Genomic DNA, 72089 nt, shown 5'->3' on the forward strand with positions numbered 1-72089 from the left:
AAAGTTTGCCCACCCCTGGTCTAGTGGCTGTTCCCTCAGTTTCATCGTGCAAACACAGTACCATAGACAAAGTTTGCACTTCTCCACACCGGCACCCAGACCCCTCTACCCCAAGAAAAAATAAAAAGCTCTAATTGTCTTTATTACTTTCAGACACTGGCCACGGAACACAGATGTTCACTATTGAGAATTAAAGGAAGGGGGAAAGGTCACAGGGACCCAGATCAGCTTGATCCTTCTTTGGATTATTTGGCCCCATTGTCTTGAATGGCCCTGATCTTTGAAGAAGAGAACAATATTTAGATTGAACATAAAAGTAAATGAATCACTCAGGGGTCCCATTTTGTTGGTAGGGCTCCTGACTTCTATACCTCCCCCTCCTAGAAATAGCAAAAAGGGAAGTGTGTGAAACCACACGGAAAAAGACTGAACTGTGCTTCTGCCTCAAACCATGAACATTTCCTGTCTTTAGGAATCTCTGGCCAGAATAATTCTATCTTGAAAGCAAAAGCCCTAATATCCAAGAAGTGGGGGGAAAAAATCTTTTCTTGGTCCTTAACACATGGAACTCTCATGACAAAGTAAATTCACATGAGTAAATGTTTTGATATGGTTGTTGTATTAGTGCAGGTATTGGGGAGTTCCCATATTGTGATATTGTGTGTTTGTTCTGTGTGTGTGTTTGGGGGATGTGTGTGTAAACAACCCCAACTAAAAAAGGTCTCACCTAATTTTCTGGTAGAATCATTTGTCTAGGACAGTGATGGCAAACCTATGACATGCGTGTCAGAGGTGACACACGAACTCATTTTTTTGGTTGATTTTTCTTTGTTAAATGGCATTTAAATATATAAAATAAATATCAAAAATATAAATCTTTGTTTTACTATGGTTGCAAATATCAAAAAATTTCTATATGTGACACGGCACCAGAGTTAAGTTAGGATTTTTCAAAATGCTGATACGCCGAGCTCAAAAGGTTCGCCATCACTGGTCTAGGGGATAACATGTACACAAAATTCATCCTGGTCCAAGATTGATACCTTGATCTCCAAGTTAGTGCTGGCACTTTTGGGGGAAAGAGGGTTGCTGGAAGGGGTGGGGGGCAAGGAGATGGAGAGGCTGACTATTGGAGGACTGAGGTTTGGCTTGGTTTTATGGTTGTTTTCTTTGTACTGACTGGGATTTTTCCAACCATGTGGTACAACCCCTCTCTGCCCCTTTCCAAACCTAGAACAGCTTAGCAGTAAAACCCACCGCTGTGTATAAACTATCTAAAATCCTATTTCCTTGGAAACTCGGATTTCGCTGGCACTCATTTTGCCCATTTGAACAGCTCAGGCCCTTCCTGTAATGGGGTGTTTCCCAGCTGCCCACCTCTAATTGCACATCTGGACTCAGTTCTGGAGCCAAGGACTCCGTGGTTCACGTGATGAGTGCTAGAACTCATTGGGTGGATCTGGTCCTCCACCTCAGTCTACGAAGTACACCCCGTCTGATGTGGGTCCTAATTTCCAACCCGGAAAGACTTGCATGCCCAGTGCCAGCCAAGCTCCCCTTCCCACATCTCTGTATCCCACTGCTCATGTGCCAGCGCCCGGAGAGACGTTGCACTGCCCTCATCCTTTATGCCAGCCACTCGATAAATGTGCAACTCAGAACATGTGGCTGTAACACAGGGCAGACTCTGACCTCCCCCAAATACCCGACGCACATATGCCCCGACCGACCGTGCCCTCCTCCCGGTTAAGTGCGTTGGCTAATGACATCTGACAGCCACACCCTGGCAATGTCTGTTAATATCCCCGTGAGCAGGCACGTCCAGGACGTTACCTGGTGGTCCAGTCACAGATGACTGCCAGAGCTGCCCTCCGAGCGCCTGGGCAGGTCACGCTTTGCTAAGTCCATTGGCTATTCCACTGCTTAAAAAAAAAAAAAATTAAGAACATTTTTATGCAAAGGCCTCTCCCGGCAGCAGGTGTGACCCCTATTTGGGTTGGGTCGCCTCTCGCCTGAGTTATAGCTCCAGCCCTCGGAAGAGAAGAGAAAAGGCAGAGCGCGCAGGGACCAATAGGTTTCGAACAAGTGGGCAAGAAGTTGCGGCCTTGACCTTGCTCGCCTCTGACCAGCGTGGAACGTGCTGAACTTGTGTGACAAACCTGCTCCCACAGTCTGCGTAAGAACAGCTTGCCCACGCAGCAGTCCTTTGCAAACTGCGCCTTGACCCCAGGGCGCGAGCCAGAAGCCAGGCGGGGAGGGCGGCTTAGCCCCGGGCCCGTGCGGGGGCTGGAAATACGCCCCGGGAAGCCCCGGCGCGTGCGTGCGTGCGCGCGCCCGTGGGTGTCCGCGCCTGCGCGCTGCTCGAACCCTGCCCGCAACCCGGGGAACGTGCCTGCTCGCGGGCAGCGGCGCCGTGCGCGCGTGCTGGGCGCAGGCGGGGGCGGCGCACGCGTGGTCCGTGCGCTCGCAGACCCTGGCGGGGTGTGCGGGTCCAGGCGCTCCAGCCGGGTCTCCGCATGGCCGTCCCTTTTGGAAACGCGGGAGTGCGCCAGGCGGTGACCTGGGGAGGGGCAGGGAGGGCCGCGAGCTGAGAATGTGCGCCCGGAGAGACGTGGCGCTGACCTCATCCCGAGGCAGCCTGCAGGTTATTTATGAGGTCTGATTTAAAAATAGTGGCTGCCAGGGAAGTGAAAAAGGAGCTCACCCCAAGCTATGAGGGAAGGACGGTTGCAAGAATGCTGTTTATGACGATATAAATCAACGTGGAGCTGGTGATGGGAAATATGGAGAGAGTGAGTTTGGGAGAGAAACAAGGAAACCAAGTCAAGAAGGAAAAATGAGTTTTCCTCCTCTGCCCGGCCCACTCCGCAATCCCTCCCTTCCCCGGGCGCCCACGGTGCCAGCGGGGAGGCTGGCGAAGGGTGAGCGCGCCCGTCCCCACCAGGGTCTTCCCTAAGTTAAATGAGGCTCGTTAGAGGGCGAGGGAATACATGTAAATAAACAACTTGGAAGATTTATGGGAAGGAGTTCAATTTTATAGGACTGTATTTATAGAGCCAGCGCTGGCTCACTTATAAATAGATTAATGGGAGGCTAAAATTAATGGACTTGTGAGCTGCGCGTTTAATTTCTAAGGCTTCAACATGATAGACAAGCGCCCTGGAAGACCTGGCGCAAGAGGCAGCTTGTGTTGGGGAGTCCAGAGCTCCCTCGAGAAGGGGCAGATCCCATTGGGCCCGCATTTCTCTGGTGGCTCTAAGCTCAGGCCGCCCTGGGTCCCTAGGAAGAGATCCCACGGGGCCCTTATTTGCACATGAAGAAAAAGAACGTAGCCTCATAAAAAAAATAATGGGATCTTCCTCCTCGCATTATTTTTAACCAGGGCCCTTAAGCCGCTAATACCGGCAGGCAGGCCGGCTTTGGGAGAACTGTAAACAGCTTGCCCGCGTGGGCCGCCTCCAGGCAGGCAGGGGCAGCAGCCACACTTCTCACAGGTCACCTAGGGTCCCCGCGCTGGGTCCACTGCTGCAGCTCTTTCCTGGCCCCCTCTGCAGCCGGATAAGACAGTAACAAAGGGGCTGAGGAGCTCAGACAGGGAGCCCACGGCCCTTCTGTTAGCCAAGGCTGTCTCCGGCTTTCCGACCCTTTCCTTCCCTTCCCAATTTTTCCTTCCAGGTCTTTCCTCTAGATTTTTGTTGTTGTTGTTGTTGTTTGTTTGTTTTTTCCCCCTTACATTCAGGGCCCTCAGGATCTTGGGTTTTACCCAGTAAAGGTGATTGTCTCCGATCCTCTCCTTGTCCAGTGGTGATGGGTAGGAGTGAGGGAGGTCTATAATTTACCTGTGGGATAATAGGTGGCAGGTCTGTTTCTCCCAAGCTAGAGCTAAACTTTATGTAGAGACATTTGCCATGGGATATGGAAATTACTCACCACCCTCTTTGTGTAATCCCCGTGGTAACCAAACACTCACTCTCCAAAACGCAAATGAAAAGGAAGCTCAATATAATACCGTTGAGCCAGACACATAGATTTACGCCTATATTCTTTCTAGATGAATGGATTGCACGCCTTCTTTATCACACTTCCCTTGGTTTTCTTTCCTTCCTTCTACTTCCCTTCCTTTGGAGGGGGGTCTTTTCTTTGGTTCAATCATGTATAGCTCTAGCCATGATGCACCCCCCTTTTAATTAATAAAGAAGACCTGGAGTGGGGAATCTCACATAAAGCAGATTACATGGCCCCTTCTGTCTTTCCCTATAAGGAAGTCCAACTGGGAATGATTACCTGAAAAACACAAAATTGATACAGGAGGCATTTTATTAAATAACTGAGCACCAACTATATGTGAAGGACTCTCATACCCTGAGCTTATCAAGATTTAATTTTGCCTATTTTCCTCAAATGTATATACATACTGCTTTTTCTGCTTTTAATGATTCGGCAGTGTTGATGTTGGAACGGACCTTAGGAGGCCCACATTTTATAGATAAAGACCTTGAGTTACAAAAAGAAACAGTGACTCCTCCAAACTGTGTAACATCTTGGACGACTTTATTTTCCTAGCCTCGGGGAAGACGCCCAAGCCTTGGGATGGAATACAGATTGAGATGTTTGATCACTGCAGCCCATTAGGACTGGGCTGCAGCCCATTAACCCAAATGAGAAAGGCTCTGGCTTCTCTAAGCCTCTGAGCCTAAGGTAGGAACCAACCTCCTAAGAAAAGCTCCGCCTTTGGTCCTCTGGGTCAAGGGTCTTTTTCCTCATTTGTTTATGGAGGGCCTTGCACTGCTTACGAGGTCAGGGTTGGGCTCAGTCCTGAAGTGAGCCAGTTAGCTCCTCCAGATCCCAGATCCCAGGGTTTTGGGGTGCGGCAGCCCATACCTGGCCCTGTGGGCATCTCTCGTGAACCCTCTCCTTCAAGGAACACTGTGCCAGACGCTTACTACTAGCAGTGAGGAGAGGAGCATCATCCTTTATTTGCACCCAGAGCCCCTGTAGGTGCTGAGACATGTCACTAAATGTACGTATTAGGAAGTAAGTTTGACGCCTCATTCTTTAAAAGGGCAAAATAAAGCAAGAGATACCATTAACATGAGCTTTTATTGCAACTTGGTTAGAAATAGGAGAGAAGAGTGTCAGTTTGGAATTTTAAAACACCTCTACTGAAAACAAAAGTGTCAGTTTTTCTGAGAAGCGAAATTTATTGTATTGATGATGTAACAAAGACATTGCCTGTGTTTTGGTGAGGGGAGGACAAAAACCTCTTGGCTAGGGTTGGAGTTTTCTGTCTGTTAATTTCTGAATTAAACAATTTCCATAGTCAAGAAACTGAGGATGAAAACACAACAAAAACACAAAGATCTTTTTATTTATGTAAATCAGATCAACACTGGACAATAAACCAATTTCTACCCATTACCATAACAGCTTGTCTATAAAGAACAGAAAAAGTCAGATAGGATTCTATCTAGGGTCAAGCGGGTTTTTTGTGTTTTTTTTTTAACCACCCATTCACAGAGGTATAGATTCACAGATAAATAATCCCAAACTACTTGCTCGCCATATTTACACATTCCCATTAAATTAAGCATAAATAAATATATACAAACTTAACATGGACACCCTCCCGCGCTCTTCTCCTGAAGAGTCACCAGATTGAATTTATGTGGCAAAAACTATCTTAGTGAATTAGAGACCAACTCAGCAGAGGAGTCAATTTTGACCTTTAAAGAATAGTTCTTGTTCCGCTTTTAAAAAGAAAACAAAACTAATTTTGATATATTTTTTTTCTTTTCTTCCCCCTCCCCCATAATTTAACATACATCAGCACAGGGGGGGAAACACTGTGTGGGCTCTTGAGGCAACATCAGACGGTTTAAGGTTATTTCCTTTCCATGTAATGTATTACCCTTCCAGGATATCAGATGTGATGACGAATTCTCTCTAAACACTCCAAGGAGGAACAGGTTGCCACTTTAAGTAAGGCTTTGTACCGGAGAGACCGTGTGTAGATAAGTTTGGGGTTTCAGGTTTTCCATTCGACCAACGTTTTCTTAGGATATGAAGTAATTGCTCGAGAGAAAGTAGTTTCCGTGGCCAAAGAAAATAAAACAGCCCCCAGTCTCTGAAAAGCCTCTTCGGTTCTTTATGTGGGGGGTGGAGAAAGCTAAGGTTGTGGAGCCAGAGAGGGGGAAAGAAAGTTCAAGATAATTGGGGCAGGGCAGGGGTGGGGTACCTTCCGAGTTTGGGGGAGAAGTTCAAGATCACTTTGAGATGGGATGCTCACCCAGAACCAGAGCCACTATTTGCGGGGCAGGGGGGAAGTGCCCCCGAGACTGGCAATTCCTATAGGAAGAGGCAGGTGGACGAGAATGGTCGGGGAAATCGTTAGAACCTCCAAAGGAACTTGCAAAGTGGAAAGTGAGGGGCGGAGGGCTGCGACCTGACTGCTCCTTTCTATCTTTAGTGCTTTTGGTTTGGGCCCGAGCATCAGGGAGGGGGCCAGGGCCTGATAAAATTGTCTAGAGAGGGTAGGGTGGGGGGAGAGCTGCAACTCACCTGTTTGGTTTGAAAACAAAACTCAGAAAAGCTCGCTTTAAAAAAAGGCAAACTCTTGAGTTAATCCTGTTTATTGATTTATGGGCCCAAGGAAACCCAATCTTCTAATAACTCAATTATCAGATAAACATAGCGGGCCTGGCTAAGGAAAGCAAGGGGGCGGGGTGGTACATGAAAGAAGTGCAAAAGGGCGAGGGGGCCAGGGCTGTCTCCACCCCGGGTTGGGGGTGGAGGAGACACGCATCCAGCCCTACTGGGTGGGGCGTGGGAGGAACTTGGGAATGAGGGTGCAGGACCACGCAAGCCTGAGCAGCCAAGTAAGACCATTCCTATTCCATCACCCGCTTCTGGACCCTGAGGATGGAGAGTTTTCGTCCTAGCAAAGGTGGGGGAAACTCCGGTTCCCTGGACAGTTCTAGGCCACTCGCCGCCCTGCAGGAGCAGGCGCCCAGGGTGGCCGCTGGGAGCAAAGCGCCTAGGCGGTGCTGAGACCCCTCCCCGCCTGCAGCCCCCAGGACGCCTCCCCATTACCTACTGGAGAGTGGGGCTATCTCGGTCGCCTTAGCCCTTAAGATGAGACCGAGAGCGGGAAGGGCCCAGGCGGCCCGCGGCCCCTCCAGCGGCTGATTCTATGTCCTCAACACGACTGGGCGCGAGTGGCCCACGCGCTCTCAGGACCTGCACAGTAAGAGCAAGGCGCGTCCATCGCGTCTCTCGCACGTCACACGCGTGGGGCGCGTTGCCCTGCAAGGAAAGGAGACGATGGTTTTCAGTGTGGTTTCTCCTGGCCTTTGGCAATCAGAATACATCTAATACCAGCGGCCAGGCCCTTGGACCAAGGCGCAGGCTTCTGAGCTGGGGAGAGATGGAGTGTCTACATGACCCTCCCTAAGGTCTAGTTCCCAGCCTTGGTACTCCTTCCACTCTTCTAGGGCTGAGCCCCCTAAGGAGCTGGCAGTGTCACATTAACCCTTGCTTGGGCCCTCCTGGTGACCTGAAACTAGCCCCCTAACTCCCTCCCCCATAAAAAATGTCAACGCAAAGCTCCCAGCAGCGTCCTAAACCCAGCCCTTCAACCTTCCGAGGCCAAGACCCACCCTGGCGGCAGAACTGAGCGTCCCAGAGGGTCCTAACTGGAAACCCCTTTATCTTCAAGGAATGTAGCAAACGTCCTAAAGCCTACTTTGTATAAAGAGGTGTCTGTATGATACTAAATTCAGAGAACTACCTCACCCACCCCTCCCCAGGGGACTTCCCACCGCTTTTGGGAGGGTGGGGACAATGGGTTCCAGATCTTATTTCCAGATAATGCGCAGATAAAACTCAAGAAAGGAGAGGGGCTGCCAGGAGAGAGAGATCTTAAATGCATGAAACTGTATCCACTGGGAATAGCCCCAGTACTGTATATCCAGACGGTGAAATTCAAAGCTGAAATACATCTCCTTTCACTTTGCATTATTTTAGCATCATATACCAAAACAAGTGCACGCCTGGGAGAGGGAGAGTGCCTCATTCGTAAAGCATCTTGTAAGAAAGCAATTGTTGCTGAAACATGGGAGCTTGCCCCCACTACTCCCCACGACATTGCCAAAGCTGCTTCTCTGCCCGCTAACATAGCAGTCGCCAAAGAGCCCAAGGAAATAGAACCCATTTTAAAGGCAGGGCAGTACTGTTAAAATAGGGGTCTCCAAGAACCCTTACTCCTCTCCCCTAACATTCGTTTTTGCAGTTCAGCCGTTCCACAGAATTCCGCAATGAGGTATCTGTTAGCAACTAGACTCAGAGCTGCTTCCATCTCTTATTGGCCACTTTCTAAATTATTCCCTTTGAGCTTCTTTAAAGAAGTGCCCCTGCAGAATTCTGACACACAGGCTTTGATTAAAAAGGGATCGGATTTTTTTTTTCTCTGTACCTTATAGATTGTGTAGGAAGCCCCAGTCCTCTTTGAAGAAGCTCATAAACCATGCGGGCAAAGCTTTGGAAAACAGAAGAGAATGAAATGGTACATACCCCTCCGAAGGAATTACATACTAATCAACGTATTCATATTGTGGTGTGGGTTTGTTTTTTTCTTTTTACTATTATTCTTTAAATTGGTAGATGACACAAATATAACAAATGCAAGATTCTCTGTATGCCGATGCTGGCAAGGCTGGGAACTAGTAACATTTCTGAAAAGAACTGATGATGAGTCTGAATCAACCTATTGGTCCGGATTTGGCTCAGGGCGGGTACCAGAAGCTGCAGCCACCGCCGCCTGCATCTCCGATGGCCTCCCACCCCGCCCGCCCTCGCCCTCCCTAAATAGGCAAGCGGCTGGCCCGGAGCCGGCACCGGTGAGTTTGAAACGCGGGGCGGGGCAGGGGGGCCTGAAACACAATGCAAAAGGCCTAACCGTCTCGTTCATCCCGGCAGACTCCCGTGATAGCTCGAGGGAGGGAGGGAGGGAGGGCAGAATAGAAAAGGGTAGTTGGGAGAAGGGCGAGGTGTGGGGGGAAGGGCGGGGACTCGCGAGACAGTTTCCTAAAAATATATCAAAAATTAAAAAGTTCGTGCGATTCAGTCAACCAGCTGTCAAAGCACTGACACCAACAGTTTCTCCGATTTTCTTCCAATAAGTTAGCGTTTTCTCATGTTTAGTCTTATGTTTATTTTTCCAAAGGGGGTGGGGGTAAAAACATGGTTTTCTTTTATTATCAGTATGACTAAGCTCGAAAAGAACCGAAGTGGAAAATCCGGACGGTTGTCTCCAAGTGTATCTTGCAATAGACACTGAGAACCGATACTGTTGCTCCGTGGTACGCCTCAGTTTTTAAGTTACTTAGCTGTTCTGTTTTAATTTTGATTGCATATGTATTCTACCTAATATAATTCTTCCAAAGCCAATCCAGTATTTTAAAGCTAAAATTAATTTTTTTTCCTGTTTTCCTTTTGTATTTAAAACATTTTTTTCCTTTTTTTTTAATTTTTCATTTCCTGTGTTTCTCCTCCTTGTCGCCAGTTTTACTACCTGGGCCTTCCCCAGACGTGTGCCTGTTAGTGGCGGTGTTGTTCAAGAACATCTTGTCCATGCCTTTGAGCGCCTCGGTGAGATAGTTCTGCAGGGCCGTGAGCGCCGCGCAAATGGCCGGGGCGCCGAAGCCGTGCGTGATGAGGCTGAAGTGCGTGAGGCAGCTCTGGATCCCCGGCTCCAGGATGGGGCTGGGCCGGCTGTTCCCAATCGGCGTCCGGTCCTGCGCCAACAGATCTGTAAATTCTTTACAAAGTTGCCTGCAAAGGGGTGGGAGAGGAGCAGGAAAAAAAAAATCACCCTTCGTGTCGTTGTCATTGACATTAGAAAGGAGATGCTCACACAAGCCCAGAGGCACCGGTCACCCTGTAGAGCCAGCCGGGGAGCGAGGCTAATGTGAGCGATTCCGCTCTGTTTCCTTTCCCAGCGCTCGCCCTTCTAGAGCAGCTGGGACTGGAAGGAAAGCGGGGGTGGCGAGAGTATACACCCCTTGCATCCCACCGCCTATCTTTCCCCCCCCCCTCCCTCCAGTCTTCCCGCCCCCCCCCCTCGTTCCAGGACTGCGTAACTGCTTTGAGAAATCTGCTAGGCTTTAGCGATTGATTTTGAATATTCAGCCAATTTTAGCTCTCACCTGGCTGTTCTTTTAAAAACCCTTCCCCCCTCCTTCCCTCCTCCTTTCCCCTGCCTCTCCAACCTCTTGGTTATCAGGCTCAAAAAGCCCTGAAAGATTTCAGCCCCTGGGCCACACGCCTGTCCCTGGCACAGAAGCAGATTGCTGGAGCCTTGCATGGCCCAGGGCAAGCAACTGTTTATTGCAGAAGAGAATGCTGATTCCGTTCAAAGCAAAAATCTGTTTACCTGCAGTATTTGGGAAGGGAGGTATTTTTCCAGCCCCCCCACCCACTTTTTTTTTCCTTTCAAGCGTGAGTGACTGAAAACCTTTGTACAACACAATTGTCAATATAAAAGGATTCCGACACTGTTTAAATAAATCCTAAAGGTAGATGGTTAAGACACTGGGAGGGGTAGATTTTTATTTGTTGAAGGTTTTTTCTTTTTATTTCCTCAAGGCACCTACAATTTAGAGGAATCTCCCAGCCTTAAAAACCCTGTGGGCCTCACTATAGATTGAGCTTATTTGAAAAATTTTATATATAGGAGGTGGGCAGGAGGATTTTAGCCCGGCAGGTCCCATGGCTTGGCTCTGCTGGCAGTCAGAGGCATGGCGCCCAAAGGCCACAGCCTTTTACCCACTGGCAGGCTCATTCCATCAGCCTCATTCCTCCACCGCAGCTAGGTGGGGTGGTGAGAAATGAAAAACGACAGAATTCCAGCCGCGGGCCCTCTTGGGATAACCTGCCACCTGGTGACACCTGGCCTGGCCACCAGGTAATGCAGGCAGGTACCTGGAGGCTAATGGGAGTGACCCTTGGGCGTCCCCTCCCAGATTACCCCCAGGAGGAGTAATGGCGAACCTGGGTGGAGAATACCTCCTCCCCCCCCCCATATGAAAGGTATTTTTGTTTTAGGGCTGGTGGCTAGAGAACACTAACAGACATCCTCTCTCCACCCCCTTTCTTCTGGTTCCCCCATTCAAAATGCACACATACATCCTCACACCAAAGAAACATGTACTAGTTCTGACCTACATAGGGCCATTCTTAAACCCGAGGTATCCCAGAAGCATCGTGGGGTTCAAATGAGCACCCACTGATTCCAATTCAGGGGGCTTTGGGCTAGGTCCACACACAAAAATATCTTGATACATTAAAGGGGAAAAAAAAGGAAAAAAATATCTTGATAAAGCTCCCAGATGGTTCTGAAACTCACCCCAGGTTAAGAAGTGCTGGCCTAAGAGAAGCCACAAGGGGGGAAGTTCCAAGCATTCCTTAGGGAGGTGATAGAGTGGTTTGTGGAATCCTGTTATCGAATTTATACGTTTGGTTTTATTCCCGCCCCCCCCCAGTACCTTTACTCCTTTATAAAGCACACTGGTCACCCACCACCAGACATAAGGCAAGGGGTAGGAGGGCAATTTACGGACAAAGATCTATTCTATTGCTACTGTTAATATCAGAGGAAACCCTTCTAAAAATAGGGTGGGTGCCAGGTTTTGATCGTTGGAAGAGATGGTTCAAGTCTTTCCTTAAGTTTGTACTCATTACCGAAGTGCCAATAAGGAAATTCTGAACTGGGGAGAACAAATGCTTAAAAGTCAAACATTTTCCATCTTCAAAGCCCAAACCAGGGTCTGTAAGCAATTAAAGTTCTGGGACATTAATATTTTTTGACCCTGCGGAAAGGGGCAATCAAATTCCAATCACGTCTCAAAAACATCTGGACAAATTTGAGCAAATGATTTTTCAGCCTTCCATATATTTCTTTAAATTACGCTGTCAACGGAGCAAACCGCGTCCTCCAGCGCTAAATAAATGAGCGCGCCGCTTGGGCCGCGCCTGCGAGAGAAACGTGCGGGCGCACGCAGCGCCGCCCACTGCAGGCCTGAGCCGGCCATAAAACACCAACAATATGACACGGAAGCCAAAGACGGGAGTAAATCAAATAAATAGAAAACCCACTGTAAAAGTTCAAATGAGCTCTAGACCTAAATTTAGCCAGAGATTTACTATTTTCCCCTCTGGAGTTGTAGTAAATTTAACGTCTCTGGAAGATGCCAAACAGCAACGTTGGAAAGAGAGTAATTAGAGCTGCGGGTAGAGATGGGCACACGTGGGGGCCACACAGACACCCTGAGTGAGCACACGTGGCTGTGTGGATCTGACGGGGAGAGGTGAAACCCAGGCAGAAATGTGCACATCGGGATCCGGGGAAGAACTGGAACAAGGACCCACGGAGAAGAGATCGGCCTGCTATCCCCAGGGTTGGAGAAGAGAACTCTGAAAAGCCTGCATTCAGAAGCCTAAAGCCATCCTCCCCAGAAACTTGGAAACAGAAGAGACAGAGGCTAACCCCAACCCACAGCCCATAATTAACAGGGGGAGTGGAGAGGGGGGAGAGGGGAGGGGTAAGGGGGAGGAGGGAACTACCGGCTGAGCGGGGAGGGCTTCCAACCCTGCAATACACAGGCTGCCAATCAATCCTACTTATATGGCTGCGCACTTTCTCTGCCCAAAAAAAGGAGGTCTGCCCTGCCCCCCCCCCACCCCCAAGCCAGGTGAAGTCAGGGATTTGCGACACTCACTTGGTGGCCAGCAGCATATTCTTTCGGGAGTGCAGGTCGCTGGGGTCTGTGTGCTGCCGGTTCAAATATTCAGAAACAGCTTTGGCGGGAAACTCTGTTTCGCAGATGTAGCCAAAATCCCGAGCTAAATGAACAGCTTCTCCTGCAAAAGCAGCAGCAGCAAAGGTAATCATCAGCACCCAGCCTCTCATCCTGCCGGGGCAGGAGGGCTCCCTAGGAGGTCAATTCTTATTATTTACAGAAGAGGCCAGCTGTTGGGAGGCAAAAGCAAAGGTGTGACAGATGCCTGAAGTAAAAATGAGTCTCAGGCTGTAATTGACTTGATGGAACAAACTTTGCTCCTGCCTCTTTTCCCAGTCTCTCCCTGATTATCCGTGCAGCCATTTCTTAGTTAGATATTCCCTGACTAGCTTCAGGGCCTCCACACCCCATGCCTTGTCTTAAGGAAAAGCTGGGCCGATATATTCAGAAGCCACTTTACAATGGCCCATAGACACTAGGTTGGATATTCAAGATAGATACCACTCTTCTTAGTAGGATTATACCACTTTAGATAAATATAAAAGTCTTTCCTATCTTTTGTATTATCTTTTGTATCTTCCTATACTTGTATTCGGAAAAGTCTCTTATTAATAACCAATATATACAAACACAAATCATGTGTGCAGATATCCACATATATTAAAGATGTCCCATATGGAACATTAAAGATGTTGTTCCATATACATTTTACACATATGAGTATTTCTATCCAGCAATGAAATATTTATTTTCTGTGTCTGTGTCTGTTTCTAGCTACTTAGGTTTCCGGTTTCTCCTCTTCAGAGGTCTCTGTTATCGTCCTTCTACTTAAGGACTTTCACTGCACAAAGGTGACAGGGCAGCTATAGAAAACTTGGATGTCTGAGAGGTCTCAGCTTCTGTGGAAGCCCCTCTCAAACAAGGCATTATCACCCTTTAAAGCACAGCCTCGGGGGTTCGAGGGAAGATCCCAAACATGAAAAAGAAATACACTGAATTCTCCCATAGCCACATTATTTTTAAGAACCATGTCTTACTTTAATCATCATTATGACAGTAACAACAAAAGACCAGAAATGGTGCTTGCAACAATTCATAAAACTGAAAACTGCCAACCAACTGCTGGAATTTCAGTTCCACCCTTTTCCACCCAAATCCCTGTCTTGGGTTGAGATTACCATGAATGCTTTTCAAAATGAGGATCGTGATATTACCCATTCCCTGAAGGGCAAAAAGTAAACCCCCCAGGCTGAGAGTTAACCACTAATAAATGTGGTCTGGATATTTGGTGACTGTTGCCAGTGGAGGGTAAGTTTGGGCCAGGCAACTTTGCCCTAAAGCTGGCAAAGTGTGGTGCCTATAAATGTGATGACTTTATGGTTGCTGCTTACATAGTCTAAGACCCTGTCCTCCAAAAACCAGTTCCCCACATGAGTGTCATAATCTAACACCCATGAAAATAGAAGGAAAAACATACATGTTAGCCTCTAGACAAAATTCTACAACTTCCCCCATTAGGACCATCTGGATGTATTTCCTGTCTTTTCCTCATCCCACAAATTCAACAGCAGAGCCTCTTGTTCTAGACTTCAGAAGATCCTTTTTAATATATATCATAAATATCACCCCCAACCCCAAAATGATGAGCAAATAATAATGCATTTGTTGTAATTATGTTCATTAATTCATAACTGATGGATCTATATTGAAGATCATACATGACTCCCTTCCATGTTTCCTCACGCCCCACCCAATTCTCTCCTAGGCCTTACTAAGCTGTATTTCAATAACAATAAATCCCATGTAATCAATCAGCAGGAGATAGGGCCTTGGGAGTGACATGAGTTTAAAATAACCATTGAGAATTATGAACGTAATAATAGTTTCATAACTAGACAATGTATTTGCTACTCCTGATTCAGACGTAAAATCTGGGAAGGAGAAGGGGTATAGAATGGATTGCTATTTACAGTGACTCTTGCTAGAGTTCAGAGGGTATTTCAGACACTCTGCCCTGCACCTGGCAGCAGAGGTGACCCGTGCACTGGCTTGGAAGCTGAACCTGAGTACTCTTCACAGCACAGGGACCCTTATAGACTTCCAGAGGCCTCTCTACAATCGCTGGCTCCCTCTAAGTAAAAAGACCTTTGAACTTCTCTCTCTACCAGTCGCTTGACATCCACTCATAAGGGCACAACAATTGCAATGATTTCCAGTTAATCATGAAATGTGTAAAATGTCAGCCTTCAGCCGACAGTTAAGCTCAGCCACTTCGTGAAATGGCCACACGTCTTGCTTACCTTCCACCAGGGAGGTGAGTAACGTGACATTTGCTGCTTTGCGCCTGCCCGCGGGTAAATTCAAACCGATTTTTTCTAGCCTTTCCCGCAAAGATCTCCCCCCATTTTTCGATTTGGCTCTGAAATTGCAAGAATTAACATTCTGATTAACCTCGGAGTGTTCCTGAAACAAAGTTTAGACTTAGCAATCTAAAGCCCAGTGGAGCTTGAAGAGGTTTTAACTTGAGGTTAGCACATTTCCCCCCTTCCTTTTGGTTATTTGCTGACAGTTCGCTGAGGTTTGCTTAATTTCTGCAATACAGGGCACACAAAAAATTGCGCATTTTCTTTTTTTTATCTCATGAGGAAAAAATGATAGCAGATGGGAATAATTAGGGTGTAGGTTGTGGGTCTAGAGAAGGTAGATGTTGCACACACTCAAGCTCTTTCCTTGTCACAGAGCCAGTTAGGTGAGCAGAAACTGGGCGAGCACAGCCATGCAGAAAAGAGGAAAGAACTGGGTGGTTCAGAGAGGAGGAGGCACTAGCTGAAACAGGTGGGCTTTGCAAGGAAGGGGTCAAGAGTTGCTATAAGCCCAGCCAGGTGTGGCTCAGTGGTTGAGCATCTTCGACCCAGGAACCAAGAGGTCACCGGTTGATTCCCACTCAGGGCATATGCCAGGGTTGCCAGCTCAATGCCCAGTGTGGGGCAGCCAATCAATGATTCTCTCTCATCATTGATGTTTCTATCTCTCTCTCTCTCTCCCTTCCTCTCTGAAACCGATAAAAAAATATATATATATTTTTAAAAAAAGAGTCACTATAAAATGGAATTGGGTTTAAAGGGGAAGGAAGATAGAAACATGAAACTAATGGTGATGCTAATCATAACAACAGTAAAACTAACACTTTAGGGAGTTTAGTTATGTGCTAAACACTTTATATTATCTCACTTAATCTCATAGCAAGTTTTATACACATGCGCTTAAGGCGTGGGGGTGATTGAAAGAAACTTCCACACTCTGGGGCTCAAAGGACTCGCTAGAAAACTGAACCGAAGTAGAGCACAGCTAGAGGATTGGAAGTGAGAACAGCCCGCAGGTCACACCCTTAGTTGCTCCCAAGGCTCTCCCTGTACCTGCTAAGGTATGGGCAAAAACACGGGAAGAGAACCGGTTACTCTGACCTCTCTTGCTATTCCCTCAGCCACTTTTTGGAAAGAAGGGCGCCACCAACCCCTGAAATGGGCTAACCTAACCGGAGAAGTTCACCTCATACAATGTCACCTTCGCGTCAGTGCCATTACCGAAGGGTTCCGGCCTTGGCAGGGACTCTGGGGGAGGCTTTACATCTTAAGATAAAAGCCACCTCAACTTTCCACAAGGAGCCTACGGATTGTCTTCCTCCACTACTAGGGTGTATCTTAATGGCCCCAAGGAATAACTATTGATACTTCTAAAGCGGTGACATTGTTATTGTTGGTGGTAATATCACCGAGGAAAGAAGGTCACAAGTCTAGAACAAAGTGTTCCAAACTGTGCATTAGCGGGTTGTGACCAACTTAGACGCCAACTGCATTTTAATCAAAATAGAGAGATTGATCAGAGTACCTTGCAGGTACGAAGAGGGTTGCTCTGTGAAACTTCTGTTTCAGACAAGTGTGTGTAGCTTTCAGGTCTCACTCAGGCTGCATGCCCGGGAATGTCCTGGGGCTAGGAGGGAGCGGGACGCGGGCCAGGGCTGGGAAAGTGGAAGGTTCCCAGGGTCGAGCACCCCGTGGCGGAGCAAGGCAGCGCGGACCTGCAGAGCGTGAGCCGAAGGAGGCGATTGCGCCCCCGGCCTCACCACGTGCGGCCTGCAACTCCTCTCTCGCTCCGCGCTCTGGCCGCCCGGTTGCTAAGCAACCGCGTCCAGCTTCCCAGCGGTTTTGGCGCGAACCCTCTCCCCCTCGCCCCATCATAACTAGCGTGGGGGCGTTTTACCTCCTGAGGACGCCGCCGAGGAGAGACGCATTGAGGCATTCGGGGGGCGAGAGCCGTCTCTGCACTTCCCCCACAGTTACTTTGTACTTTGAAGTGGAACTGAGCAGAGACAAACGGCCGGGAACCGAGCAAAACACCTCGCCGGTGTTGACGGACATGCCTCCCAGGAAGCCATCTTTATTCATCATCAGAGAAGTCACAGATTTGGGAGGAACCGGAACTAGAGAGAGAGAAAAAAAAATATATGCCATAAAGGTGACCGGGTTTCGATCCTGGTGACCGGCTGATAGAATGTGTCCGTGCGTGCGCAGGGCCCAGGCCACAGGACGCGCGCTAAGCGGAAAGCTGGAGGAGGAAGTGCTTGTGGCGCTGCGGTGCGTTCAGAGCACTGTGTACCAGCGAATGGAAAAGCCGTCAGTCCTCTGGAAATTTACCCCGTGTGTGCAGACAGAGGAGTGTCGCTGGCCACGGCCCCCTTCGTTACATACATACATAAAGACGCAACCCAGAGTTTGGGTTGTGCTCGGGAACCGGGAAAATCCTATTCCATCCTGGCTTGGTGACCTTAGACATGTCACTGAACCTCTCTGAATCTTGCCTGGTTTCTTCATCTGTCTCCTGAAGGTGAATTGTCACTCTGCATGATATAAAATGGTAATGCAGTGGGGCCTCTCTCCTCTCCCGCTGGACCCAAATCCTGGTCATCACTGGAGAGGATCAAAAGGGTGGGCCCCATCAGGTGCTGTGCCCACGACCGACCAAGTAATAAATAGCATTAAGCTGGGGAGGTGGGCCCCAGAGTTGCTCATTTCTCTAAAACGAATCACATTCTTTCCTACATCATAACAGCAGATTCATTTAGAAATGAACCCAAATGCTCCTCTCCAGTGAAAGCAATTCCGCAGTGACATGAATTTTGTTTACAAATTAACATAAAGCACCGGCTGTGATTGTTTGGAGCCCTTATGATTTACAACAGGTGCCCTGATCAATCAACCAATCACTCTAATTCATGTGAGCTGCGGTCTTGCCTTGCCCCAGTTGTTTCATTTCGGCAAGTAATTGATAACAAACCGCACTCAAGGTATGTTTTATGCAGAAGTTAATAAGAGCTGACAGCTGGTTGCCACTGCTACCCAGGCGCACTCAGTGTCTCCAGCCTGTATTTCTGTTTAATTGTCTCAGTGTCATCTGCACCCCAGGCAGAGGCGGGGCTCAGCAGAACCAGAAGGCTGGGAATGAGGAAGAGTGAACGGTCAACCACCCAGTTCCCTGGCACTCTGGCTCCCTTGGACTTCCACACTGCCGAAACCCATTTGCTTTCTGCAAGCTCTAGAAGCCACTGTGCAGGCGGCTTCTCCCGACTTGCCCTACACCTTAGCTTCTTCCATTGGGTAAGGAGGCTCCAAATATTCAAGCAGTATTTGTTCATCACCAGTCCAGGAAAGTTATTGAAAAGGGAGGCTTCCGTTCCCCCTCTTTAATAAGGACTCTGTCTCACCCTGTAATCCTGGTAGTAGAAAGAGATGCTCTTTCTGCCATCGGGAGCCTAGAACTCTACATGTCAAACAAGTTGTATAATTTCCCTGGTATCGAACAGACTAACCAGCACAATATTTTGGTAACAGCTTATTCTCTGTATCACAGATTCCAGCATTCGGACCTTCATGATTATTTAGAGCAGCGGTTCTCAACCTGTGGGTTGCAACCCCTTTGGTGGTCGAACGACCTTTTCACAGGGGTCGCTTAAGACCATCCTGCATATCAGATGTTTACATTACGATTCATAATAGTAGCAACATTACAGTTATGAAGTAGCAACAAAAATAATTTTATGGTTGGGTCACAACATGAGGAACTGTATTTAAAGGGCCAGAAGGTTGAGAACCACTGATAGAGCCTCCTAAAAGCCAGGTAGGTCCCAAATCTTTCATTTACTATGAATTGTATTCGGCCCTTTACAAAGATTTTGTGGAAGGGGGCTTTCCTAGGGCAGTGGGTGTAGGACTGAAGCATTCCCTTCTGCCAGTGCTTAGCAGGTATTTTTGGATTTCTGGCTCTGTCCACAGAGTCCAAGACCTTATCCCAGGGCAGATGAATGACGTCAGCTAGCAGAGTGGATCTTGTGCACTGACGTGGTGGAGGTGGTGAGTTACAGAGGGACTTGCTTCTTTCTCATTCCCCTCATCATCTTCTCATCAGTGATGCTGCTTCCCACTTAAGAGGGAGCCAGTGAAAAGTTGAAGTGTGAGTATTAATTAAATTTGAGTTAAATTCACTTAATAGACAGCGATTGGGATGGGACCATCTATCATTTAATTCTCTTATACAGCATCCACATCTGTTTTAATCAATCTTGTTCCTCACAGCAGTTCCGATTTCCATATGTCAGATTCATATTCAAGCACTATAAACAAATAAATTATGATCATGGAAACTGACATTAGATCACCTTGGAAAACTTTCCCCCAAAATATAGATTGCCCTTTGTATTTTGACATGGTATGAGCTGTAGAAATAAACTGTATAAAAAATCTCACACTTGCTACTCAGCAACATTTTCATATTTAAATACTACTTAGAATATTTTAACAGAAAAAACCCCACTCATCTAAAAATAGTAAGTTCAGTTCCTAGTTCCTGGATAACTGAACATCTCCTGAGGACTGGAATTGTACCTGCTTCTCACAGCCCCAGATGCCAGATCTCTTAAAGAGCCAGGCCTTTAGAGACACTTTATAACTTGCCCTCTAATTTCACTATTGTTAATTGCCTGATTTACCTGACAAGAGCTATTTCCTTTGGGGAATGTGTATTGCCCCCTCCCGTGGGCTGTACCTTCCTTTCCACATATACAGTATCACCTAAATATCACCAATCCAGTCAGCTTCTGTCAGCACACTGCTGTCTGGGGGAGAAGGGGGAGGCGTTTTTTGTTTGTTTTTATCCATAAACAACTATTTGAACAGACATGCATCAGATATTTCCATTTTTTAATTTAAGTGTCCGTCATAGTCCTATCCTGTATTTTCTCAACCTCAGGTTACAAACCTCTTTTCCACCAGGACCTTAGCATTGGTCACCTGGACTAGAGCCTACACATTTCTAGTCCCAACTTTCCTGTAAGTCCATAGCACTGTTATCATCTACCTTCCATCCCCTCCACTCTCACACCTGCTTAGCTCAGCTGATTAACCCCATATTTTATTCTTGGTCTTTTCCCTTCTGCTTTCCTCCAGTTTATCAATAAACCCAGGGAGCAACAGGGCCCGGTTGATTTGTTAGTAATTATGAGTACACTGTTCCTGCTCACGGAACCCAGAGATGACTAAGATAGGTTTAAAGCGACAGCAGGAAATGGTAAGGAAATGGAGCATAGCAAAACTCAGCAAGAAGCTTTCAGTTCTTTACATGTTTACAATTTTCTGTGCATACATTAAAACTGTTTTGTGGTGTGTGTGTTTTTTTCTCTCTTCAGTTCTCAGTTGGATGGCATGGCCAACTTCTGGATGTAACACCCTCAAAACGTGCTCCCCTCCTCCCCTTTCCCTTGCATTATTTTGGGGAGAAGGAAAAGGTTTAAAAACTGAATAGTATTCCATTACTGTGACTGAAGTTTTATTTAAGAAAGAGGAAGAAAAATGATTAGAAGGAATATTATTTATTAGTGGACTATATAGAGCCAAAGTGTTAATAGGCTAGCTCTTAATCTGTATTCGTTAAACTTAAGTGTGAAATTGTAGCTTTTAGATCTTTGTGTTTGACTGGAAACAGACCCTCTTAATCTGATCTGCTGGGGGGAAGAGGGGGAGGGAAGAAATAGATTCAAGGGCTAAATCCTTCTGAAAGGTACATGGGCTTAGATATGTAAACTATACCAGGAAGCCTCCAAGAGGTTGAGCATTGCTTGAAATAATTACTTCTCACCAACAGAGCACCCCTTTCCTTACATTTGCATTGTTTCTCATCTACCAGAGGGCTAAATTTTATTCCAAATGTATATATAACAATTGTACAAAATGAGGACTGAAATCCTGGAAGGAAAAATAAAAGGATTCCCACAAAAAAAGCTGGAACATAAGAAAAGCTGCAGACATCCAGTGCTGGCACCCTTTAGGGACAAAGTCTAAAGAGGCTAGAAACTGAGTTGGGTCCCATGGCTTACTCAACGCGTGGGACCTCGAGAAAGTCATTGACCGACTCTCTGAGTTCCCACACCGGAGGTGGGGTTGGGTGTGGAAGAAGCGTGTCTAACCTTCCCAGCTTTGAAATTCTATGCACTCTGATTCCTCCCTGGGTGGCTGGAATGTATCTCAGAGTTCCTACTTGAATCAAGAGGGATCCAAGTCAGCTCTGGAAACTCACACCTTTTCAGACTCTCAATCCTTTTGACCTTTGAAGTCAGAAGGAAGAATCCCAGCAGAACCTACTGTAATTGAAATTGGGAAATTCTCTATTCTCCCCCACCCAAAAGAAAATCCGCACCAATCAAGGTGTTTTTGTGGGGAAGGGGCCAGAACTAACTGGGAAAAGGGAGAGAATGGAGGTTACGCTGAAACTAACCAAACAGGATATCCCTAAGACCAACGAAAATGCCCCACAGTCACATTTGGACCTTGGACTCCAGCCACACGAGCCTTTCCAAGAAATCCCAGCATTTTTTTTCTGATGCCTAAGCTGTGTAACCAATTGCATATTGGCCTCTGATTGCACCAAAACCTTTTTTTCTTAAAATCTAGGTGAGACTTTTTTTTTTTAATTAGCCTGTAGGATGTTGGCAGTGATCATGGTATTAGCTGGGCACCCCCACCCCCAACCAGCCCAGATTCCCAATCCTAATGGAACTGAGAGTTAAGAATTATTTTTTAATGTCTCGTTGGATTTTTAGACTGTTAATGTACCGAATCCTTCTCATTATTACTTTATTGATTGCTCATTGACCAGCCCCCTTCAAATCGTATTAACCACCCTCTGCCGGTTTAGATTAGGAGAGTTTAAAAAGCACCTTTCATTATTCCCACCCCCGCCCCCCTCTCCTGCCATGGAGTGGAGACTCTGAGACTTGGCAGCTTAATGGGAGCTCTAATGGGGCAGCTAAGAGGAGAGGGGCCACGGTCCCTGCCGATTGCATTAATAGCTCAAAGGGGGCCAATCCAGAAAATTAGCCGTAAACGAGCTCTGGAGATCCTCAAATGAAAGAGCCATTTATCACGCTGGCTACCTTCACTCCACTCGTTTGCTCTCTCTACTGGGAACAACTCATTTCCTCTTAACTAAATTACTTCAGAAATGTCAGCTAAGCCCAGATAGCAAACATAACGAGAGAGCTAGCCTATAATCTATGGGGTGATATCAACACGGCTGAAAAATTGGAGTGGTCAAATTTTAAAAGTGGGGGTGTCTTTCCATAGAGAGAGAGAGAGAGAGAGAGAGAGAGAGAGAGAGAGAGAGAGCCTTTCTACGTAAATTTCCTGGCTTCATAAACACAGGCAGAGACACCCAAACCTGGGCCAGTTGGGGCAATTTTACTAACAAGGTGGAATTTTTAAAAATCTCTTTAAAAGCCCATTAGAAAATAAATCAAGCAACCGAGTCCCCTGCCAGTTGTTGAAATTTAGAATATTTTGTTCAGAAAACTTTCTTACCTCCTCTTTTATGAAATTAATCTTTTGGAGGCATCCCTCAAAAGGTGGGGGTTGGGGGTGGGACAAAGATGGAGACCAGAGAGCAGAGAAGAAGCTAATGAACTAACTCATAACCTTATTTTAAGTGGTACGTAGAAATTTACAAAAGCCAATCAACCACTTACTCCTATTTCACCCATGACTCTCCAAAACTAAAAAATATGATATTGGGATCTTTTCTTCATGTAATAATAAAGCAAATACCTAAAATATTAAATAATGGAGTAAACCTAACACTTCCTATTCATACCACACCTCCTAAATCAATAAAGTGACAAGGGTGCCACTTACATGTTTTAAGCTGCACGTTATTTAAAAAAAAAACCCAAAAAACAACCTTTTAGGGCCATAACAAGAACTGCATGTTTCCAAAACAAAACCAGTATCTTTAGTCAATATCCTCCTTTTCTTATTCCTGAAGATACCTTCACACATAAATATTCACATTCTGATGACAAATACATACAAGCCCTGAAAGGAAAGCCTCACACATCTGAGAATACAGTGGGGCCTTGACTTACGAGTGTCCCGACTAACGAGTTTTTTGAGATACCAGCTGTCTCTCCACGGATTTTTTGCATTGAGTTGAAAGAGTAATTTGAGTTAACGAGCTCCTTAACGAGCTTGGTCTCCAAACGAATTAAACTCGTAAGTCAAGGTCCCACTGTATGTTCAGCTCCCTTTGGTTAGGCAAGCTAAATTCCAATTATGTTTATTGGCCTGGCTATGAATAACATTTCTGATTGGTCATCGGTTGGCATGCCCCACTGCCAGCCCAAATGCTGCTTCTAGGATCTGGAACTCTGAGCTAAGGATTCTGGCTTTCCATGAAAATGGATGGGAACTAAAACAGAAAGAAACAAAAGCAGCCAATGAAGAATTACACCTTCCATTCCCTCCCCCCCCCCCCCCATTAACCAGCAATTAACCAAAAGAGAAGACCCAAGAGGAAATGGTGAAAGTGAGCTGTCAGCACAGTTGCAAATCTAAGCAACCAGACACTGGAGCGAACCCAAAAGCTGGCATTAAAAACTGAAGAAACGATACTATCTAAAGAAGAGATGGAGAGATATTTAAAGCAACACTTAAGTAGTTTTGCCCCAAACCTTACTATTCTTCGTTCATTCCAAAGCCAAATGGCATCATTTTAAGCTTCCACCTCCCAGCTCCCACCTCTCAGAGCTACTTTCTCTGCCTTTTGTAAAAGAAATGTAGAATGCCTCACCCTTCTTGGAATCCTCACTTCACAACCCTCCTACACTATCAGCTTGACTCTGGATTATTTTCCAAAACATCTTTCATTGTTTTTGTGCAAGTCATGTGGCTCCCATGAATCATAAATGACTGAGGCTGGGGCTTGTTGACACCAAACAAGGACAGGTCTTCTCCAGCATAGATAAGAAAGGGTTACTGTAGTTAAAATTGTATCTCCAAACACCAGTTCTTGTGATAATTAAAGATCGTTCTGTTTACACATTCAAGCTCCTAAATCTGTGGCATGTGAGTGACATTGGGGCCCTGCGACAGCCACACTAATCGCCACGCGTTCTCTCAGTGACAGTCAGAGAAGAAGGGGAAAAATGAAGCAGCTGCAATACGCCCGAAATGAGTTATTGTAATTACATTTAATTAGTTTAATTAGTTAATTATTTTGCTTACAGCTGTACAAGAGACTGCAAACATTTGTTAATATCGCATGCCCTTTAACAGTATGGGGTGATTCCACAGTCACACTAAATCATGAACGCATATGTAGGAAGACTTAGAAATGTGCATTGGCTGGCTCGGCTTCTCAGGATGCGCATATTTAGCGACACATTTGGCACAATTAAACAAAATAAGGAACAACTCATAAAACACAGAGTCCTGGGAACAAACAGAGTACCGCCGAAAAAACCAAATACAAAAACAAGGAGGGAGGGCACCGTCTCAATGACCTAGGGTTTAGTTCAGCAAACTCCAGTTATCAATGAAATAATTACAGTACATTTTTGAAAGCAGTGTTTCCCAGCTAGTTCCATACATGGCAGTGCAATTATTTGAGAGAGTATTTAGAATTGGTACCAAATGTACCAGGAGAGAAATGGCAATAGTCTCTGTCCCTCTGTCTCTCTCATCCGGGTTTCTGCCTGCGGTTTTGTTTTTCCCTCCTCCCCCCATTTCCTTCTTCCCGACATGCCCTTTCACCCAGACAGCCGCTGTTGTGTAATTGTGAACAAACATTTGTGTCTTATAAAATAATGAATTGCCCAAAGTGAAAACTCATCATGAAGACCATGAACGCACAGGAGAACTCTGGTTACTTTTGGGGGGAAATAATCCATACCTTTTTTTATGACAGACTGGTCCAATAGATTCATGCCGCTGTTATTGGCATCTTCAACTGACTGTGAATATAAAAACATCACTATTCAAATTGACTGGATATTAAAGAATCGCACACATAAATCATGTCATTCCAAACTGGAGTGTCTGTTATTTCCATTTATATTAATTCACAAAGGGAGGTTTTATTATTATCATTATTATCTCCAAATCGACATCGAGATGAAATTCACCCAAATTATACATTCTTCCCACGAAAGAAGAGGAAAAAGGAAACTGGGAGAGTCATCTGGGATGTGGTATTGGTTCAGTTATTATATTCAACACAGACATTACATAGACATGTAAACTTTTATATTATTTGCTCTAATGAATTGTGAAAATTTGGCAACAGCTGAAAGATTTCCACCAATATTAGTAAGAGCAATTTCAGTTTTCTATTCTATCCCTGCGCATCTTAACTCCAGAATCATTTCACAAATACATAACAGTTTACATTATGGGATTTTAATTAAAGTCTGAGCAATTTGGAATGGAATGCAAACAGCAACACATAGGAACATGTTTGCAAGCCCCCAGGACCGCACACCCACTGCAGTCCATACACATCCCGAGCACTGTGGCCTTCCTGCTGTGCAACAGTCCCTCCGAGGAACCTGCACAAGGTGCTCCCCTCTCAACCCAGCTGCCCAGCAGGAAGCACACCTGTTAGGAAGGCAGTCACTACAGATACACAGACACACACAGAGGCCCGGATGCTCCCAGTCAGCACCTGGCGATTGGCAAGAGCATTCATCTTCTGTGCCACAGTTTCATCCCCCAGAAGGCAAGTTTCCACCCTGGGTGTTGGCAGCACTTCTGAGGGGAAATAGCTGTTGGAATGGGTTTCTCACTGTCTGGCTGTGCATCCCTGTGCCTCCAAAAGCAGTGGGTTCCCTTCCCGGCCCATGCAATGAGGATAAATGCTGGGTCCTTCTGAAATGGACAACTGCTTTCCTTGATCCACAGGAATCTAAGCTGGGACCAATTCGTCACCCATTGTACAGAGAAGTCCAAAGCAAAGGGCCCGGGGGCGAGGCGGAGTTTTTACAGCACCTCCCCACCCCCCTCCCTCGTGCGGCATCCCAGACAAGGTGTGTGCTCCTCACAGGGGAGAGACTGCCTGCCCCAAACAAGCAGCGCGTTCGAAACTGGAGATGAGATGATCTAATCGTGGAGGGGGCATGTTACTCTGTTCCTCTGGGTATTTAATAGTCACTCCTCCGTTCTCGGAAAGGTGAGGGAAATTGTTATTCTCAGTAAGAACCGTTTTTTCCAAGTTGCAACATGTCAGGCACATCTTAAGAAATAGCAAAAAGCCTTTAAAAAAAAAAACCGACTTCATGGAACTTGTTGGAAACTCCTCAAGAGACCCCACCGCGCGCGCGCGCGCACACACACACACACACACACACACACACACACACACACACGATTCACGGCTCTCTGTGCCCACGTGTCTACAGTGGCGACGTGTCCACGCAGGACCAGAGCATTCGCCTGTGTCGGGGGCGGGCAGAGCCCCGTGATCTCACGCGCCCGGACCAGTGCGCCCCCCACACCTCGCCCTCACGTCGGTACGTAAATATGTATATACGCCTCATCAGCGACGTGGGGTAGTTGTGGTAGTTAATGAGAAGGCTCTTGTCTGATTTTCTATCTAATTACGGCCGCCTGCTGGGTTTTTGTACAGGATATTCACGCAGCATGCTGGCGCTTAATCGTCACAGGGAGGATCGTAAAGATTTAATTAGGACTGCATGCGGAAGCGCAGAAAAACAACTCAGACTCGTAATGACTAGACTTCTTTAGTTAAAAGTGATACCAGGGGTTGCTTTAAGACACTGGGGTGTGTGGGAGTGAGTGTGTGTGCCTGTGTGGGGGGGTGCGCGTGCGCGCGCGTTGGGAGGTTTGACCGAACAGCCTCATGTGTTTCTACTCATGGGTGGTAGAGGTGATGAGAGGTGAGAGAGCAAGTGATGGGAAGAAGAAAAGAGGTGTTCCTGGTAACTAAACAAACTCCAAACGAGGTGTCATCTCAGTCCCTCTTTCTTTCCGATGCTGTTTTTTTTTAAACACTGCCCCCCACCACCAACATACACACACACACACACACACACAGTGGGTGAAATGTAGCATACCCAGAACCCAAGCAGCGATTTGCTAGTTTAATAGCCCCTGTGAGTAAATTGAAATAGAAATTGACAGGGTTTTATAGTTTCATTTAAAAAAATATTAGGAGCATTTGGTTAATTAGCTCTCCTCCTCTCATGGTTGGCCATGAGTGTGTGTGTGTGTGTGAGTGTGTGTGTGTGTGTCACACAACAGCCCCCCAACCCTTGGCCAGATGAGGACCCCTGGTTGTGAAGTCCGCCAGCAGGCAGCACTCTCAGGATCTGTCTGGTTGGCGGGCGGGGTGGGTGGGGGTCCAGAACACACACTAGGCCTTTGAGACTGAACCGTGACTACAGCCCAGGCCTGTGGAACCCCGCGCAGCAAGCCCATTCTGGCTGCAGGGAACTTTGAGACCCAGCAGGTTCCTGTAACTTTGGGCCCCCCAAGCTCCAGATCCTGAAGCTGGGAATGGAACCTCTGACTCTGGGCTCTGGTCTTGGATACATCTCTCCCCCGTCTTTGTCATCCACCCTGTGTCAAGACAAGCACACCTCACGAGATGGGCCCCCTCTGGGAAAGGTGCGGGGTGTATCCTTCGCCACCCTTAGCACCGGGGACCATCCACACAAAGTCCCCAGAGCCTCCCCACTTCCCCGGACTCCTGGCTGGGATGCTTCTGGGGAAGGAACTGGGCAGAGGTGGGGTGGGGAACCCGTGAGGCTGGGCCTGCACCGGCTCCCCTCTGAGCTACCTTAGCCTCTGTGGTCTGTGTTCCCACCTGCAGCAGCTGGGCCCACTGGCCACGCTTTGACAGGGGTGTTCTCCCAAATGCTAGCCCCCTTTTTCTCTCGTCCCTCACATTTGGCCAAACACCCAAAACACTCAAAGCGCCTCACAATGATCTTTTTCTTTAACATCTAAAACCAAATAAATCCGTTCCCTCTTTGGGGGGAATTCCTCTGTTGGGTCACCTGAGCCACTCGGCCAGCAGGGTGGGGGTGAAGTGACAGCCAGTGTCAGCACTGCCAACAGCAATGGTGATGAGCTGATCCACTTTCATTATCTAGCACTTTGAACCGTACTCAGAAAGGTTAATTTAAAAACTCCTTCCCCCCAGACACACATCACTCCAATGCATTAAAAAAAACCACAACTATTAAATATTTCTTTTCTCATATGATTTTTTGAAATGAGCATGATCTCCAGACAGGGACAGTCAAGCTCGATTAAATCAACAAAACTATCATTCTTATTACGGTGGGTAAATTCAGCCACAAATCAGGTGAGACCGTCATTTTTTGGAAACAATAAATAGCTGAATTTCCTTTAAAACAGTAAACCATCACAGACTACCCACAGACAACATTTGATGCTGCCACCGCATTTTAACTGTTCAGCATACATTTCTTTTCTTCATCAAAATAGAGAGGAAGGACTTGTGCACCCTTTTCCCTTTCCCATTTCGTTTTTCTTTGCCTCCGAGGTATGCCTACCATCATGCACAAAGTATACAACTATGCCAAGGAGACCAAAGTGTCAATTAAATACCTTTCCACCATATTTATCTTTTCTGGAGACTATTTAAACTAAAGAGCCAAAGGAGACCTGCATAGAATCACCCAGACAGGTTTTAAAAAGCATTTCTTTGATGTCTCTTTGTTTAGTTTAATCAAGTATTCTCAACCAAATCAGGCTCCATTGTGTAGGTTGCAGATGGGATGGTGTGTGGGTAGGGGGAGTGTTTTGAGCCTTTTGTTTTAAGAAATAAACACGTGATGCCTTTCCATTGGGATGGTAACATTGAGGAGGAAGGGTATTAATGGAGGGGGAGGGTTGAGAGGGACCTGGAGAATATTGCTCCACAGGCATTTAATGGACCGGAAGGTGAACAGGACCTCTCAAATAGTAGTTGTGGTCGTGGACTCTCAAAACAGAATTGTGGCTCTCTGGGTCTCTCCCACAAATATTCCATTTCTTGGGTGATGGTTCTGGAATTCAAACATCTTGGCAAAGGGACCTGCAGGTTATGGGACATTCTAAGGGATACCTGGCTTGGATCAAGGGTAGCCCATGTTTTTCTTCCAAAGTGCACTGTCATGCTTAACCAAGACTTTGCAAATCCAGCAGAACCTCTGAGCCTACGGAGGACCCGGTGCCTCCGCGCAGTAGCCCCAGCCCCTAGGCAGCCTGGTCTTCACCTGCCCAGTCCTGGGGCCAGGCCCACTCCAGGACGGGCTGAGCGAGGAGGTGCCGTGGGGAGGGTCCCCAGGTCGCTCACACAACACACCAGCGAACAGGAAGGGGCCGGTAGCAGGAAGGCGAGGCAAACACATCTAGCCTTGATGCTGATGATGCTAAACGATCAAGCTACACACACATATTTCCCTCCTTCATGATTTCATTCCTAGCGGTTCTACTTTCATAATCAGACCTCCAGACATCGCCACTAGAGAGCCACACACGTCCCTACAGACAGAAGCAGTTACACATGCTGTGTCCAGCGGATCCCTAAAGATGCAAACTACCTCCCCCAGGAGACAGCCCCCCTCCCCCGCCGCTCCCCTCTCCCGGAGCCTTCGCGATACATTTACTGTCATTTTCGTTTGTTCGGTGGTGGTTACCTGGACGTCTTCCATCCCGGGGTGGCCGAGGCCGTGCAGCGAGAGGCTGTCACCCATGCCCGCGTCCAGGCCGTGATGCGCCGAGTGCAGCAGCACGTCGGGCCGGCGGACCGAGTGGTAGTCCCTCCGGGGGTCGAGGCCCGAGAGCTGGGGCAAGGCGGCCCGGGGCTGGGGCAGGAGAGAGCCGGCTTCCGAACCCACTTCTTGCCGCTGCCGTTGCCCCCAGGGGTGCTGCTGGGGCTGGTGCAGGGGGTTCAGGGAGTAGGGGTCGTTGACGTGGGAGTAGGGGTCCTGGCTCTGGTGGTAGGGGAGCGGCTGGTAGGGGGGCGGAAAGTAGGGCGGCTGGAAGTCGGACGACGGGGTGTGGGACAGCGGCGGGGCGCTCGAGTAAGGTCCTTGGGACACCGAGCCCAGCTGGGAGAGCCGAGAGCTGTGACTCGGGACGCCATCGTGCCGGTCCTGGGAGCCGAGAGAAAGGGAGAGAGAGAGAGGAAAGAGAAGGGGAAGAAGAAGAAGAAGGGAAAAAAAATACAAGCGACAAATGGAGAACCGGCTTCAGGGCTTCTTCCCGGGACGGGGGAAGCAGGAGTCTGAAACTTACACGGCCAAGTTGACTCAGAGGGCGAGTGATTTTCAGCAATTCCAAAGGCAAGGCTTTGGGGGGCAGGGAATGGGGAGAATCACCCACACAACCGACATCGGAGCCTTCCGTGGGGAGTGCAAAGCCAGCAAAAAGGGCGAGGGGGAAATCGCTGTGCATGGGGTGAGGTGCTCAAGTCCTTCGTTAAAAATAGAGCCGGCTTACAGATCGTCTTTGCTCTTCTGGGTGTTTAGGGCAATTGTTTCTAACTCTGCCAGGGTTCCCAAGCACAACAGATGAAACTGCACCCTGTCAGCTGTGCTGCTCCTCCAGTTCAAAACCAACTTCTTCCTTCACTGGCAACCCCGGGGAGGGGGGGGGGCGCCCGAGGGACTCCCCACACCGCCCGACAATTCCAGGAGCTGCGAGGAATCTGTGTGATCTGGGTCCCCAGTCCCCCCTCCCTCCCCAAGAGGAATGAATTGAAATCGTGTTTGATTGAAATGGATCTCATTAGGAATCACATCCTAAGGCCCTGTGAAGTTGAGCTGTGGTTTGCAGGAGCTATTTCGAAGGTTGCCTTTTTCTATCTAATGCTATTAGATACTCCAGGGTGTGAAAATGAAGGACTTGAGGTTGGAAGGAGGGGAAATAAAAAAGCCCAGAACTCCCTGTTGGTCCTATCTGGAGTGGTAAACTAAGTGAAAAAAGAAAAAAAAAAAAAAAAGAGGAGGTCTGTGTGAGAGAGAGAAGGGTGTTGAAGTTTCTCCCTCTCCGCTGTGCAAATGCCACGGTAAAGTCCCTGTGTTTCTTTTTGGAGAAATAGTCACCTCAATTTCTAAACTGCAGTAGCAAATGAAAAGTTTTCTCTTTGGTTCCCCCCCCCTCCCCTCCCCAGCTGACTCCAAGAGCTCAGACAGAGAACACACAATGCAAGAGAAGCAGCTGCAGCCTCGTCCAATTATGGTGCTAAATTACCAAGCCAAAGGCGCTCGGAGGAAGACAGACAGAGAGAGTGAGACACGCACACAGAGACGGAGAGACGCAGAGAGACAGCGAGAGGGAGCATGCAGTTCTGGTACAACGTGAATCCAAACTCACCATGGATGAATAGGTGTGGACTAACATCTGGAAAAAAAAGCCTGGTTACTGCTCAAAATCAAACAATGATTTCCAAAAAAAAAAAAAAAAAAAAAAAAAATCAAGGAGTCCAGCAAAGAAACGAGCTGGACACAGAAGCCGAGCTTGAAGTGTTTCCAGGGCCAGCCATCAAAAAAAAAAAAAAATGTCCCCCCCACCCCCAAACAAGATTGGCACTGCTGTCACACACAGAGCTCTTCACCGGTCTCTTGCTGTCTTTTTGGCCTTTTTTTTTTTCTTCTGCCTTTTTTTTTTTCCGGGCCCCAGAAGCCGTCCTCTTCCACCCGAAGCTGGGCTCAGACTGCTCGGGCGCCCCTTCCTCCCTCCGCTTGCCTACACCGCCTCATAATAATTGATATTCATGACTATTAATATTACACGAGTACTTTAAAGGGAGAATGGAGGACAAATGGAGCGTGAAGCAGCAGCCAGCGCAGAGCTCCCCTACTATTGTAAATGACGTTCATTCAGTGGAGAATTACTAGATGTAATCAGACGAGGGGGCTGGCAGAGGCGGACGGGGGAAAAAGTTTAGCAGGAAAGAGGCAGAACTTCAATGGACTGAGCTGGGGACAGCCGCTGGCAGAGCAGCCTCTGTTTCCTGGGACAGGGCAGTGAGGGAGAGCATCGCAGGGGGCTGGTGTAGCAGGAGGCGTCCTGGTTCCTGGAGAGGGACTTTCCTGATGGGAAGAACTGATCGCCCCGAGGTGCTTGGTGTGCAGATTAAAAAGCAGAATAAGAAGGCGTTGTCTCAGCGTTTGGAGGGGAGAGGAGAGGAAGCCGGTGGGCCCCGTTGTTTACAATGATGTGTGCGGACATCCACCGGACACTGGAGATGATGCTTATGTGTTAGAGGACAGAGGCGACATGGGGGCTCGTGCAGCCGTCCCCACTTTAATGCTCACACACTGAGTCTGTGATTTTTACCTCAATTTAAAATACATGCCATCAATCTTCAGGCACACTAAACCTATCCTTTCCCGGCCAAGCCAGGGGCAACAGAAAACCTTTTCGGATATTTCAGGAACCCGTTCGACTGGCTTGACTGCCATTTCTGTTAAAGTTCAACCTTCCTCCCAACTTAAATGGGCTCCTTCCACCAGGCTGCGGGTTCTCCTCTATTTTTCAGCACAAAATTTTGCAGCTGGGAATATCTGCAATATTCTCTCTCTCTCTCTCTCTCTCTCTCTCTCTCTCTCTCTCTCTCTCTCTCTCTCTCTCTCTCCCCCTTTATTCTCTTCCCCTCTTCCACGCCACCCCTTCCTCTTCCTCTCGCCCTCCCCTCTTTCTTCTCTCCCCCCTCCTTTATCATTTAGCCAGTTTACTTTTCACAATCGAAGAACGAGTGATGCCCTGCTGACTTTCTCGCGCCCCCCGAAACCCGTCTAGATAGACCGCGAGCTCGGCCCACCAGGCCCCTCGCCGCCAGCGTCCGGCCCACCTGGGCCGCTCGCCTTTTCTTTCTAACGCTCGTCCCGCCGCCTTCCACTCTGCGCTCACCCCGCGCGTTAGAGCAAAGGAGGCCGAACCGAAACGGGCACCGCAAGGCGGAGGCCAGGCTCTTGGTTACAGTCGATACAAAACCACAAAGAGGAAAGGAAAGCCCCAAGCATCATGTGTCATTTGCAGGAAAAGCTCTCTCTCTCTCTCTCTCTCTCTCTCTCTCTCTCTCTCTCTCTCTCTCTCCCCCCAAAATTAGGATTCAGGGCTGGGCAGAGCTGGGGGGCCCTGGGCGCGAGCTCTGCCTGCGGGCGCGGCAGGCGAGCCCCCTGTGTCCCGCGGGCGGGCCGGGGCCCCCGGCGTCCGTCGGAGCTCGCGGCCGCCCTGTGCGCCGCGGGGAGCCCAGTGTCCGCAGGGCGGCCGGGTCCGGCTTTCCCGGGTCTCCCCGGAGCGGCGGAGTCGCGTTTCCCCCAACTGGTTGGGGAGAGAGGGGGTCTGGGTCTGGTGTCCTACCGCGACCGCTCCTCCCGACCCGGCACCGCCGCGCTCGCTGCCCGGGCCCTTCCCTGCTCCCTCCTCGCTCCAGTCCCCGCTTTGCACTCGCACCGCCCGCCCGCAGCTCCGACCTCTCCCCAAGTCCTCTTCGCGGGGCGCCTTTCTCCCGGCTTTTCTTTCCTCCCTCCCCCGACGTCTCCTGGAAATCTTTGCCCCCCACGCCTCCCCCCCCCCGCCCCCGCTTCCTCTAGCACCTAATTCGGGGGCTCCGAGGCCATCCCGCTCGGGAACCGGGCTCAGCGGGCTGCCGCCCGCCTTTCCTTCCCGTCCAGCCGCGAGCCCCGCGCCCCGCCCGGCCGCCCGCCCGGCCTGGGAGCCGCCCCGCCGCCCCGCCGCTCGGCTCCCGGGACCGAAAGGGCGTCGCGGGCGCGGCCGCTCCGACTGCAGGCGCCCCGGGTGGCGGCCAAGTTCTCCGCCGACGGAGAGTTGCGCCAGGGAACCGCGCGCACTGAGCAGCGGCAGCAAATTCGCTAAAAAATGCCCAGACGTGGGGTGGTGTGGACCCTCTGCCCCTCAGAGAAGCAAAACCCGAGAAAAGAGAAAAAAATAACTGTGACGACTCCTTGGCGAGGGCTCTATCGACACCCATCTATCTACCTCCCTCTTTCTCTTTTCCGCCCTCTGTTTGGATCCGTTGATGGTCGATTCCAGAAATTTTATTTGAAAATTAAAAAAAAATGAAAGCCTGAGTCCAATGAGACTTGAAAACCTAATCCTCGCCCACACTCAGGACCAGGGCTGCCCCTGCCTTCAGCAGCCTCTGTCTTCCCTGCCCACCTTCCCCATCGGAGTCTAAGGGGGCGAGGGGGTGGCGAGGAAGAGAGAAAGAAAAAGAACAGAAAAAAAAGAGAAATCTTCTAAGTTAGCCAGATTTCAACCTTCAAGTCCCTTCTCAGAATAGCGAAGTCTCCCCCAGCCAGCTTTTCTAAAAGTTAAGAGAAAGCTGAGAAAACCGACCGGAAATCTGCGAGGAAAACAGCTTTTTTAAAAACACACACAACACAAATATATCAGTTGGGGTGTCAAGAAGCTCAAATTGTCTATCTGCAAAAAGTCTAAGATGCACCGGGGGTGTCCGCTCACCTCATAGATATCTTCGTACTTGACATTCTCCACGAGCTTCCAGAGCATGATGGCAGCCTGGTCTCTAGGAGGTGAGTGCATTCATGTGAGGAGCAGATGTCTGGCTTCTCAGGACTCCGCTGTCTGTAATGATCCATCTATAATTGGAAATGGGGGATACACACCAAATCCGACGCTCCTCTCCCATCGCAACTTATATCTGCTGCCTCAGACAATAGGCTGGACAAGTCAGCCTCAGCAGAGAGGAAAGACATGATTACACACTCAGGAGTTAGATGCAACCCACAGACAGATATATATATTATAAAAATCATAAACACGGGTTTACACCCAGATGCCCACATTTAGTTATGTAAGCACCCCCTGGGTCACGCAGTCCACAGACGCTACCCATGCATTTTAAAGGAGAAAAGATGGTTGATTCGTGTGATTAATATAAATATACACATTTTAAAAGCCTCTCTATTGAAAATGATGAATCATGGTAGCCACTAACGAAAGACTTTAAAATTCATAATGAGAAACCAGGGGGCCAACAGCCCCCCCCCCATTTTTCTATCTAGATTTTAAAAGGGAGACCATTAGTGAGATTTTTAAACACAAAAGCTCCTATTCCTCTGTGTTTCGCAGGAGGGGATTTTTAAAGCTGGATTTTGGGATTTTAAGGGTGATCTCTCTGTGTGGATGTCTATGTAACTTTTTTTTAAAAAAAACTACCTCTGTCACTGTAGAACAAAAAGCCAGCTCACCGGAGTGACCGTTTCTAACATTTTTGGGTCATTTTGATGAACACAATGGGTAACTTAAATACTGTATGAACACCTCAGTCCGCACTGTTTGTCATTTTATCGGTTGTTGGTATTTTCAACAGATCCCATGAGCCATTTTTTTCTTTTCTTGGCTGGAGTCTCCATTTTATGAAGTTATTTTTTTCTTTTTTCAGATCTTGGGAGCAACATAAGTGTGCACCCGTCTACACAATGAGTGAATTTGGAGCCTTCTTTGTGGAAAGGAGACAGTACGTTTTCCATTTACAGCTGTTTGTCTATAACTAACTTTTAAGTGGTTTTAATCACGGAGAATCAAAAACAGTCACCTAACCCTCTGGAAGGTTTGAGCAGAATGCTCTTTTAAGGCATCCTGAGAAATATTTGGGGGTTTGTGGGTTTTTGTTTGTTTTGATATATTTTTTCCCAGTAAGGTGATTTGTATAGTGTTTTATTTTTTTTCTTCTCTTAATAAGGACAACGATAACAACGAAGTTCCCCAAACCTGGAGCATGGGAGCCCTTTAAGGCACAGGGACTCTGAATTTCATCATAAGGTGAAGATTCACCTCATTCCCCTCTTTCCCACCCCCTCTATTTTTTTTCCTATTCCCTTTCAGGGTGCGGAAGGATCCCCACAGCCAGAAGGGAAGTCCAGTGGAGGATCCCCGCCCCTGGGGCAGAAAGTAAATGACAGGAGGGAATGAGGAGGGACCAGGGCAATTTGGGGTGGAAGTTATTAAACCTGATAAGGATGAATCTACAAAGGGCGACTGTCTGTAAGTCTAAGGACTGCGGCTGCGGCCGCGCTGGAGCAGGGACGGCCGAGGAGAGGGCTCCGGACACCCGCGGTGGACACGGCTCCAGAAAAGCCCAGGGATGCTCCATATAGCGCAGAACGGACAATTTAGCAGATTTTAAGTTGAAATTTTTAAAATGATAGGTGAAATGAAAGGAACACCAGAGAAGTGCTTCAAACGGAACTTTAGAAATAAACCCTACCTTAGTGTCCAGTTTTAATGTTTATGCTTTGCCTTTCTGTCCTCCCTCCCTCCCTCCTTCCCTCCCTCCCTCCTTTCTTCCCTCCCTCCCTCCTTTCCTTCCTTCCTTCCTTCCCTCCCTCCCTCCCTCCCTCCCTCCCTCCCTCCTTCCTTCCTTCCTTCCTTCCTTCCTTCCTTCCTTCCTTCCTTCCTTCCTTCCTTCCTTCCTTCCTTCCTTCCTTCCTCCCTCCCTCCTTTCCTCTGCTTTAATACTAACACCTTAAGTTATACAAAATCTATTCAGATTTTCCACTAGAAACACGAGCAAAGATTTATTTTCTTGGCCCCCAGAGCTGGTTTGGATATTCTTCCTCATTTTATTGTGTGGTGGGACTGGAAACGGGGTTTACCCTCCCTTTCCACCCTTTCCAGTCCTACCACCAGTCCCAGATCAATAGTTTGCAAGATAAAGATGATAGATTTGGAAATTCAGATTCTCTACACACAGTTTTATTAATGGGAATAATTGTCTTTCTCACTTTCAAATCAATACCTCCATTATCTTTTTTTAAATCCAAAGATCACTCTTACCCAAAATGAAAAGCATTTGGAAAGGTCTTAATTTTTTTCAAATGCTTTAAACAGATTTTTCATTTCTTTTTTTTTGGTATATCATTGATTAGCCTAAAATAAATAGACTCTAAGGGTTAAACCAAAAAAAAAAAAACAACAAAAAACAAACAACCCTGAGAGAAATACTTCATAATAAAACTATTTTAAAAATACATTGGCATAAATGCTGTATAGCCTTATTTATGCATAATTTCAAATTTTGCACATGCCAGTAGTGGGTGTTTTTAAAGTTAGAAACGTCTTGAAATATTTCATTAAAATATATATAAATTCTTTAGGAAAACTGAAAAAAATAACCAACCTAGTTTTATTAAGAATGAAACATAAATTTAAAAATATATACACACCTATAAAGAGATAATCAAAGAAATACATAACAATAATTAAAACCGAGTCAATTTTTCAACGTGGGCATTATTCAAAAAATCTGAGAAATTGCAAGGGAAATCGTTCCTAGGGAGCCTTCTCTGTCATTGAACGGGCAACAGTGCCCTCTGTCGGGATTTTGTACAAGCACATCATGCAAGGTTGCTTCCACAGCAATTTCTTTCGGTTCTTGAAAACCTGTTATTGCTAAGAGCATTTGAGTTGAATTCTTATTATATCTACTACTTTTAGAAACGATTGTTTCGGCATCTAAAAAGCTTAAACGCCTTTAAAAATGTACAAATAAAAGCTCAATCTCCACTGAGAACATTTTCCTAATTTGAGCCAACTTTTCTTGCCCTTAACTTTCTGTTGTATTTCGCTTTAACCTTCAATCACATAATGTAAGAAAAGATTCCCGCAAGAACTCAATTAATGCAAACGCATAGACAAAACAAACTCTGGTTTCGACGTGAAATTAGGAGTCTAATATGCATTTTCACCATCATTTCGTTTTTTCATGTCTTCTTGTTTTGTGCCCGTATTTTATTTTATTTTTATTTTTTAGGGCACGCACAGGCTCGCCTAGGTCCAAGCGTGCTGGAGAATCCTAGGCAGTTATATTCGTCTTTTCACTTTCACTTATATTTATGTCCGTTTATAACAGCAGACGGGAGAGTTAATAATACCTTCCTTTTCTCAGCCTCCCATAGAGGGAATATTTTACGATGAATGTCAGAGACACTGATGGAAAGCGATGCACTAGCATAGTGCCCTCTGCTGGCGGTTCTTGGAGTAGGTTTTAAATAACAAAAAGTTACCGAAAAATATCTTACATTCAAACAAGGCCAACTATTAGCACTGCCATGTCTGATTTCTTATTTCTTCTAAAAATATAATTATGGAAAAAGAATAGCTGGAAGGGAATGGCCAATTTAGATGGAGTTCGTTGAGGAAGCCACACTGATGCTGATACCTGACTATTGAGATTGAGATGCAAACTGTCATGGCAAAGAGATTTGGAAGATGCCTGGCCAGTGTAGGTCAGCTGGTTGGAACGTCATCCCGGTCACCAAAAGGTTGCCGGTTTGATTCCCGGTCAGGACACATGCCTAAATTGTGGGGACTTAAAAAAAGAATTCAAGCCCAGCCAATGTGGCTCTGTGGTTGAGCATTCCACCAATGAACCAAGAGGTTATGGGTTCGATTCCTGATCAGGGTACCTGCCCAGGCTGGGTTGCAGGCTCAGTCCCCAGAAGGGGGCATGCAGGAGGTAGGAAATCGATGTTACTCTTTCATCGATGTTTCTATCTCTATCCCTCTCCCTCTCTCTCTCAAATCAATAAAAACATTTTTTAAAAAATTAAAAAAATAGCCGAAACCGGTTTGGCTCAGTGGATAGAGCGTCGGCCTGCGGACTGAAGGGTCCCAGGTTCGATTCCGGTCAAGGGCATGTACCTGGGTTGCGGGCACATCCCCAGTGGGAGATGTGCAGGAGGCAGCTGATCGATGTTTCTCTCATCGATGTTTCTAACTCTCTGTCTCTCTCCTTTCCTCTCTGTAGAGAATCAATAGAATATATAAAAAAAAATTAAAAAAATAAATAATTTAAAAATATAAAACTAATTATGAATTACCTAAATTTCTCAGACTTCCTTTCCCTATTCCTATGAGGTAACGCTTCATAAATTATCTCCCTTTGAGGTTGCCTGATGGACTGCCTTTTCTTTTACACATTACATGCTTGGCCAGGGTTTCCCTTTTTCATCTTCCCAAAATATAAAAATAATAAAATGGCCACCCCCCCCCCAAGACTTAGAATTAGGATTATTGTGTCAAGTCCGGACCCTGCTCCTTCTCATGCTCAGAGGGGGATAGGGCAAGCCACTTAACAGCATGAACTTCAATGTGCTGAGCTATGCACTGGGCATGCTTGTGAGAATTCACCGAAACAATGCTTGAGAACGACTATGATACTGTCACTTTGCACAACAATTTAACTTCTCAGCATTGACATGAGACACTGGAGCTGGGTGTCAGCAAAGTGAAAACTTCCTCAGTCAGGGAACTGGCTAAGTTATCCTGGGGAATCCCATTTGAGGTCTTCCCACTGTGCACTCAGCAATTCCCCCACAGCATCAGGGTGCTGTCTGCCTGCCTTCATTCTGAAATTAAGAGGACAGTCTTTGACCCTGCTGGTGTGGCTCAGTTGGTTGAGTCTTGTCCCATGCACTGAGATCACCAGTTCGATTCCCAATTAGGGCACATGCCTGGGTGGTGGGCTCCATTCAGAAGGAGGTATGCAGGAGGTAGGCCAGGTGTTTCTATATCAATAAAAGCATATTAAAAAATGGAGGCAGCATTTAGGGACTGTAAGGTTTTTCCAAAGTTATTTCCCTCTTCCCCTGTATCTATAAACAAGCAAAGGAAGAGAGAAAGGGGAGCATTGACTTCTTCAACATACCCAGGCACTACCCCCACCTCTTACCCATCAGAAACATTATTGTCCACTGAGTTGATTAATAAGACATGACAGCTGCACTTTTTATTGTGATGACCTGACTCTATTTTTCTCCCATGTTTCTAAGATCAAGGTTTTTCATCATATTTTGGGGGAATCTTGGTTACGTATTTTTATCATCAATTTGGAAAAATTACTGTTGAATGTGTGCAACTCCAATTCAAGCACCTGCGCTTGGATTTATAGGGCTTTGCTACCACAGAGGTTTTAGTGATCTGGGTTTGAGGAAACGAAATAGGAGCAACTCCTTGCCTTATCCGTGTTTAAAAAATTAAACGACGGTGGACATCTCTAGTTGATTCTTCATGATCATACAGACGGAGGCAAACACTGCAAAGGAAATCACATTTCTTTCTTTAACTAGAGGATTTAATCAATGAATTTGCAAAACTGAAATCACTCGTGAGAATGAAAATCATTGTGACTATGGGAACTCCTACTTTCTCTTGGACTTTTGGGGAGCAGGAGTAATTTTACCACATATTTGGGGTGTTCTGAAGTGCTTAGGTTTTTCTGTTTAATCGTGGGGTATACAATTGCCAAGTGGACAGTTTTAAAATTTCTGTTTCCTGGAGATAAAAAGGTTAAGGAATAGAAGATTGGGAGGGGGGCGGGTTGGTTAAGTGATGCAAACAGCCACAGAACAGTTGTTTCCAATACCAATGGATGTTTGACATACAAAATGTGAGAGGTGCGCTTCTCTCCCGGCGTGACCAATGCAGGCGGACAGGTGTGTTCACCATTGTGGACATTTCCATGTTATTGCTTTAAGAAGAAGCAATCTCAAAGGGTGAGAACACTAAACAATCTGGTTTCAAAATGCAACCAATAGACCAATACATATCCGTGAGGAAAAATTTGCAAATAAAGACGTCGAAAGATGTAGAGCAGAAATATAACCTTTAAAGCATGAATAAACACATACAATGTACAACACCAGAGCTGAAGCGTCTCTTAAGTACAAGGGACATTTAGGAGAAATTAGCAGTATATTGGAACTACTTCCTAAAACTCGCATCTGTGAATTTTGATAAAAATAGAGAATGATACTCACTTTATGACCCTTTTTGTTTCTTTAACATTAGACGATTCTTTCTCTTACCAGCTATGTTATGTTGGGCAAGTCCTTTGGCCTTTCCAGGACTCACTTTTTCATCTATAAAATGAGGTTGGTTTACTAGTTGATATCCAAGATTTTTCCTTAGAAATGGACTTGATGAGATTTATGAAAGCATCAAATAGAAAGTAAGGAAAAGTTTAAAACAGAGGTGTTGCTTTTTTAATATTTTTTATTGATGAGAGACAGACAGAGAGAGAGAGAGAGAGGGAGAGAGAGAGAGGGAGAGAGAGGGAGAAACATCGATATAAGAGAGAAACATCAATCAGCTGCCTCTCCCCTGTGAACCCGCAGCCTGGGTGTGTGCCTTGACCAGGAAATGAACCTGCTACATTTTGGTATAAGGGATGCAGCTCCAACCAACCGAGCCACACAGGCCAGGGCAAAGTGTTCCTTTCTGAACATGTTGTCACAAAATCTCAGCTCTCTGGGACCCTCGGTGGTGGTGGTGGTGGGGGGGGGGGGACAGGCAGTTTAAGAGAATTGACTCCGATCTTTTGGTAAATGCTAATCACACACAAAAAGTTTTTAGGAATAGCATCATAGAAGAAAGCAAACAAAGGAAAGACAAGAATACAGCTTGAGGGAAGAGGATATCATTTTAACAGTTAGTACCTCATAGGCCTTTAAAGAAGTCAAGCATCTAAGTCTAGAAGGATGACATCCTATGCAGTAATAGGGTTTTCAGTTTTGATCTTGACATTATGGTCAGTAACCTTTGATAAAGTATGTGAAAGGGAGAAATGTCTACTAGCAGAGGCTGGAAAACACTTCATTTTCAGGAAGAGGGGAAAAGATGGGAACTGGAAACAACAGATGAGGAGTCATGCTGTTGCCCCACCCCCCTCCCAAATGATAATGTAGGTTGTCAAAGGGGTTAGTCCTGCACTCTGGGAGGAAGGGAGGAGATGCCTGGACACCAGCCTGGACTCGGGAAGAACAGACCATCCGTGTTCTTCTTTCCTTTTGTTTTGGATTTACTAGGCAGGGGACACACTAGGCAGGGGACACTAAGTCCCTGCGGATCATGAAGACACTTCAAAAATGTCTCTCCGGCCCTAACCGGTTTGGCTCAGTGAATAGCGCGTCAGCCTGCGGACTCAAGGGTCCCAGGTTCGATTCTGGTCAAGGGCATGTACCTTGGTTGTGGGCACATCCCCAGTAGGGGGTGTGTAGGAGGCAGCTGATCGATGTTTCTCTCTCATCTATGTTTCTAACTCTCTATCATCCTTCTCCCTTCCTCTCTGTAAAAAAAATCAATAAAATATATTTTTAAAAAAGTCTCTCTGGCTCCCAGCTGAGTGATAACATTTTGGAGCAGTCTGCCTTTTGACCAAGGACAAGAGCTTTGGAGTGGATAGATGGGTGTGAATTCCAGATCTGTCACTTACTCTCCTGGACATTTGGGAAATTACTGAACCTCAATTTCCTTATATGAAACATTTGAAACATATTTCCATATATGAGACATCTTTACTATATGAAATATGTACACAGCAATAACCATTGCATGGGGTGGTCATAATCCTATCTAATAATAGACCAACAGGGTAATTGACTGTACCTTCGCTATGCCTCCCATTGGCTAATCAGCACGATATGCAAATTAACCGCCGACAAAGATGGCGGTTAATTTGCATATGTAGGCTCCAAAAGACTGAAGGCGAGCCGGAGCAGTGAAGACAGAAGACGGAAGGCGGCTCTGGCCGGAGCCGCGAAGACAGAGGACAGAAGGTGGCTCCGGCCAGAGCGAAGGTCTGGGTCCCGGGTGCCGGAGGAAAACTGGTGCCCGCAGCCAGGAGAAGGGAAGGCCTATTGCACGAATCTCTTCATGCAACAGGCCTCTAGTGAGGAGATAATACCAATGAAATGCTTACCACTGCCTCCAGCATAAGGAAACCACTCAGTATATTGAATCTACTGTTACTGTCACAGATTTGCAGCTATTTGAATAATCCCCTCCCCCATAAGTTTACTAATTAATAAAAACAGATTTGAAGCAATTGCTTTAATAGTTTACCATGGAACTCTGTTCTTAGTCTTATTCTTTTTATAATATTAAAAAAAAAAGATGCCTCAAAAGAAGAATTAAAAGATGTGTTCATTATTTTTCAGGTGCTAAACATTGGCGGGCAATAGTCAGTACACTGGATTACAGAATGAAGATTCAAAAATATTTTGACAGGCTAATACTCTGGAACAAATCCCCAAATCGAATTTAACAAAGATACAAGCAACAAAAACATAACTGTAAAAGGGAGGACTCCAGACTGGCAGAGATAGACATGAAAATACCTACAGTTTTCCACTGCTCAGGGTTCTTATTGTTTCTGGAACACAATACTGTAGTCACATCAGCTTCATACACAGCAACTTGTTGAGACTGATAAGCACAGCTAGTGAGTGAAATCCCAGGTTGCATTAGTAAGGATTGTATGTTCAGGTCCAGATAAGTTGCAATCCCACAGTCAGACTGGATTTCTGGCTCAGTTGCGTGGCCTGCTTTAAACTGTCCCTGATAAACCAAAAGGTCTCTAAAAGAAAGTGACAGGATTAAAGAAAGTCCTAGAGGCCATGTCAAGGGAGAAAGGGTTTAGAAAACTGGAATAGTTATCCTAGAACAGAGAAAACTTGGGGATGTGAACTCTGTCTTCTACTATTTGGGGTTAATCTTGGGGAAGACAGAGTAGAGGAAAATATTAGCGTATGTCTTATTCACTGCTATATTGCCTGCATAGAGCAAAGCGGCTAGCCCAAATTCAATCAAATCATTTTAGCTAAAGTCATTCTCTTTCCCTCTAAAGCAGGGGTGGGGGACTTCTGGCCCAAAGGCCATGTAAGGCCCGAGAAGTCATTTGGTCTGGTCCTGCCAAGGCATTAGGGGTGAGTTAATTAAATGTTTGACCAAATATAGCGGGCTAATGTTTAAGTTGATAATTTTGGACGGCCCACAAATGATGTTATATGTAAATATCCAAATGGTGCTTGGCAGAAAAAAGGCCCCCATCCCTGCTTTAAAGATAGAGGGTAAAGATCAACAGAGAGAAGTTATTAGGAGGCTGATTTAACTCAGTGGGAGAAAATAATTTTCTAAAACTGTGAAGGACTGGACAGGGCAGCTTTGATTGAGGTCTTCCAGGATGCCAGCAGAGCCTGGGAGGCCTCTGTCTGGAGTGGGGTGACGCTGGGCTGGGCAGGAGGTCCTTTACAACACCATTTTGAGGTCAGCAGATTAGTAATGGTAAAGGACTGGCATTGAGAAGTGAGATCCCATTATTTCTGCATCTGTATAAGTATTATCTGGTTGGGGAATTGTGCGATTACTGAGCCCATACCTTCATGTACTGCATGTACTATCTGATTCCTATTAGTAGAAATATCATCACACAGTAATTATACTCAATAGCCTCACTGGCCTGTCAGTTTCTGATTGTTTTGCTTCTGTCATTATCACGTTTTCCCATATTTAATAGGATTTCTGTGGGTGGCTTTATAGAATGAAAAAAAAAAGGACATTTATTTATTTAGGGTATGGATGAAGGGCCTTTTAGGCTTTCATTTGCAATCATTTTTGAGGGGCATTTGTTTGATTTCTAAAAGAAATAAATCTCTTGCAGAAGATATAGCCAATGATCACACTCCAAGCCAGACTTCCTTTGAGCAAGTTTCAAAAATCTTTAAACTATTAGCTAGAGCTTGGTCACTCTAAACAATGAACAATAACTTTGATTTCTGGGTTCTTTTGTATAAACAGACATATTTGCTCTTTATACTACAGTAATACTGTGTCACTACAACTCACAGAAAGGTATGTTAAATAAATAATTTTAAAACAACAAAAAAATTTTAGGAGATTTAATAAGTGCACAATTAACAGAAAAGCAATTCTTTCTAAATCTTTTCTTTTTAAAAAAATATATTTTATTGATTTCAGAGAGGAAGGGAGAGGGAGGAAGAGATAGAAACATCAACGATGAAAGAGAATCATTGATTGGCTGCCTCCTGCATGCCCCCCACGGGGGATTGAGCCCGCAACTCGGGTATGTGCCCTTGACTGGAATTGAACCTGGGACCCTTTCCCCAGGCCGATGCTCTATCCACTGAGCCAAACCAGCTGGGGCTCTAAATCTTTTCTTAACTGCAAGGAAAGGTAAAGATTCTTTATGAAACTTTCACTATTATTTATAAAGAAATTGTGAAGTATTCTGTATTGTAAAATATTTTTATTAACTCTACCATCACAACCTAAACACAGAGTGAAAAAATATTTTAAGACCCAACTAAGCATGGGCAGTCAGTTTGAGTTTTTTAAAATATGTTTTCATTGATTATTTTTATAGAGAGGGAAGGAGAGAGAGAGAGAGAGAGAGAGAGAGAGAGAGAGAGAGAGAGAGAGAAACATAGATGAGAGAGAAACATCTATTGGCTGCCTCCTGCACAGCCCTTACTGGGGATCAAGCCCATAACCCAGGCATGTGCCCTGACTTGGAATCAAACCAGTGACCTCTTGGTATATGGGACAGTGCTCAAACAACTGAGCACCACCAGCTGGGCAACAGTCAGATTTTGTAAAAATATATTTTTATTGATTTCAGAGAGGAAGGGAAAGGGAGAGAGAGGTAGAAACATCAACGATGAGAGAGAATCATTGATCTGCTGCGTCCTGCATGCCCCTTACCTGGGGAATGAGCCCGCAACCTGAGCATGTGCCCTTGACCAGAATCAAACTCAAGACCCTTCAGTCCTCAGGCAGACGCTCTATTCACTGAGCCAAGCCAGCTAGGATGACAGTCAGCTTTTAATCATCTTTGTTTCACCAGTTTCCTTCAGAATTTTGGTTAATATATGAAATGTGGAATTTTCAGCATGAGACTGTATGAAAGCCTCTAAGGAACTGAAATGAGAACTTGACTTAGGACATATTTACAGCTTCTGAAGCCACCTGATGCTTTTGTGGGGCTCATTCTTTCAATAAATATTTAGTAAGAGCCTATTTTTTGTAATGTATTATGCAAACATAAGGATAAATCAGAAAAGAAAATTTCTTAGAAAGATTCTGTTTTCTTAGTAATGGAAATGAAATATAGGATGAGAAGAGTTTGTGATCTTGAGTATGAAACTATATTAAGTGGGATTTTATTTCCTAAGTTAAATGTTAAGTAACATCACATTCTAATGTTTAGAGATCCTAATACTAACAAGTGTTACTTTTTAGGTTAGGAGTTTTGTTTTATTTTAAATAAAAAACATGATTAGTGATTGGTATATGAAATGCACAGGTATGTGTATGTGTGTGTGAGAGGGTCTCTGTCAGTGATGGCGAACCTATGACACGCGTGTCAGAGGTGACACACGAACTCATTTTTTTGGTTGATTTTTCTTTGTTAAATGGCATTTAAATATATAAAATAAATATCGAAAATATAAATCTTTGTTTTACTATGGTTGCAAATATCAAGAAATTTCTATATGTGACACAGCACCAGAGTTAAGTTAGGGTTTTTCAAAATGCTAACACGCCGAGCTCAAAAGGTTCGCCATCACTGGTCTATGTGTTTCCTATCAGGCTGTAAGGTTTCTCAGACTTTAAAAAATTATATTTACTGGGCTGACATTTGTTAATAACATTATCTAAGTTTCAAGTGTACAATGCTACAATACATTAACTGTATATTGCATTATGTGCTCCTCACCCCAAGTCTAGTCTCCTTTTGTCACCATATATTCACTCTGGTAATCATCATACTGTTGTCTGTGTTAGACTTTATTTGTTTTGTTTGTTAATTTCTTGCTTTCTGTTTTATATCCTACATATGAGTGAAGTCATATGGTTCTTGTCCTTTTTGGTTTGATTTATTTCACCTAGCATGATACTCTCAAAATCTATCCATGTTGTGGTAAATGGCAGTATTTCATTCTTATGGCTGAGTAGTATTCCATTGTATATATGTACCACATCTTTTTAAAAAATAGTTTTTATCAATTTGAGAGAGAGAGAGAGAGAGAAAGGGAGAGGGAGAGACAGAGGAACATTGATTGTCTGCCTCCTGCATGCCCCCCAGTGGAGATTGGGCCCACAGCCTGGGCATGTGCCCTGACCAGGAATCGAACCTGTGATCTCTTGGTGCATGGGACTATGCCTAACCAATTGAGCCACACTGGCCAGGGCCACATCTTTATCCAATGATCCATCAAAGGTTTTTTTCATGTCTTGGCCACTGTGAACTTAAGGGTACATAGATATTTAGGAATACGTGTTTTCACATTTTGGGGGTAGATACCCAGAAAAGGGATTGCTGGATCATATGGTAATTCTATTTTGAATTTTTTTGAGGAACTTCCATACTGCTTTCCATAGTGGCTGTACTAGTTTACGTTCCCACCATCAGTGAATAGGGTTGTTTTTTTCTCTACATCCTCTTCAACATTTGTGATTTCTTCAGACTTTTCATTTCTTCCATATTCTGCCAGTGGTGACTTTGTGCAATAAAGTCTCATTCTAAGCATTCCCAGGACTGGATTTACTCCATTAGCAATGAGAGCCTATCTTCAGGGCTACCTCTCTTATCGTTTCAGTAGCTCTTGGCTCTTGGCCCAAGGAAAACAAAGCTCATTCTCTTGTGCACTGATGAGGAGGCTAGACTTGGCCTGAACCCCAATGTACTTTCTGGCCTTGGCTGGTCTTTTACCTCCCTAGGTCTCAGAATCCAGGATCAGGATTGTGTGAGTGGGTGTGCCCATGTTTTGAATGACAACTCTTGGGGAAAACCGGTCTTGGCAGCAAGTGGTCCATTACTTATAGTTGCTAAAAAGGATCTGTCCCAGAGCTATGAGGCAGAAACTTTCCCGATTCTCACAAATCTATAGTGCAAGTCTGACCATGATTTATTCTTAACCTGGTATCTAGGAGCAATTACTCTCTTTTATTAATGTTATTTTTGCAAATACTTTTCATTTCAGTTCTAGTTATGGGGACAGTACTAAAAAATGAGGAACACAATTTTAGACCATGTGATGATGTTGGCTGCAACGTGACCTTTTAAGTGACTTCAAAGAAACAAATGATGTTGGCTACCCAGAGAGACCAGAGGTCTAATAAATCAGGATGTTTTAAGTTTTTTCTCTAAACATGATTTGGTGAGTTAAACTATTGTTTCCAGCTAACAATTTTTGTCTTCAATAAAAAAAGGGAACCATTATTTTGGAATGACTATTATACAGGGTGGGGCAATAGTAGGTTTACAGTTGAGTACACAAAACACAGAGTATACTCTTATATTACTTGTTATTAATTATTATACTATTTTCATTCAAACAACTGTAAACCTACTTTTGCCTTACCCTGTATTAATATATTCTAGTACCACTGACTTATATTTGAGAATGAATGCAGTTGTTCCTATATTAAAAGTCATATTACAGACACTTTGATTAAATTAGCAGGTTTTTTTATTTAACACTAGAGGCCCGGTGCACAAAAATTTGTGCACTCGGGAGGGTCCCTCAGCCCGTCCTGTGCCCTCTCGCAGTCTGGGACCTCTCTGGGAATGACCACCTGCTGGCTTACGCCCGCTCCCCAGGGGATCGGGCCTAAGCTGGCAGTCAGACATCTCTCTGGCAGCGCGGGAGCCCTTGGTGGATGTCCACCTGCCAGCAGGGGGCAGGCCTAAGCTGCAGTCGGACATCCTTAGTGCTGCTGAGGAGGCAGGAGAGGCTCCCACCACCACCGCTGTACTGGCAGCCATCAGCCTGGCTTGTGGCTGAGCAGAACTCCCACTGTGGGAGCACACTGACCACCAGGGGGCAGCCCCTGCATTAAGCGTCTGCCCCCTGGTGGTCAGTGTATGTCATAGTGACCAGTGATTCCCAGTCATTCTGCTGTTAGGGTCAATTTGCATATTACCCTTTTATTATATAGGATGGCAGAAAGACTCAAAAGACAACCATCATTCACTTTGCCCTTTATGTTACATTTATTTTCTTCAGACTAGTAGATTCTACTTGTTTTGACAACTAACAATAATAATGCTTTCATTTCTATTATAAGCTTCTTAACATCTCTTCACTGTGACTAGTATAGCTTCCTTTTTTTAGTAACCTAGTATTCTTAAATAATACTTCTCACCTGTTGAAACTTACCATTACCATGCCCTATGCTAAGCACATTGAATTTATTAGCTCACTTAATTTTTAAAAAATATTTGATTTCAAAGAGGAAGGGAGAGGGAGATAGAAACATCAATGATGAGAGAGAATCATTGATCAACTGCCTCCTGCATGCCCCACACTGGGGATCAAGCCTGGTTCATAGGTCGATGCTCAACCACTGAGCCATGCTGGCTGGGCATTAATTCACTTAATTTAATCTTCAAAAGGTCTATGAAAAAGGTATTATTCCCCTAGTGTTTTAAATGATAAAATCAAGGCCCAAAGAGATTAAGCAACTTTTCCAAACTGTCATAGGACCGATAAATGACAGAAATAGGATCTGAGCCTGACTTTGACTTCCAAGTTGTTCCCTTAGCCTTATAGCCATTCTATGGGAGTTCATCTGATTCAGCTATTTTTTAACTTATACAGGACAGTGGTTTGGACAGTGACAAAGCAAAATCACATGCAGTAGAGTCAGGCAAAAAAAATGAAGAAGAATATCATGAAGAGAAGAAAGAAATCAAACACAGGAAAGGAAAGAAAGATGAATGGAGAGAGAAAATGGGCAGAAAGGAAAGAAAACAGATGCAGCATGTGGTGAGCTATTGAGTTTCTCCAGGCGTCCTCCAACTACAGCCCGTGGGCCACATGCGGCCCGCCAAAAACATTTATTGGGCCCGCCGGGTGTTTTTGCCGCCGCTGCCTGTCCTGCTTAGCAGCCGACTCGTCCTGGGCCCACAGTGCGCATGTGTGGAATGTCTGAGAGACAGTGAACTTGCCCCCTGTTTAAAAAGTTTGAGGACCTCTGGCTCTAAGCAGTGGTCCTCAACGTGGGGATGGTCTTGATCCCCAGAAGGCATTTGTAAATGTCTGGAGACATTTTTTAATTGTTACAATTTGGGGTGTGGGGAATGATACTGGCATCTACTAGCTAGAGACCAGTAATGCTGCTAGACATTAAACAATGCATAGGACAGCACTTCAACAAATAATTATCGACATAACAATGGTGCAATTATGGTTGAGAAACCCCAGTCTATGGTTTGCTGGTTCAATGATTAAGATGGGACATTTGGAATAACCTTGTAATTTTCTAAGGGAATTTAAACCATAATCCTCAAACAAGTCTGTGGTACGCAAAACAGAGAAGACTTACCTGTTGAAACTCACCATGCCCCATGCCCTATGCTAAGCACATTAAATGTATTAGCTCACTTAATTTTTTAAAAATATTTTTATTGATTTCAAAGAGGAAGGGAGATAGAAACATCAGTGATGAGAGAGAATCATTGATCAGCTGCCTCCAAATGTATCTTTTTCCCCTCTGCAATATTTGAGAGAAAAAGACTGAATAATGTTTTAGAATGATGCGTTTTATATTTTTTATATAAATAGAAAAATACATTATTCCATATATAGGATTCAATTCAACTAAATTCAGTCAACTCTATAAAAACAGAACTGGGTCGAACAATCAATGCTACTTGTTCTGTGTGAGGCCTTTCGAAGACCAGTGTTAGAACTGGGAGCTATTATGCCAGGCCCACCCTTCTACAGAGGAGGAAGATAAGGCTCAGAAAGGTGAAATGATTTGCCCAAGGTCATACATGGGTCAGAAAACCCCAGCTCTACCTTCTAATTTTCAGGGGTTTTTTTCCTCCACCAAGTTTGCTCCTGCAATTCACTACGACCTCTCCCTGTGGAAACAACTCAAACATGTTTCTCTTTAATTCCTCAGGTCTATTGGTTACAAGCACATACACATATTAACATTTAAGGACCCTCTTAAAAGTTTTGTGATGAGTGACAAAATATTTGCTCTTTCTTCTGAGAATAGAAATGAAAGAATAATGAAGCACTGCATTTGATAGAACCAGATTATAGTTTTGCTATGAGGGTGTTTGTAAACTTTTATAACATACAGTAACTAAGGAAAACACTACTAATTCGCTATTTCTCTTCCTTTAATGCAGTTTTCAGATGTATCTAACTTTCTTATCAGCATAACTTAACCATGGAAGAATGGAGCACAACAATGAAAGCTAAATACATAAATAAACCATGCACTAATATACAAACATTTGTTCGATGCCTGTTTCTTGTCTTTATCACTTTAGGTGATGATAGTGATGCTAACACTTAACAGGTCAGGCAAAGTTCTAAGTGCATTTGTTGTATGTGCTATCTCATGTACTAGCCCACTGTACCATCTGGAGATGAGAAGAAATTGAAATAATTTCCTTTGACTATGTATTTAATCAGGGAAGCGATGTATACAAGGCTAAAACCCACTTATGTATGGAAACTAGAGGCGCAGTGCACAAAATTTGTGCACTTGGGGGAGGTCCCTCAGCTGGGCCTGCGCTGTCTCGCAGTCCAGGAGCCATCGAGGGAATGTCCAACTGACAGCTTAGGCCCGTAAGCCAGCAGTAGGATATCCTTAGTGCTGCCGCGGAGGTGGGAGAGGCTCCTGCCACTGCCACTGTGCTCGCCAGCTGTGAGCCCAGCTCAGGGATTCTGGCTGAGTGGCGCTCCCCTTGTGGGAGTGCACTGACCAGAAGGGGGCAGCTCCTGAGTTGAGCATCTGGCCCCTAGTGGTCACTGCACATCATAGCGACTGGTTGTTTGCATATTAGCCTTTTATTATATAGGATAGGATACTTGACCTAGTCTAACAGTGAAATGGATAGAAGGGAAAGGCAGTACTAGTTGGAACATGACTTTAATCAGAGAGAGTTTCCAATCAGAGAAGGTGGGTGTACAGCTAAACTTAAGGAAAGCAGAGAAGGAAAAACACAGAGACACAGGAGGAATGGGTGCCAGGCATTGTGAAAATGTAAAGAAACCTCCTCCCAACTGCATCTGGAAAATCATGTTAATGATATTGGAAGGTGCATTTGACTGATAGCTATTTGCCCATGGTTATAGTTGAAGGTGGAGTTCTAAAGCCAATGAAATGACTCAAGAGGAATTGGATGCAACTTGACCCTCCTGAACCTGGTACATGAAGACTTTGTGTGCAAGCCAGAGAGAAGCCAGCCAGAGCTAGGCGGGGCTCTGAGCAGAGGATCTCTCCTGGGAATGAATGAAATTTTCCTTGGTGCTTAGGAGTCCGTCCACACCTCCACATGCATCTAGTAGTTTGTTTCTTCACCCAGCCAACAATCTCACTCCGGGGAGGAAAAAAGAAAAGAAGATCAATTTCCTGGTGACAGAGATGTGCAAAGGATGGTGGATAAATTGGTTCACTTACCTAGTCAAATATTTTTGTTCAGATGTGTAATTCATTTAAATAACATATAGAATGAATTAACTAAAAAAAAAAGCAGAAATAACACCACCTTTGTTTTACTAACAGTACTTTAAAACAATATTTTAGAGAAATTGTAACAAAATACTAAAGCCTAGGTACAAAATTTCATTATGTGGTTCATTAAAAACATGTTAAGAACATATGCTAATTTACCTTAATAATATGGTGGTGGTGGGGGCTACCTCTAGTTGAACAATACAGGGAGGCCTGGTTATTACCTTTGGTATGTAGGGAAATAGGGTCAAAAGATAAGGTTAAGAGACCATCCTGAGTCCGTGCAGTGAGTGAGAGACATCGCTTGAGTCATTAGGGAGTAGATGATTCTGTTTTGAAAGCAAGTCCTGCCCTATTTTCACTTACTGATTTTATGTTTGCTTTTACCTCTTTGATTTTTCCCCCAGTAGTTTTCATTTGCCCTGTTCCTTGGATCATTACTCATGTAATCTTTAAAAGGAAGTTATTAGAAACTGTTGATACTCCCTGTCCACAGGATTTGACGTTAGAAATAAATTATATTAAAAATCATATCTTAAAAGTTTTGCATAAAGGGGATCTGTAATTAAAAGCACACATTCCAGACTAACCCCTGATACAAAATGAAACCAATAAAATGAATGAGATATGGTAAAGGAAGATCAATAACAAATGCTGATAAAGAAAACATGTTTCTTTTCATTACCATGTAGCTTGGCTTTCATAAGGAATGAATCCTCTTCTGGCTCTGACAAATTTTAATTTTGGCATTGGTTGCTATTAGACAATGGGGGGAAATATAGCTTTCATTCTCTATGCAAATAATTGCAATATTATACTTTGGACATTCATGGGACAGGAGACAGAAAATTTATCTTAACAATACTTTAAAATATATTTTTTATGATATTTTGATCTGAGTGAAGAAGCCTAAACCAAATTTAGGAATTGTTTTAAAAAATAACACAGTGAGCAATATTGTTCTCTCTTTCACATTCTGCAACATTGGATGGAACTAAATTTTCCTTTTAACTTTCCAGATTCTGAGTCTACATTTCTATACACAAAGGAATAGTGAACTATTGTGTATCTAACATAATTAGTTTGATACAAAGGATGAAGGAAGTTATAGAAATCCAGATGTGACCATGAGTAAAAAAAATGTACTTGGTACTCTAGAGCACTCATCCTCTTTCGCGAACTATTTAGATCTTGAATAAATAAGGTGGTTGACCTCAGTACTTATGATTATAAACACACATGGTTCATCATGTAATTAAAACAGATAGATGAGGGAAGCGTGGAAGTCATTTTTGAATGTTTTTTCATGTTACAAGATATAAAAGAATTAAATTAGACTTGGCAGGACTAGCATAGAAATGGTATGTTCTCATTGTATCATGTCAGAAGGCAAATGATGGCAATCTGTCATGGTTGGTGATACTGATGGATGGCTTGGCTCAAATAGTGTCTGCCAGGTATCTCCTCTCTAAAGCCACTCTTTTCCCCTTATGAGGAGGAAACACTGGAGAAATGCAGTTTGGTTGATAGACTATGAAATAATTGCTCGTATCATAAAAGACTGAGAAATTGTTCTATGTTAAAGGAGATTAAAGAGATATGCCAACTGAATGCAATGTATGACCTTGTATTTTCTTTTGCTATAGAAGATGTCATTGGTATGATTGCCAAAATCTATATAAAATGATGGATTATAAGTAGTATTCTCTCAATACTAAGTTCTTGATTTTGAAAATCACGTGTGGCGATATAAGAGAATGTCTTGGCATTTGGGAAACACACATGGGAATATTTCGGATGTATATGCGGCGAGAGGTAGACTGTTAATATTTGGAGAATCTGAGTGAGTGTAAGTTAACGCATTTCAGCCATCTCTAAGGCAGAACACTAGGCTCAGTTTTGGCAGCTGGTCCTTCTGATTTCCTGTCTAATCCTGAGCCACATACTTAGACAATCTTGGTCTTTACCTACCTCAACCATCACTCTCAATATTTTTCACTTTGTTCTGTTTTCATTTGGAAAGACTTTGTATTCAGACTTTGAAACGCAGTTGCTTTATAGCCTTAGTGGGCTCGGTTTTATAGACCTGCTAACAGGCTGTCTTTCCCAGCCTCTGATGGTCATAGAGTCGTATGGCCGGGAGCCCTCCGTGCAGTGTAGTGGGAGACTTCAGGAAGGGTGCTCGAAGAGAGCCTATGCAACTGGGAAAGGCACATTTAGACTTTCTCAAGTCTCTTCCCTCTTCCTCTTGCCTGCATCGTGGGTCTGATGGCAATCACCCTGGACCACGATTTGAATCTTAAAGAGGGAAGCCAGGGTTTGGATGGTGGAGCTAAAGGATAGAAAGAGCCTGAACCTTTGACAACTGGAGTCACTACAGCAACGCCAGGCTGCCTACCTCTGGGTTTATATTTTTTTATATAAGAGAGAAGTAAAATTTCATCTTACTTAAGCCATTTATACTTTGAATTTTCCGTTAAACCTTTTCCTACCTGATTCGCCAAATTACTTTGAGATTCTCAAGAGCAGTTTCTCCAGGCATTTACTATATTAAGGAATCAAACCTATATTAATTAGCTTTTCGCCAGTCTTTCAGTTTGCCGCACCTTACGAGTATATGGCTGAAGGCTACAGAACTCTTCTTTAGCTTGATAGAGGAAGGTTGAGTTGAAACCTTTGTTTCACTATTTGGATCTTCCCAAACAGGTATAGGTGGAGGACCGGAGGAATATTGATGATAGTTTTCTTCTGGGACACAGGGGTACATGTTTCTTCCCTTCTTCCAAAATTTCAGAATTTTTACTAAATCTGGAAAGTGAAGGATTCTGATCACTGGGAGAGGCTGAAAATATGAGGACATGCTTATTCTTAAGAGAAAATTACGGTAGAATCAGCATCCAGCACAGACCTTCTTAAGACAACATCTCTCCTTTATGAGTATTTGACTGGCTCTCTATTGCATCAAACCCTCTTCTGGACTTTAAGAATTCCAAAATGTTTTCCATTCCTTTTATTCGGCTGATTATTTTTCTCAGTCTCACCAAGCCATTTTCACCATTGTGCATCCGTCTCATCATCCCAATGTCCATTTCTAGACTTTTCTAATTGTAATATTGCCTCGGACCCAATCCAAGTTCCAACTTCTCCTGGAATCATCCTCCAGTTAGTTGAGTCTAACTGATTCCTCCAACTGCACTTAGAGTCATCAGCACACAGTTTAGTAATTAGTCATCATTATATCTTTCTTGACCTAGCATCTCCTTGGGCAAGATGGACACTTTTTTGAGGCTAGACAACTTGGCATATCCCTCAGTATGCCCCATAGGTGCCTCTTACATTCTTTTGTCTGCATAACTTCTTGTATCTGCTGTTTTATTAAATCTCAAAACAGTTAAATGAGGTGCTTAAAAGATATGCTAAGCCAGGTGGGTGTGTCTCAGTGGTTGAGCATCGACCCATGAACCGGGAGATTGTGGCTCAATTTCTGGTCACAGCACATGCCCAGGCTTTGGGCTTGATCCCCATTAGGGGGTGTGCAGAAGGCAGCTGATTGATGATTCGCTTTCATCACTGATGATTCTCTCTATCTCCCTCCCTCTCATTTCCTCTTTCTGAAATCAATAAAAAGCATATCTTTAAAAAACATATTTTAAAAACAATAATCTAATAAGAAGAACAGCTGTGAGACTTAGAAAAGTGAAATGTTTAAATTGGAAAATAAGGATTAGAACCCAAATCTCTTATTTCATAGATCTTTTCCTTCCATTACCTAACACAAGTTAGAATGTAAGCACCATGAGGGTAGGGACATCAGGCTTAAAAAAAAAATTGCTGATATATCCCCAGTGTCTAGAAGAATGTCTGGAACATTAGGTCTTCAATTAACATTTATTGATTAACTGAATAGGGATTTTGAACCTAGACAATAATTTGGTTCTTTTTAAAAAAAGGGGCATAGAAATATAACTGAGAAGTTAAGTCTATTTGGCTATAGGAAGAAAAAAAAATATAAGGCATACTCATGACAAAGAAAAATATGCATAAAATGATATATACAAAGCACCCATTTCTTTCAGGTTCTTAATTAGCTAATAAAATGAGCCTTCCATAAATAGGTTATTAAAATTGCTATTTTTTATGTTTGTGAAATAAAGCCTATATTTTTAAAATACTTAAAGAGATCATTTACTAAAAAAAGAAAATCGATAATGTATTTTGAGAAGTGAAGAATTCTCTATAGATTAGGACTTTATTACTATATACATTTGCACATACACATGACAGATTTGCTTGAAGTATGGCAAACTGATAATTCGGGAGTGAGGACCAGATTTTTTACCTGTCAACCTTCTACAAATATTACAGCTGTACTAATCATTCCTCATTACTGACAGATGGTGGGATTCCTAGGTGGAAATGTTTACAGGAGTAAAAATGTATGTGTTTTTTAAAAAGAGAGATATCCCATGCAGCTGAAATGTCCTAATTAGTACCATGGAATCTAACCTGAAGTTACACGGAAATCCCCTCAAAATTTTCAACTTCGAATCATAAAAGCCTCTTTTACCAGAGGGTTTATGAGCGAACCACATAATTTTGTGGCTCACAAGTAAGGTGTAGTAATGACGCCTTTCCATGTGTTATTTACTTATACAGGTTAGAGCAGGAGACACATGAGGAAAGATCTGAAGAATAACATTGCGATCTTTTGGAGAAACCACATCAATGGTCCAGGCAACCAGGGAGTGTAAACACTCTATACGGGAGGAGACATTATGGAATGGTTGAGGGAGTAATCGGGGCTGAAGACATGCTGCAAGGGAGCAAAAGACATCTCTCCTGAAACCTGGAGACTGCGGGGAGGACACCTGTGTTGCCTCATGATGCTCTACGAGTCAGGAACGGCAACTCTGCGATTTCTCTCCTGCGGTCTCTGGGTTGGACATTACTTCTAAATAATGACTCATGAGAATAAATTGATTTCCACCTATCCTGTGCATCTTGGACTTGCAGATGCTTATAGTAACTAATTAGTTCAAATAGAGTGGGCTGGTCCAGATCTCGGTAAATTATGAAATTGTATCCATCATTTAAGTCAATCATGTTGAAGCTGTGAGTGCAGGAGGTAGAAGAATGCCCACCTTCATAGCCACTCTGATTGTGTACAAAATGTCAGTTAGGTGGGGAAGTGCTGCGTCTACCCAACCTGGTCATGGATGGGTAAGGAAACAGGAAAGTGGGGGAAGCCATAGGGCATGGGAAAGAAGGGTGTTTTCCTCCCCCTTCCCAATGCTCCATGCGCACTGAATTTTCTCCCAGCTGGCCACACCTCATGGGTCTCCACCACCTTCTTAATTAGCATTTCCATATCCTGGCCCCCATCTTTCTTTTAGCGTGGACTCTCTGGCAGTGCTTGAGCTACTTGAGGAAGACAGGTGTGCTTTTCTGTGCTGCTTCTCCTCGGATTCATTTTCTCAACACACTGGCCAGAGAGGAGTCCTTGAAACCCACTGACCCTACAAAGTCCTGAGATGGCCTTATTCTGGGTGATTAACTCACCTGGAGCTGCCTAGTGATTTGCATGGAGATTTGGCCAGTTTTAGAAAGGAATTATGATTTTGAATCTAAATATGTTGCTATAGCCCTAGCTGGTTTGGCTCAGTGGGTAGAGTGTTGGCCTGCGGACTGAAGGGTCCCAGGTTCAATTCCAGCCAAGGGCACATGCCCAGGGTTGTAGGCTCGAGCCCCACCCCCAGTAGGGGATGTGCAGGAGGCAGCCAATCAATGATTCTCTCTCATCATTGATGTTTCTATCTCTCTATCTCTCTCCCTTCCTTTCTGAAATCAATAAAAATATATTTTAAAAATATTTAAAAATAAAAATAAATATGTTGCCATAATGAAGAAATATGATTAAAAGCAACAATCCTAGTACACACTTATACACATCCATACATACTGCTCTGAAATTCATAGACATCTAACCTACATAGATCCTATTTTTGCCAAGAAGGGGAAAGACAAATAGGAGAAAGAGAGACAGAGAGACACTATGGTGGGAGGAGGTGGAGAAGAGGTAGGAGCAGAGAAGAAAGCCAGGGAAGCCAGATTTCTCAGTCCTGGGAATGCAGGCTTCAGAGGTGTACTGCCCCTATGTTTGACTTTAGTTATCTGCTCTAAGGTGGTAATTTTCAGACTTTTAGGTGCTTTAGAGGGGAGTGCACAGTTAATACAAATTCTCAGGCTTCACTCTTAAAATATTGATTCAGCAAATTAGGAGTAAGGCCTAAGAATTTTCCTTTAAAAAAAGGCTTCAGAAAATGTAGGTTCAGGTGGTCCTATGAAACTTTTGAGAGAGAGAGAGAGAGAGAGAGAGAGAGAGAGAGAGAGAGAGAGAGAGAGAGAGAGAGAGAGAGAATGTGTATGTGAAATGAACCTTCCTTTGAATAAATGTGATCATACTGGAAATTCAGGGTTAAGTTATTTTGATAGAGGAGAAAGAAAGGATGTTTGAATCAAGAAAGGAAAGGGGAAACCTTTATCTATGAGATGCCATGAGGTCTAAAACCTAATAGGGGAGATGTCCTGTCATTATTTTTCTGTTGCGCTTCTTCAACTGACACGTGTGGTTTGATTAGCTTTAAGATCTGACCCAAAACAGGGCAGTCTAGCCATCCTCACAAGACTTGCAGAGGCGGGGATATTCAGACAGCAATCTCTACCGGGAGAAAACACAGAGTGACAGAAACAACACACCAACCTGACAATGAGGAGTTCCAGGGTCCAGTTTTGGTGCTTCTTGGGACCAACCTTTTATGTTCTCTAGGCATCATTATTCTTTCCTCTAAGATGAAGGCTCCGGGAAAGATGGTCTGGGTTCTTTTCCAGGGCTGCATTCTGCAGGAAGGCCTGGTAATAGCCTTATTGAGTGAATCATTGCTGTTAAAAACTGGATACATGTCAGGTCGTCTATAAGCACCAAGTCGTCAAGGGACAAAATACTAGCAACAACGTTATTCAGTTCCTCCCGGAAACCAGGATTGGTGTTTCATACTTTATGTGTGTTTTTCCCAGTCTTCCCCCAAACGCAGCAAGCTGAGTTTCTTTACTATCATTTTATACATGAAGAAAATAAGAGTCAGAGAAAAGAGGTGGCATAATATTAGGGCTTAAGAGCAAGGATTCCAGACTCTTGAGCCACATGCTTGAATCCTGACTGCACCACTTTCTAGCCCTGTGAGTTACATGTGTGAAAGTTACTGAATACTCTTTGTGCCTTAGTTTCCTTATTGGTAAATGAGGATGATGAGGGGCCCCTCCCTTGTGGGCTCTTCTACATGGTACATATTATGCAAGTGTTTGCTCCGACAGTCATTACATGTTTTCTTAGAGCAGAAATTCAAACCCAAGTTTGTTTGAATCTGAAACCCATGCTAGTTCCTTGCTCAACAATTGGAATAACATTGCTGAGCCAGCGTTCAAGCCCAAACACAACCCCAGTGAGTCAAGATGCCTCATTCAGACATGAAAGAGAATTTCAACAGTACCTGGAAAGGGAGGTTACAACATGTTCTCAATCTAGGAGCCATTAAACTTTAAGCCATTATATTTCACATACATCTTCTGCAAACTTTGAATTAAACCTAAGGTTCAAATAAAATGATGAAATTAAATATAGCATGTATTTTAAGAAAATTCACACGCACGCACACACACCTGTTTGTCACCCTCAGTAAACTTGTAATGTTGGAATAAAACTTTTACTTTAAAGGTGGATGAACTAAGGTACAGAGCAATGCAATGAGTTACTGAATGTTGTTATTAAATGCTCTTATGGACTTTATAGTCCAGTAGAGCTCATAGTGAGTAGAGAAACATAATGAAGAATTATACTGGTGGTTGAGCTTCAACCTATGAACCAGGAGGTCATGGTTCAATTCCCAGCCAGGGAAAATGCCCGGGTTGCAGGCTTGATCCCCAATGTGAAGTGTGCAGGGGGCAGATGAATGATTCTCTTTCATCATTGATGTTTCGATCTCTCTCTCCTTCTCTGAAATAAATAAAAATATATTTTGAAAAAGAATTATACAGTTGTGATAAGTCTCCTTTACTCATCCATTTATTCTTTATTGATTTGACATCAATTTCCTCTTTTAACATAGATCTTTCCCCTCTACTGAGCAGCTTCAATTCATCAATTATCTGCACATTGGTTAAAATCAACTCCTTCCACATTCCCTACTTGTCAAATGCTTATGATTTTTAAAGGAGTATACTAATTTTATTTTTCAATCTTGTTGAAGTTTAACTTAGTTCTGTGAATAATCTAATATAATCTAATATAAATTGCAGTCTTATCTCTGAATATTCTATTATCTATCATCTATATATCATCTATCTATCAACCATTGTCATAATAATCATCATATATCTATCATTTATAATAGGTGGTACATTGGCTGTCAGGTGATATGTAACTATTTGAAGGAATTATGGAGAGAGCAGCCATTTCTTCCTCTTGCTCTAGCAATCTAGTTGATGGGTGATAACTCTCCATCTTCCAGCAGAGGGCAGTAGAATACACTCTCTAGTTTACCAAGGCCTTCAGAATCACTGTTGATATTTTGAAAGGAAGTACCGTGTTCAGAAGAAAGCCTAATATGAGAGTTTTGGGTGAAAAAAAAAAAAGTGGGGGTTACATTGATCCCTGTTATGAATCAAAATAAAAAATTATTTCTCATTGTAACTTTTTTCTTCTTCAGCAAAGTGGCAATTGGTGTGTGACTCAAAAGCATTCATCCCCATATAATCTTATACTTTTTTTAAGTATCTTTGTTAATTATCTTTTATATTTAAATAATATCCTATCCATATTCTATTTCCTCATGAAAGGGCCAATAAATCTGCCCCTATGGTTACTTATTTATTTAGAAAGGTAAGTCTGTGCCTTATGGCTACTAAAAATATTTAATAGTCAGATATCTGTGCTCTATAACTATTAGTTTATTTATTAGTAATTCAAGAAAAGTTTTTTTTAAAATATTCATCACATCCCATCGCATTTTTTTTAAATATATTTTATTGATTTTTTACAGAGAGGAAGGGAGAGAGATAGAGAGTTAGAAACATCGATGAGAGAGAAACATCGATCAGCTGCCGCCTGCACATCTCCCACTGGGGATATGCCCACAACCCAGGTACATGCCCTTGACCGGAATCGAACCTTTCAGTCCGCAGGCCGACGCTCTATCCACTGAGCCAAACCGGTTTCGGCTCAAGAAACGTTTTAATGTAACTTTAAAACACTTTTAGGGCAGAGATCCTTTTCCACAGCCCCTTTTCCACAGACAGTTTTTTTGCAAAACTTGTTTGTTTCTGGCACATCTATCAACATGTTAGGATATGCAGAAAGTTCTCCCAATCCTCGCCCTTTGATCTTACTAGCTGTTTGATCATTTTTTCATCCCCTGTCACTCCCATGTACACATCTCTGTTAGCCACAAACATCCACACTGCTCTGTCCCTCCTTCCACTGTGGTTATCACTGTCCGTGCCAGTTTTCAATTAAGAAGATAGAAAGTAAAGGGAGTGCGAAAATCTAAATGTTCCTTCAGATCGCAACTCCTCCAGGTGTCCCGGTGCTGGAAATTCTCAGCTGCTTAGTAGGCATGATGAAGTGGAAACTGGAATTTGGAGAAACAACAGGTAGTGGAGTAAAAATGGGTCACAACAGAAGCAATAGGAAGAGTTTGCTGAGCAAATTCACATACATGGTTTTTGTTTTTGTTTTTTTAAGATTGTTTTATTGATTTTTTTAAGAGAGCTAAGAAGGGAGAGGGAGAGGGAGAGTAACATCAATGTGAGAGCAGAGCATCTGTTGGCTGCCTCCTGCATGCCCCCTACCGCAAACTTTCCCCCTTCCCCACTCCCAGGACATGTGCCAGGACCAGGAATAGATCAGGAAATCCCTCATTGCAGAGTACTGAGCCACATGGGCCAGGGCTACACGGCATTTTTAAATAGCTGTACTGGATAACATTTAAAGTCTATATCATCTCAAATATTGTATTAATTCTTATTTTTAGGGCTAAGAAACTGGATTGTATTGCATCTTTGGTTCATTTCAACTCCAAATTCTCTCAATAGTTCCTCTTACCTGAGTGTTTGTCTGAGTGGTTTGATGTAACAATCTTTAATATATAAAATATATATATATATATATATATATATATATATATATATATATATATATATATATATATATATATATTTTAGAGAGGATAGAAACATCAATGATGAAAGAGAATCATTGATTGGCTGCCTTCTGCATGTCCCACACTGGGGATTGAGCCTGCAACCTGGGCATGTGCCCTGACCAGGAATCGAACCATGAGCTCCTGGTTCGTAGGTTGACACTCAACCACTGAGCCAAGCCAGCTGGGCTGATGTAGCAATCTCTCTCTCTTTTTTAAAATATATTTTTATTGATTTCAGAGAGGAAGGAAGAGGGAGAGAGAAAGAGATAGAAACATCAATGATGAGAGAGAATCATTGATCAGTTGCCTCCTGCATGCCCCCTACTGGGGATCGAGCCCCAAACCCAGGCATATGCCCTTGGCTGGAATCGAACCTGCGACCCTTCAGTCAGCAGGCCGACGCTCTATCCACTGAGCCAAGCCGGCTAGGGCTTCGCAATCTTTATCAACAACTTTTCTGCTGTCCCAGACATTGTAAGAATAAAATAGATGAGGTCTCTTCTCTTGTGGACTTTATAGTCTTGTAGAGCTCATAAATAAAAGGAGAAATGTAATAAAGAATTATAATGTCCCTCCATTTAGCCTTTGTTTATTTATTTGAGTAGTACTTATTGATGACCTACTCTGTGTCACGTACCCTACTCCCATGAAGACAGGAAATAAATCACGAAACAAATGAATAAGATAATTTCTGAGAGTGATAAATACTAGGGGAGAAGTAGCAGAGTAATACAATGTAGAGTGAATGGGAGAACAGTGTGCTCTGACTGAATCTAACCTGGATTTAGATGGCAGTTTTGGTCGTTGTGCGGGACACCACAGAATGTTTACCAAAAGGTGTGATATGTAAACTAAGACCCAGTGGATTCATAGGTGTGAGAGGTAAAGGGGAAGTTGGTGGGTGGAGAGCATTACAGTATGTGCCAGATCTAGATAGTATGACTTGCCCTCTCAGGTTGTTGAAATAGTTCAGAATCTTCCCAGGAGCTCTGAGTGAATGTGGTGGGGCTGGAGAGAGGCTAATGGGGCATGCATAAATAAATAAATAAATAAATAAATAAATAAATAAATAAATAAAATTAAAGGGGCCCTATGCCTTGTTAAGGTATTTGGACTTTGCCACAAAAGTAGTGGGAAACTAATATTCATTTAAAGGGAATTGCTTAAAGTTTTAAGAAATATTTTCTGAATATGCTTTGGTACAGCGTGACGTTTTTCTACTTTGTAAACTCTTACATTTGGAATAACAGAATTTTTTTTATAAGGACCCTGTATTAAACATGTGTTGTCCAAAGAATACTTCTAATTTCATTCATTTATTTATCAACTAGAGGCCCAGTGCACAAATTTGTGCATGGGGGGGGGGGTCCCTCAGGGTGGACTGCAGAGATAAGGCCTCAGCTCATGCCCCCCAGCCTCACAGCCCTGCAACCCCGCCTAGCACCCCACCTTGGCCTGGCACTGCCCCCTCACCTGCTCCACCATCCTACCTGTAGGGTGATCGATCCGGGCCAGGGCCCCCCCTCCTGGCTCCCTCAGTGACTGGGAGCTCGATGGTGGCTCCACCCCACACCACTGCTGCTGGTTGCCATCTGCGGGGCAATCGGCAGGGCGATCAGGTCCCTGCTCTCACCTGCCTTGACCTGGTGCCACCCACTCACCTGCTTCACCATTCCGCCATGGTCCCGGTCTTGTTGGGTCCCATAGGGGCCAGCAGTGCCTCCACTGCTGCCCGCTGCCAGCACCACATTGCCAAGGCCCGCCATGTTCCACGCCGCCCCCTGGTGGTCAGTGCAAGTCATAGCAAGCAGTCAAACTCCCAGTCAAACAACCGCCCGAGGGGATAATTTGCATATTAGGCTTTTATTATATAGGATATTTAAGTGAACACTTTATGTCAGGCACTGTTTTGAGTGATGAGGATATGTCTGTTAAAAACAGATTAAATTTCCCCACTATTGGAGGTTCATTTAAAGGCATAAATTAGAAGAGAATTCCTTAGGGGGTGGTTTTGTCGAGAACTGTAAAGAGTCTGAGATTTTACCTTACTTGCAAGCTAACAAGTTGTCCTGCTGAAGCTGTTTGAAGACACGAGACTCCTAGGTCAGGGACAAAGGAGTTTATTACTCATGGTAATAGCAATAGCTAGAGTTTAAACATCTGCCCAGTTCCCACAGGACAATGTGAAGAGAGCCAGATGATACCTATACATACAGCAGGTTGAGTTAGAAGAGAGGAAACCTGAGCTTATGGAACATAAATCTTTAATTAAGGGCAGTAAACAAAAGCATGACTGTTTCCTGCTCCAGAGGGAGATATCATCTCTACCTTCCATGGTGGTTTACCACATAAACATCCTTGAGGAGATCATTCAGACCAAAGTGGTCAGTGAAAAAGACATGTAGACACAATAGAGACCCGCGGAAAATTGTCTCCTGACAGGTTGATCTTTGTTTTACTCACACATGGGCCATAAAATCATTACGTGGCCAAAATGAGACTGAAACTTCTTTTATTAGAAACAATATATCTGGGTATATGCTTAGTGGGTCTGCAAGGTGAACTTTTGTAAATAGTTGGCCTCAGTGTATTTGATCTGTAAGTTTGGTTCTGTCTACAGATATGTACTCTCAGTGGCTGGGTGGCTTGAGGATATCATGTACTACCTTTTATGACTGCTTGAAGTTTGTTACACCTTTTAGGGCACTTCAGGGCTGCCATTTTTGTTTATGTTGAACTTACATAAACACTAGAGGCCTGATGCACAAATTCATTCACAGGTGGGATCTGGATGTCCTGCCTTGATTGGAGCCTATTAGGCCAGGCCCTCAAGGGGGCGGGGCCATGGGCAGTTGGCCAGCTGGCCCCGCCCCCTGGTCAAACTCCCGTTTGAACTCCCCCTGGTCAAACTCCTGGTCGAGGGGACAATTTGCATATTAGCCTTTTATTATATAGGATTATTATATAGGATAAGCATATGAAAACTTACCGTATTTTCCCGTGTATAAGATGCTATTATTTTCTAAAATCCTTAGACTGAAAATCAAGGGGCATCTTATACATGGAAGTTAGCCAAGGAGGGAGCCAAGCAGGTGCATAGCTGCACATACCTTGTCAAACAGGCTTCCTTCAGTCACGAACCTTATTGTTACTGATGTCAGCTGATGCCGTAATTGGAGGTGGAGGTGGAGAGTGCACAGATGCAACAGGGACCAGAGTGTTCTGAGTCCATAAAGATGTCAAAAAATAAAAAGATAAATACTGGTAAGCGATTGTCTTACTCTGCAAAATTCAAATTGAATGTAATCAGCTATGCAAAAGAGCATGGAAATAGAGTGGTAGAGAGATAATTTGGACCTCCTCCCACTGAGTTTAGAATCAGTCAGTGGAAAAAACAGGAAAAACAACTCCTTAAGATGCCAAAAAAAAAAAAAAAAATAGGCCTTAAGAGTGAAACCAGCAAAATGTTTAAAGTATTGATTTCTTTTTTAAAAATATATTTTTTTGATTTTTTACAGAGAGGAAGGGAGAGGGAGAGTTAAAACATCCATGAGAGAGAAACATTGATCAGCTGCCTTCTGCACACTCCCCACTGGGGATGTGCCCACAACCAAGGTACATGCCCTTGACCGGAATCGAACCTGGGACCTTTCAGTCCGCAGGACGATGCTCAATCCATTGAGCCAAACTGGTTAGTATTGATTTCTTAATTTTCGTTTGGAAAAGTGGGGGGCATCTTATATATGGGGACGTCTTATACACAGAAAAATATGGTCTATAAGTATATATAAAAAGGTAAGAACTAGGTTTGATAAAATATAGTCAGAAATAAATTTCTCCTCAAACATTAATTTGTAGCCCTAGCCAGGTGGCTCAACTGATTAGAGCATCGTCCCATACACCAAAAGGTTGTGGATTTAATTCTTGGTCAGGGCACATACTCAGGTTGTAGGTTTGACTAAGTGAAGCAACTGATTGATGTTTCTCTCTTCCTCTCTTACTAAAATCAGTAAAACATATACATAGGTGAAGATTAAAAAATAATTTAATTTGTAGAACTATCAAGGTTGTAGCACTTAAGAAATTGTCACAGAATTTTTTGGCCAAAATTGAGGATCCTTTTTGGTGACTACTTGCCAGTGACTTTAAGGGATTTTCAATCACATAAACAATATTCTAATTATTACTTATTACTTTGAACCCTAGTTAATTTGAAATTTAATATTAAAATATTTTCACAGAAAATATATTTAGTTCCTTATGTAATGATTACTATGAATTTTTAAAATGAGAAATGCTTGTCAAACATTCAAAAACATCCAATTTTGGGTTTGCATGGATAAAAGAATTTTCAAAATAGCAGTGGAGACCAATGGCAATACTTAGGTAGGCATATGATTTTTTAGAAAATAAATCACACTTGAAAGATTTACTTTGTTTATTGATTAATCCAAAACAACATTCAATTTCACATAGTGATTTTCCTTAAAATTCCGTGTGTTCTCTTTCTTTTGGAAAAATAAAATTACCTGGTAATTATATCACTCTTACCTCAAGGATTTAAATGGAAGTAACTTTTTCCATTCTCCTCTAAAGGATGATAAGGTTGGCATTTTTACACAGATGTCATCAACATTTATATTTCTTGATATCATCGGAATGTTCATAGTTCTAAAAACTAATATATCGTGGGATGGAGTTCCTTAAGGCAGTCTCAGAGTTTTCATGTTTATTTTGTGCACCAATTATAGTAACAACCTCATTCATGTGAAAACTTTACCTGAGCCCTGTGTTCTTGAAAAATAGCAACAGTTAAATTCTTTCATTCTTCTGTGATTGGCTAACTGCAAAGAAACATCTTCTCCACAGGACTTAGATAAGACCCAGATGCCCTCTTTCTGACCTATGACAATGACAGATGCACACCCTCCCAAACCCCATTCCTTATCTCATAAATGATTAGTTGACTTGTTTGTACTTACTAACTAATCTGAACCAAATAGCTGACTTGGCCAAACTGTACTTAAGCTGTCTCCTTCCCCTTCATCCCTGAACTTGAATTCACTCTCCTCAGGAGCCAGTGTACAACCCTTTCTCAATGACCATCTGAGAATGGCTGACCAAAAAGGCAAGCCATTCCTGGGTATGTCCTGTTTCTCTACCCACTCTCCCACCCAGATTCTTTCTACCTTTGTTTACCCCTCCATATTAAAAAGTCCTTTTCTGCTTGACCTTTGAGACCCTACAGGTTTTACATGTGGATTATTCTCCCTATTGCAATAGGATCTCTCCCCTTCTTGCAATGACCTCTTTGAGTGGAGTTTCCCCATAATTAAGCTCAGGTTAGTTTTTATTTAACACACTAGAGGCCTGGTGCACAAATTCGTGCACCAGTGAGGTCCCTTGGCCTGGCCTGTGGGATCGGGCCGAAACCAGCTCTCCAACATCCCCCGAGAGGTCCCAGATTGAGAGAGGGTGCAGGCCAGGCCAAGAGACCCCACCGGTGCATGATTGGGGCCAAGGAAGGACGCAGGAGGTCGGCCAGCTGGGGAGGGACTGTGGGAGGTCTCCAGGGCATGTCTAGCCCATCTCACTTAGTCCCGATAGGCCAGACTCCAGCAGCAAGCTAACCTACCAGTTGGAGTGTCTGCCCCCTGGTGGTCAGTGTACATCACAGCGAGTGGTTGAGCATCCTTAGAATTCATTAGCATATTATGTTTTGATTGGTTGAACGGATGACCGGACACTTAGCATATTAGGCTTTTATTATATAGGATGTTAACAGTATATTAACGTACTGTCCTTTTCACCACTTTGCAAGAAAACTGGTGATCTGGCCTGTATGGAAAATTAAGTTCAGTTCACAGTTCAGTTCAAAACACTTAACTAGACTTATTATGATTATTTCTCAACATAAACAAATATCTAATCATTATGTTGTATACCTGAAACTAATAGAATGTTACATGTCAATTATATCTCAATAGAAAAACAACAGCACATGACTATTGTTTTCTCAAATGTTTGGCACACTTCTAAAATGTCAGGTTCACTTTCAAAAGAATCCACACTAAAGATAAAACATGGCACAGGTAATGCGTGAGAATCAATTGGTTGTGAGGTCCGCTATCAACCGTCCTCTTTCCAGGCAACTAGAAAGCTTGGGCACTGAAGGAGTGGCTCCATGGTGATCTTTGCTTGGGTGTCTTCACTGAGGGCGTCAGCAACCCTTGCTTTTGAAGATGAGGTTTATCATGCTCACCTCTGTGGCTGAAGGCCAGGGTGGGTGCTGGGAGCAAAACAAGGTCTAGAGCCTCCCCTCAGGATCTTGCCAACACTCCTTGTCTACCTGGTCATCTTGGCACACACCTGGTTCCTAATAAGATATTTTGCGTTTGCCTTATAGCTGGTGAAGTTGAGCAACTTCCTAATAAGATTTTAAAACATTTATTTCCAAGCTTCCCAAATCACACTCCTGTTCCTCAACTAGAACAGAGCCTGAAGGGGGAAAAAAAAAGGGAGTGGAACAAGAAGTCTAAAGGTCAGATCTTAAGAGGTATTAAGGACTGAAAATCCCTAATATTTCATCACTCTCTGAATTAAAACCCTCACTGGCTCCCTATTGCATTTACAATAAAATATAGGATTGTCAGTGGGACTACATGATCTGAAATATTTCTGCAGCTTCATCTCTACCATCATCCTTGGCTCCACTGCTCCTGACTCATTGTATGGCAATCTCACTGACCTCTGACAATTCCTACAAACTCCAAGCTCTCTCCTTCCTCAGGGGCTCAACACATGCTGTTCCTTCACCAGGAATGCTCTTCCCTTTCTCCTAAGACTGGTTAAATACTACTCATCTTTCAGGTCATTCTCCCTTTTATTAGAGAGGTTTGCCCTACCTCGCCTTGTCTAAATTAAATCTCTGTCATTTCGTCTTCATAATTGCCCTTATAATTTGTGTTTTTGTTAATTAATTTAAATAAAATTATAGATAAAGAATGAGTATTTACTGTGAGTCAGGCATATGCTAAGTACTTTACATGGTTTTATCTTCTTTAATTCCCTATTTAATTTATTCTACTTTCTGCAAGTTTTAGAGAAGTTGAAGAAAGCAGTTGAGCCCAAATTCCAACTGAAGCAGCCTGACTCCAGCATCTTCTCAGATCCTGACTCTTTCCAAAACTGCCTCTAAAATGACTTGCTCTGTGCTAGGCGATCTGGTAAGCAATTTGTATGAACTCATTCAGGTAAACCTTACAACAAACCTGGAAGGTAGTGCTGTTAGCATAACCATCCTCATTTTACAGACATAAAAAACAAGACATGGAGAGCAATTTGCTTAAGGTTATACCCAATTCGCAAGTACATATTTGCACAACTAAGGGACCACACTGGAAAGTGACCGAGTCAAGGCTACCACCCAAGCAACTTGATCCCAGTCTTTGCTTTAAACCAGCCTTGTACATGGCCCCAGTGCTGCTCTCCTGTCTGGGGCCATGTACAAGGCTGGCTTAACACTCCATATCCATCCAGCACAGTGCTCAGGCCCGATGAACGAATCCATGTACGTTTGTCCTGTGAAGGAAGACAACACTGGTCTTTTCTATTGTGGCTGAAAATTTTGTTTGCTCAAATAAAAATATTTTATCATCAGAAATTATTCTCCAAAAACTTACTAATACATTTGTCATATTAAGCTGTGAGCCAGTTTTCTTCCTTTGATCACTGGTCCAATGCTTTTTTTTTGCGGGAGGGGGCAGGGTAGGTGGGGGGGGGGAATCAAGCCTCAACCTGGACATGTATCCTTGACTGGAATCGAACCTGGGACCCTTCAGTCCGCAGGCCGATGCTCTATCCACTGAGCCAAACCAGCTAGGGCTGGTCCAGTGCTTTTGATGACTATTGGTAGCATTTTCCGCAGACACAGTCAGCTCACTCAGAGCAAAGGTGAGAAATCTTACATTGGCCCCTCAGTTTTTCAAGAGGATGTCAACCTGTTTCAGTATGCCAGTGGTTAATTGGCTCCTGTGTCAGTTAGATATTGCTAGGTAACAGACCACCCAAAACTTAGTGGATGTAAACAGCAACCATTTGTTATTTTTTGTAAGTATAAGGTTGCCTGGGCTGTTCCGCTGATCTGGGTTCAGCTGTGCTGTGCTGGATTAGTCTTACTCATGCATCTATAGCGAGTGGTTGGCATGAGCAGACGATCACTGGCCTGTTGGCTGACAACTCATCTCTTTTCCATGAAGTCCCTTCTCCTCCCACAGGCTAGCCTGGATTTGTCCTCTTGGCAAAGGCAGGAAGAGGGAGAGAGGAGGTAATGAAAAGAAAAAGCCTCTGCTTGCATCAAGTTTGTTACTTTTCCATTGGCTAAAGAAAGCCACATGGCTAAACCCAAGAGTTGGTGTGGGAGGGCACTATCAAAGGGTGTGGGTTGTGATACAGGAAGGTGGGAAAATTAGGGCAATCACTTCAATCCAAAGCAACTGGGAACAGTATTTACCTAGAAGGACAATCTGTGTTTTTTTAAATTTTAATTTAAATTCTTTATTGTTGGAAGTATTACATATATCTCCCGTTTTCCCCATTGACCTCTCCCCGGCCGCTCCATAAGGACAATTTTGAAGTTACTGCAATCCAGTACTGATCAAAAGTTTACCTAAGAGGAACAGTCTTCTTAAAGTCCTGACTGATTCATATCAGTTTGTTTCTCTAAATATAACCCAGAATTGTTAGGACAGTAGCAAACTGAGTAACTGGACTCTTGTTCTGACCCAAAAGAGCCTTGTTTTCACTGAACTGTGTTTTGCTATAATGGCAATTATTTAAGCCACGGTGTTTCTCCTTGATGGATCTACTCCAGTGTTCTTAATGGGCAGGGCACAGTTGAGGTGGTGTGAGATTTTAGCTTCCAGGAGACATTTAGCAATGTCTGAAGGCATTTTTGATTGTCACAGCTGGGGGAGGGTGCTACCATTATCTAGTGGAGAGAGTCCAAGAGTTACTGTTCCAGACCCTACAATACACAGGACATCCCCTCCACAGCAAAGGGTTACCCAGCCAATACGTCAAAGGTGCGGAGGTCGAGAAACTCTAATCTGCTGAAAGAATGTTCATAGTTCTTTTTCCAATAATTCTTTTGAAATTTTTCTTTTTTTTCTAATCTAAGTGTCAGAAATAGTTGTATTTCTGCTGAACAATTGTTTTAGCTTAGTCTTAGGCACAAACACAAAATTGAATAAATGATCCTTTTGCAGTGGCTATTAGAAAGCTCAGAGTTAAATTTGTTACCCACCTGTATGTAGCAAATACAACCCTATTTTTTATTAGTCCTATTTCCAGTTCTA

At 44.1% G+C, this 72089-nt stretch overlaps 1 protein-coding gene and 1 long non-coding RNA gene across 13 annotated transcripts; one reads left to right on the top strand and one right to left on the bottom strand.

The window, feature by feature from the left end:
* Window positions 1-5081: 5081 nt before the first annotated feature.
* Window positions 5082-34953, bottom strand: TFAP2B (transcription factor AP-2 beta). Of its 12 annotated transcripts, none has more exons than XM_059701443.1 (10): window positions 34637-34953; window positions 31520-31546; window positions 29839-30297; window positions 25065-25125; window positions 17055-17274; window positions 15095-15213; window positions 12774-12915; window positions 9569-9828; window positions 8471-8533; window positions 5082-7302 (listed from the first exon to the last, which is right to left on the bottom strand). In XM_059701443.1, exons 1-9 carry the CDS (start codon window positions 34715-34717, stop codon window positions 8472-8474), a joined length of 1431 nt encoding a protein of 476 aa, XP_059557426.1. In that variant the 5' UTR covers window positions 34718-34953; the 3' UTR covers window positions 5082-7302; window position 8471. The 12 variants fall into 12 exon arrangements, with proteins under 12 accessions (XP_059557426.1, XP_059557432.1, XP_059557431.1 ...); XM_059701449.1 differs by lacking the exon at window positions 34637-34953 and adding an exon at window positions 33013-33664; XM_059701448.1 differs by lacking the exon at window positions 34637-34953 and adding an exon at window positions 32920-33664.
* Window positions 26445-32374, top strand: LOC132237242 (uncharacterized). Its single transcript, XR_009453489.1, has 2 exons — window positions 26445-26679; window positions 31317-32374. It is a non-coding gene; the product is annotated as an uncharacterized LOC132237242 (long non-coding RNA).
* Window positions 34954-72089: the final 37136 nt, after the last annotated feature.

The sequence above is a fragment of the Myotis daubentonii genome, chromosome 6 (assembly GCF_963259705.1).
Source record: "Myotis daubentonii chromosome 6, mMyoDau2.1, whole genome shotgun sequence".
Taxonomy (NCBI): domain Eukaryota; kingdom Metazoa; phylum Chordata; class Mammalia; order Chiroptera; family Vespertilionidae; genus Myotis; species Myotis daubentonii.

Bases quoted from the DNA above. Each gene is read 5' to 3' on its own strand.
- TFAP2B (XM_059701440.1), bottom strand. From the start codon at position 30,598: ATGCACAGCGATTTCCCCCTCGCCCTTTTTGCTGGCTTTGCACTCCCC. The intron at 30,298-30,439 runs GTAAGTTTCAGA...CTCGGCTCCCAG, and splicing joins CTCTGAGTCAACTTGGCCGT to GACCGGCACGATGGCGTCCC. The intron at 25,126-29,838 runs GTAACCACCACC...TTATATTCACAG, and splicing joins CCGGGATGGAAGACGTCCAG to TCAGTTGAAGATGCCAATAA.